Genomic DNA, 72,089 nt, shown 5'->3' with positions numbered 1-72,089 from the left:
CCTCGATTGAACCTTTAGTTCAAAACTTTTTTACTTGAAAACCTTTAGTTTAAAAGTAAGTTATAAACCTTTAGTTTATATAGAAACCCGAAGTTTCTTCTTCTCCAGGAAACGTAATCTTTTTCTTTTATTATTTAAGAATACTCTTTATTCAATAAATAATATTTCATAACAAAGAATATTTACATATATACTTACACACATATATATGTTATCACATTATTCAATATCTATTCTTTCATTCATTTCTTTGTTATGTTTTCTTTTCTTTTCTTTTATCGAGGTATCGAGTATATCCTTGACTTAAGGCTTAAGCCTTTAATACAATATTGAATTATATTGAATTCATCATAACGCCTAACCATAGTGGTGTATAGAAACTCTATGGACTTGAGCAGCACACCAACGCCGCTTCAATCTTCTCGAATCGAGGAACATTAAATCTTTAATACTCGTCGACACGCTTTACGAGATCTTTCGCCATTATAACAACACCTTTGCTCGAATGTGGGTGGCGGGTGGCACAAACTCCAAGAAAACGTTGGTACACAAATGAAGGTTCGGGGCACGCTTAACGATGGATTATGGCACGCTTATCAAGGTAAAGCTAGAGAGAGAGTAGTGAGATGTGAGAGCAATGTTGGTGTGCAGAAATGAGCTGCCCATGGCCGTTATTTATAGGCAATATTTTGGATCCCATTGCGTACCGCGATGGGTCCTTTGGGCACCCCGTCGCGTACCGCGACGTAGGGTTGATGACGCAGAGGGTAGGTCTGCCACGTGTCGACACATGGCAGTCACTGCTCCATGTGGCAACACGTGGCAGCAAGCGTTGCCACGTGGTGACACGTGGCAGCACATAATGCCGCCGTGGTCCACGTGGCACAAGTGTCACGCTGTGTCAGGCTCCCCATCGCGTACCGCGATGGGAGTCTCTTCTGACCTGTCGTGTACCGCGATGGGTCAGGAAAATCAGATTTTACAATTTAGACCCTCAACTTTGGAATTTGGCAATTTTAGTTCCTATACTTTGGAAAGTTGATACTTTGAACTCGAAATTTTCACGTTGTTTCATCAGTAATGGAAATTACCCTTATCCATGGTCCAGAGACCATGGGTCTGTATGCCGACTATTCATCTGGGTATTCACAATTCCATATGGGGTTGTGAATATTTAAATTAAGCCAAAAAGAGCAAACCCTTATAAGTCTATAAACATGATCACAAGAGTACAAAAGTACAAAATTCACTACAGACTTGATCATCCATGTTGTTAGCCATGTGGGGTCCCCTTGCTCGCGTCTCATTACCATTAAGAAACGGACCACAAGGGACACGCTACATGTAAGCCCTACAGATGAAATTTTGCATACTCACCTATGGTGAAGGGTTCGGGGTGTTGCTTGATAACGGAGGTATGTCATGTTGTGGGGAACACTAGCTATAAAATAATTGAACCTTAATCGTATCTAATAGCTGCTTGGTAGACTTTGATGCTTAAGCTTAGGTAGATAAACAATACCCTTGATCGTCTTAGCTATTCATGAAAAAAAAATAGAGCAACAAAAGTTTTAAATCTGCTAATTTTGAGGTTTAAGTCAAGTTTGTCTGGTCTGGTAAAAGCTGAAAATAAGCGGGTCTTAATTGTGTAAACCACTGAGTAAAAATTGTCGGATCATATTTGTCCCGGTAAAGATTAAGGCACGGGTTTAAGTGGACAACAATATCGGTGATCACGGTTTTTGCGTTTTTCTGAGCTTTAAAAATTTAACTATATGTTTGTTAGACTATATTATCCGATTCTGATCCAACTGCATTAGACTTTTTCAGGGACGAAAAAAGAGTAAGTGTGGGGATATTTGATATACGTCTATTTATACATCTTGAATCTCGTGTAAAGTTTTGTTTATTTAATGTTTTGAGTTCGTTTTAGTTCGAGTTTCGTTTATCTTTCTTATTTAAGGTTTTGACTCAAGTTTTATATATTTATCGTGTTTTAACTCTTTCTATCATTTCATGCGAAGTTTATGTTCGTTTTACTCGTCAATGACTACATGATTAGTTCACTTAGATTTTAGATTCGTTTGAGTCGTAGGAGTCTAAGTAGTTTTTCTTTTTATTTGTGTTTTTTTTATAGTCTGTTTTGAGTCGTAGGAGTTAGGTTAATATAGTTTAGTTTAATTGTTTTAAATTAGTTTAGTTTTTTTTAATACTTTTTTTTTACTACTATTTGGTGCTCGTGATCCTTTTCTGTTTAAGTTTATCTTTGTAGTGATCTTCATGGATTGTTACTACGGGGCCAGAGCTGAAGAAAATCCTCATAAAGATCAAAAATACAGGCAATTATGGACCACCTAGATAAAAATAGCTACCAGCCTAAATTCTGCGTGGTGTATGATAGGATGGGGAATATTATCGGTTGTAAAGACTCATCTGGCGCAATGATGGATCACATACCACATCCAGAAGAGATATTATACGATTTGTTACGTGTCATCCATAGTATTAATCCAAAAGCACCACTTTCAGATATCATGAATGATTTCCGGTCGGGCTTAAAATATCAAATACAATTTAATGATCCGATGATCGAGTCTGAGGATGTTGGATTGCAGGATAAGACAGATGAGTGTATTCCCTCTCGGGAAGACGAGTTTAGGGATGAATTTGGTGAAGATTTGGTGGGTTCAGGCGATGTGGATGAGAGTGATTGTAACCCCGAAAGAGATCTTAAGGAGCTTGAAGTTTTGTTATTCGGGGAGCCGGTTAAGAAACTAACGGTCAAAGAGGAATTACAAGAGATATCCGAAGAATTTAAGAATAAAGAACTGCATCTGATTGTGAAAGATCATCCACGTCTACACGGTAAAGCGATATGTTTTTAGAAATAGTTGTTCGTGGATCGCCACGTAAATCAAGAGCCCCAAGAAGGAAGATATTCGGGCTCGGGAATCAAAGTGTGCCGAACTGGTCATATTCTCAGAATTTTAATAATAGGTGGATCGAGCTAAATGCGTATTTATGGGCCTATATGAGTTTGAAAATTAGTTTCTTCCCAACTAATTGTAAGAGGAGAGTGTTGAGGAGAACTGATGGGAAGAGGATCAAGGAGAAGCCTCCTGATTGAGGTTTTGGGAGTAGGTCTGGCTGAAGACTTTTTGTAAACTTAGCGCTTCCCGGGTGGCAACCCGGTTGTTCTAGGGTTGCTTATGAGATGGTTGACGGGATATGATTTTAAACAAGTGTGGGGATGGAGTAGCAGTGGAGCCGTATACTTTATGTTTTATTTATTATTTGCTGCTAATTATTCATGATTTATTTGTCGGTTGATGTGAAGTACTTTAATTGCTTAATATCTATCATTATGATAAGATATATTTTTAGACATGTTTATTTGTTTTGATTGGTCGCTTACGTTCGTGAAAAAAGGAGTTACCATTTGCTGAGCACGTTCGTAGTTGGAGGGCATTCATGGAAGAAAACTTTGGCATCATGTTTCATGCGCATATTACCAGCTAAGTCTTTTCCTTTATCTAGCTTGTTAACCTTTTGCTTTTGCTTTTTTTTTTTTAGGTTTTTAGTTTTTTTTTTTTTTGTAGTCCGACTTTATTTTTAATTTTATTTTTATTTTGAGTCGTACTTATCCTTTCATTGAGGACAATGCATAATTTAAGTGTGGGGATAAGATATTTGAGTCGTAGTTTGTTTTTGCTTTAAAAAAAATTGAAAAATGTTTAAAAATGTCCCTTTAATATAGTTTTTTTTTTTGCGTTAAAGTGGGAGATAATGATGTTTATCGGAAATTGGTTTTTCAAGCTACTAATAATATGAGATAAATAAAAGAAAGCGCACTTAACTTGGGATGCGTCGGTAGGCTCAGCCTTGAAAATGAAAGGGCAATTTGATAAAATGGGTCGGAAATCTCTTGTGGGTAAAGCGTTTTGTCCGTAGAAAATAAGTAATGAAAGGTCAGCCATACTCAAGCCTCAATTCTTGGTATGAAAAGTGAAATATTATAAAGTTTGAAAAGTTTAAAAAACAATTGAATACGTTATCATATGATGCATGAGTAGGTTTAACATTAGAGTATGTCGTGTAGCCTGTGATATAAATCTTAAAACTGCTAGTTTAGTGTTTTACACCTCATCGGCGTATGGTTTTATAACCTTAAATCTTGTATTGATGGGATGCTTCGGGTCCGGAGACCATGGGTCTGTATGCCGACTATTCATCTGGGTATTCATAATTCCAAATGGGGTTGTGAATATTTAAATTAAGCCAAAAAGAGCAAACCCTTATAAGTCTATAAACATGATCACAAGAGTACAAAAGTACAAAATTCACTACAGACTTGATCATCCATGTTGTTAGCCATGTGGGGTCCCCTTGCTCGCGTCTCATTACCATTAAGAAACGGACCACAAGGGACACGCTACATGTAAGCCCTACAGATGAAATTTTGCATACTCACCTATGGTGAAGGGTTCGGGGTGTTGCTTGATAACGGAGGTATGTCATGTTGTGGGGAACACTAGCTATAAAATAATTGAACCTTAATCGTATCTAATGGCTGCTTGGTAGACTTTGATGCTTAAGCTTAGGTAGATAAACAATACCCTTGATCGTCTTAGCTATTCATGAAAAAAAAATAGAGCAACAAAAGTTTTAAATCTGCTAATTTTGAGATTTAAGTCAAGTTTGTCTGGTCTGGTAAAAGCTGAAAATAAGCGGGTCTTAATTGTGTAAACCACTGAGTAAAAATTGTCGGATCATATTTGTCCCGGTAAAGATTAAGGCACGGGTTTAAGTGGACAACAATATCGGTGATCGCGGTTTTTGCGTTTTTCTGAGCTTTAAAAATTTAACTATATGTTTGTTAGACTATATTATCCGATTCTGATCCAACTGCATTAGACTTTTTTAGGGACGATAAAAGAGTAAGTGTGGGGATATTTGATATATGTCTATTTATACATCTTGAATCTCGTGTAAAGTTTTGTTTATTTAATGTTTTGAGTTCGTTTTAGTTCGAGTTTCGTTTATCTTTTATTATTTAAGGTTTTGAGTCAAGTTTTATATATTTATCGTGTTTTAACTCTTTCTATCATTTCATGAGAAGTTTATGTTCGTTTTACTCGTCAATGACTACATGATTAGTTCACTTAGAGTTTAGATTTGTTTTCATGTAGATGGTGGCTTTGGAGTCAAGGAAAATAAGTTCTAGAAGTTTCTCATCGTTACTTGGAGTTCAAGAAAGGGGCCTAACATGAATAAACAAGAAATTATTGCAAAAAAAGAAAATTCACCCTAGGGGGCGCCGCGCCGCGCCTAGGCAAAAGGTAATTTGCCGTCTCAGGCGCCTAGGCCTTTCTGGTCACTCGTTTTTGCAAGTCCAAGCCCATTCTGCGTTCTATATATACATCTTTATAACCAATCCGAATCTACAACTTTTGGCCGCCGATTTTGAGTCAAAAACCAAGGGTTTGAAGGTGATTTGAAGCTAGGAACCAAGGAGGATTGAGAGAGCTTTCATCCGGGTGTTCGAGGATCAATCGCAAAGGGTTTTATCGCTCTAACTTTCGTTCCTTGTTCATTATTCTTGATGTCTTTCCTCTTTGTTTTTAAGACTTGTTTAGGATTGTTTTTAATAATGATTCTAGGCTAGACTTCATGTCTACCTAGGTTTGATGAACATGTTTGAGACTTGATTCTTGCTTTGGACTATTTTTTGATTATGGATTTCGTTATTTAATAGTAAAGACTTGATTTTGTTTTCAAGATGCGTAAAAGTATTTGTTATCTTGATTGATTGTTAACTATTGCTTCACATGGATATTTTATCCATTGATTGTGTTCTTAGATTCAGGGTTCATGTTTAATCTTTACTTGGTGTTTTGATTATTATGGTTGAATAGGCCTATTAGATCATAGAATCTTGTTGATAGTTGGTTAGGGTTTTAAATGTTTTGCTAAATTCTGATAGCTATAAGGTGAGGAGTTGTTCGTGTGTCTTGGTCAATTGCATGCTAGGATAGATTGTGACAATATTCTTGCTTATTGTGTTGATCCATGTTCATGATGTCATGTTAGTTTATCAAGTTATCTAACGTTTAATATTTCGTAAGATGCTTGCTATAGATACTATTAATTAACCCTAATTGATGACTTTGCGGAAATCAATAATACTGATTGCTTAATAATCTAATAGTTGTTCTTTGGGATTTCACTTGATTCACTCAAGGGTCCTTAGGGTTTTGTTAGATGAATATGTTTTAGAAATCAGTTTCCATAATCATGATATTTGTCCATTGCTTGATGATTGTTGATACATGGGATTCTTACCTAGGTAGAGTCCTTCTCTGATTGGTTTTGATCTCGTGATTAATTGCTTGTTTCTCGTTTACTTGTTTATTTGCTTTCTTAGTTTAATCTTAGTTTATTATTAGTTTAAAAACCCCCCTTAAAACATTAATAATAAATAGTCGTGTCGTAAGTCGAGTCTAATTAGTTAATTAACGTAATTTATAGAGTCCTGTGGGTTCGATATTCCGGACATACTTAGCTTAGTACAATTGACCGGTTCACTTGCCGGTGTTTTGTTTAGTTGAGTCTTAGGTCTTGTTTTTATTACTTGTTTAATTTAGTTAATATTTATTGACTGTTTTTAGCACATCAGAACCCGTTATCAACACAAGAGACGAGGAAAGGGAAACTAAGTGAGACGAACGGTATCAAGTTGATCACGCTATTCAAGCTGCCATTGCTCACACTGTAGCTACTACAATGAAGAGTCTTCATCCAGAAAAGTCTTCTGGAAGTCATGTTGGAACCACTATGAAGACGAGGGAGAGTAGTAAGTAGATGATGCGACTTAGAAAGGTGACTCAAGCGAAGTCAGGTCTGTGATAGTTGGTAAGAAAGAGAAGGATCATGGTGGGTGCATTTACAGGGTGTTCAAGGCTTGTGATCCACCAAAATTGACTGGTATGGGTGATACAATCGCTACTCTCCAATGGATAACTGTTGTGGGCAAAGTATTCCGAATTAGCGAATGCCGTCTTGATCAAGCATGGGATTTTCTACCCAGTCGTTCGGCGATGAAGCCCTGTACTGGTGGGAGACTGTTGAACAAAGAAAGACCCATATGAGATTAAAGCTATGTGGTGGAATGATCTAAAGGAGATGGTAATGAAGCGTGTCTGTGGAATGCTGAGGTAGAGAGGTGAATTGATGTGGCGTATATGAAAAAGTGTTATGTTTTTCAAAAGTTTAGTTTACACAATGTATAGTTTTAAATTTATAAAAATGATTATTATCTTAACTAAACCACACACAAATAGGCAAGTGTCCCTATCATATATGTAGTAAAGTATAGGTAAGAACCAATTATCAATCCACGAAGTGAATATCATAATAGTTTTGGTTTTGATAAGTTAATTTAGACATGAATTAAAAACATAAGTTGAAAGACAATAATTCTGGGTTTTTATAATTGTTTAGATAGAAGATCAAAGATTAAAGTGTGTCATCTTGGTTCAAAATCCTCTTAACTTTTGTTTAACAATGAATTGATAAACATGTGATATAAGATTGCTACGTTGATTAAATGTGGGAATAACACCTTATTCTATGTCATGTTATTCCATGATAATTAAGAAAGATATACGCATAACTTCATGATCTTCACGAAAAGATCATTTTATGTAAGCAAGTGGTTTATGATAGATGTTTATAAAATAACTCACTTTAAAGATGTGACAATCCCTTAAATTACTAAGTGATTTTTCCTTGACACTTTAGTAAAAATAACCCTTGTATTATACATAAAATATCAATTAAGATTAGTTAAGTTGTAAAGGATTAACCTTAAAGTACCTAGTATAAAGCCGCACAATCCTTGAGCAACTATAGAACTCAGATAATAACCACCCAAGAGTTGTTAAAATTGGTTATGTTGCACACTCACTTAATGAGTAATTAAACGATTTTAGGGGATCGACATCAACAATCCGTTTCCACAAACATTGTTGATAGTTCCCATTTTAAAATGATTAATCATAACTAATATCCCACTTGGTCCATCTCAATATTAGGATTCACGTTTTTTCCCCAACCAAGCCTTGATAAGAATGACAATTCCTCGATTTATCATCTGGCTCAAAACATGGCATCTCATTTAAAGATTCTTAATTTAATAACCATGTCCTCACAAGAGTGGCAGTTCCCCGGCTTATCTTCAAGCTCTGAACTTGATGTCTATTTCAAGATTCACCAAGGCCTTATAAGACTAGCAATTTCTCAGCTTATCCTCAAGCTTGGCACTAGGGTATCTTATAAGGGTATTTTAATATCCTCATTGAAAAGTCATCGAATCGTTCAGGATCGACATGAAATATAGCTGTCACATCTTCACCTCGACATCATCATTATTAAACGACGTATCCCGAGACGGGATACTCGTGTCAAATCTGACCTCATTGTCATCAATAACCTCAACATCCTCCTCATTCTCCAAAACATCCAACTCCTTGACATTGAACCCAAGTAGTAACGAGATTTGATCTCTGAATAACGAATAATCAACAAGTTCTCCTTGGTCGATCTCATCAGCATTAACATGCTCATGAAAACACCACGTACGTTGTCCATAAATAGAACTGTATTGGCCTTTACCGACTCAAAACTGCCTATCACCACCCTCAGTACCACCACTAGCAGACGCACCTGTCATTTTTTGCTGCTCACCACCACTTGTACCAGCAGCAGAGTCCTTGCCATCATCATTTCCTTTCAAATTCTTAAACATATCATCTTTGCACATAAGTTGAAGGATGACGTCTTCTTGTTCTTTAATTTTTCAACCTGGCTTTGATACCACTTGAAAAACCTATTACGGTCGTGAAAAATTTCAATTCATACTTAATGGATTTAGTTCTATGATATATTAACGGGTGATTGAATGGTGTGTTATACTTTAAGTGGAGTGTGTGTGTTGAGAAAGTAATTGGACAGCGTAATGGATTGTAATAATATAATTCACACTTGTCTTAAATTAAGATCAGGGACATGGCGATATATAGAAAAATATACCCATTCATTATACATTCCAATAATGAATGGGATCCATTCGTCTTCATTCCCTAATACTAACTTATAGTATAACGAATGACTCATTTGTTATACCTCATTTGTAAAAACATCCTTCATAAATGGTACGATAAAATAACATATAGGCTCATTCGTTAAGTTGAACGTTCGGATAAGATTCTTAGTAATCTCAATTTCATGACCAGCCACCGTGGCCTCAATCCTCCTTCCAATTACAACATCCTCCAACTGAGCTGTATTCCAGCCACCGTGGCCTCAATCCTCCTTCCAATTTCATGACCAGTAACATATTAAAGAATAATCAGAACATGAATGTCATGCATTAACACAATTAGAATAACATAATGTTTAACCAAGACTATTTATGCAGAATCTATCATGTCCTAAGCACATCATGATATAAAATTATCCACCATACTCAAAATATCAGATAACCATACAAATTCAACATTTGAAATCATATGTAGACACACTTATCAAGATATCATTAAGAGTTACTGAAATCAAACCTAATCATCATAGACACCAAATTCACACATATAATCATTCAAAGCACATATCAGTTAAGCGGAAACACAAAAATCTTTGCCTCGTTAGTAGTGCGGTTGATCTCATCTTTCATTTGGACCGAGAGTGTGGATGCATGATCCTCCGCCTGTTTCTTCTCCTTGGTCATTTTGGAGAGAGCCTTATCTTTAGCAGCATCCATAGACCTTATCCCAGCAAGGGTCTCCTCATATTCTCCAAATATCCTCTCGAGGTGGCCTCGAGTAGAGTTCACGGCTTGTATAAGAAAATAAGAGTAGATCAGAAGAATCCTTAATCTGTCGACGAAGGTTAAGAGAATAAATGATCCTTACGACGGTCAGCATCTCGAACAACTGTTTCTCGGTATCAAAGGGGTTCTCTGGATATGAGATCTTCTTCCTCTTAGCTCCTGACTCGGCTCGGGTGGTAACTGGACGAGGTTCAGATATCGGAGTGGACTTGGAGGTCTCCTTTTTTGCAAACATACAATCGATATCTTCGAGTGAGAACTTGGATGCGGATTTCCCTCACTTCTGAGCACCTGTAAACAAGGATCCACAGATAAGTTTGCAATTATATTTTTATAATTATTGAAATTAGCTTTAAAGATACTTACTTGACATGTTTGATTCTTAATATGACTCCTGAAAAGCTTCAATAAACCTAGCTTGAAATGTTCTGATTGTAGGATCCAGTGCCAAAAATTTCTTGATTCTCTCTTCGACTCCAGGCAGATCAGACAGCAAACCAAAGTTTTCAACTACACAAGCAATGAAAATTATTAATAAAAGAATCGAATATCCTACCTTGGTTACCTAAGGTTCCTAGATCCTACCCTTTCGGATCCACTTTTTGGGAAGGTCGGGTCCACCCGGAATGGAATCCCTTTTTACGAAGAAAAATTGATTCTTCCAGAATGTGTCATTCTGAGTAACCTTGGAGATGGGAATCACTTGACGAGTTTTCGATTTGAAAACAAAACATTTGGAACCGTGGGTAACCAGGTTGTACAGGTATGCTAACTCCGCTAAGCCGAACTCGACACCCTCCTCGTCGATTATCCTCTCTGTGGTGTGAAAGACTCTCCATAACATCGGCATGGTTTGGACGTAACTGATTCTTGTCAAGGTGAAGAATCTTTGGGTAAAATCAGGAAAGGGATACTTGAATCCCATAAGGAAGCGTTGGGCCGGAAAACAAACCCAGTTCGTTGATACGCAATCGCTGCGGGCTGTAGAATCGAAGGGTCGAAAAACGGTGTTGGCCGGGAAAAGAGAACGGATATTATCAATCTCCGGATCCGTAAACTTACAGATCTAGAAAGACGGGACTTGGAGGATGCCTTGTGAGTAGAGTTCATCGAGGTCGGTATGCTCAGAAGAGGAAGAGGATACAGAAATAGAAGACTTGATCGAAAGAAAATGTAAAGAAGAGAAAGAAGGATACCTGAGTGATGGTTGGATGTGTTGTTATAAGAGGGTTATGATCGACGCATATATAGGCGGCGTATAATAACTCCCTGATGCACGTCTAATCACCTTCTTTTTTACATGGATTTGAAATTCAAAATGACAGCTGTGATACACAATCACCCGCCATTTTTGGGGCAATTGTTAGGGCATGAATTTTATGCTGAGGATCCATTATTCTTGACTATCTTGTGGATAGATTATCCTTGAGATCTGTTTCAAGTTATGAAGGATCAATGATCCTGGGTATTATTTGTTTACTAATGATTGTATTTGAATGGTGATGTGTTAGCTAGGTATAACGACTTTATGACTCGGTCTACCTTAAACTTCGCTACTGGAATCTCCCAAGCACGTGGTCACTGAACGTTGGAGGAGTTGTGGACGAGTGGCGGGTTTTTAGGAGAGGTTGTTTGTTGATATTTTCTTTATAAACATTGAGATGATGATCGATTAGGACTCACTTGTATTCTCACACACACTTTGAGTAGAACTGATAATTCTCTCTACACACTAGTATTCATTGTAACATCGATCACAATCTCCAAACACTTGTAACCCTTTTTGTGATAAATAAATTAGTGATAGATGAGTTGATCACCCGGGGTTTTTTTCTTTTAATCTGAATAAGATCAAAGGGTTTTTCCTCGCAACAAATTACAGCGTTCATTTCATTTTTGTTAATACAAACGATATTATTAGCATAGCACTATACCTCACTTAACGAATTTGGATACGTTATCCTTAGCAGATTTTTATCCAAAACAATAATAATAATAATAATAATAATAATAATAATAATAATATATCATAGAACCTTAAAAAATTAACGGAAAAACCTAATTAATAAAGAACTATGAATCTTTAATAGTTAACAAAGGCCAATCTTAAATATAGAACAAAAGCCAATCAATTTTAGGTATACAAATAGATTAGGGGCAATGATACAACTTACTTATTGAATTCGATTTGAAATTAGCATAATAAGAAAAAGGATTCAAAATTAGTGCATAGTTAATGTGTTGCTGAAGCGACGAAATCGCACCATGAAATCGTTGATAGAAATGTAAGGTTTTGCAATTGTGAAGATAGAGAAAGACTTTCAATCCACCATGCCATTCGCTCAGTTTTCTCCTTGTTTCAATCCACACTAGCGATAAGGTGAGTGTGAGAGGGGTCAGGGAGTAAATGAAACAATCTGGTGGCTTGAGAGGGGGAGAGGAGTAACCAAAGTGCGACACGTAGGATATTAAGGGTTTCGTTCGTATTATGGGGTTATTTTATATTACTCGTTTCTAATCTATACTATATATAATGCATGAGACATTAGTATTCTCACACACACTTTGAGTAGAACTGATAATTCTCTCTACACACTAGTATTCATTGTAACATCAATCACAATCTCTAAAAACTTGTAACCCTTTTTGTGATTAATAAATTGGTGATCGATGAGTTGTCATCACCCGGGGTTTTTTTCTTTTGATCTGAATAAGATCAAAGGGTTTTTCCTCGCAACAAATTACAGTGTTCATTTCACTTTTGTTAATACAAACGATATTATTAGCATAGCACTATACCTCAGTTTAACGAACTTGGATACGTTATCCTTAGCAGATTTTTATCCAAAACAATAATAATAATAATAATAATAATAATAATAATAATAATAATAATAATAATAATAATAATAATAATATAATAGAACCTTAAATACTTAATGGAAAAACCTAATTAATAAAGAACTATGAATCTTTAATAGTTAACAAAGGCCAATCTTAAATATAGAACAAAAGCCAATCAATTTTAGGTATACAAATAGATTAAGGGCAATGATACAACTTACTTATTGAATTCGATTTGAAATTAGCATAATAAGAAAAAGAATTCAAAATTAGTGCATAGTTAATGTGTTGCTGAAGCGACGAAATCTCACCATGTAATCGTTGATAGAAATGTAAGGTTTTGCAATTGTGAAGATAGAGAAAAACTTTCAATCCACCATGCCATTCGCTCAGTTTTCTCCTTGTTTCAATCCACACTAGCGATAAGGTGAGTGTGAGAAGGGTCAGGGAGTAAATGAAACAATCTGGTGGCTTGAGAGGGGGAGGGGAGTAACCAAAGTGCGACACGTTGGATATTAAGGGTTTCGTTCGTATTATGGGGTTATTTTATATAACTCGTTTCTAATCTATACTATATATAATGCATGAGACATGGGAAAATTAAGAAACCTCGTTTTAAGTAATTTACAACTTTTAATGTCTAAGGTACACCTTATATAGCATGTAAGATAAGGACAAACTTGTCCACTAAAAAATCTGTCTTAAAATAGTTACAACATTGCCCCCACAACTTTACTCAACTTTTATAAATTTAAGAAATAGTTACTACTTTGGACCTTATCTTTACCCATATATACCTTTTAATTTTTATTGTAAATAACTTCCCACCAACGATTTTCCAACGGCCATAACTTTTTCACACGTTAATATTTTTTTATAAATTGCACCTTAAAAATAACCACTTTATTGTCTTTAATTTGGGTATGGTATTGCTATAATTTTTCAAATAAGAAAAATTAACATATTACGTATGGGTTTTCACAATTTGGTTTTAATGGTTGTAAGTTATACCATGAGCCAAACCATTGGTTCGATTTTTTGTTATTGATAACTGAAATTTAACCGTTGAAACTTTAAACTGAATAGTTACTAATGGTTTGGTTTCACACATTGAGCTTCAGTAATAAGTTTATCGTCCGGTTTTATATGGCGAATTTTCTTTATATACCATTAACAAAAATCGTTTTCTATGGTTTGAACATTCGGAAACCGGCTAACCAAAAGTGATGATTGGTTAAAACGTTTTCAAGGTTTCAAACGAACCTTTAACATCCACAATTGTTACATGATTACTATGATTGTTGTTTCCCGTCGTATCGCGCGGGTACCCGTCTAGTATGTATATATATAAATATATATAGGTATATATATATATATATAATTTTAATTTTATGTATTGTAAAGAAGTTAATAATTATATACTTAGGATTTATTGATGAAAATTGTTAAATAAATAAATAAGATGTTATAACCCGGTTTAAAAGTTATATATGAGTTTGGTAAAACCCATGACCCACTTCTTTTTTTAATATACAATTGTTTTTAATTATAAATCATATGTTTTAAAAAACAAAATAAGACAAAATGGCAAAACTAGTCCTTTATGTTTGCACGTTTTTTCATTAGACGTCATTTGGCAAAAGAAATGTCAAAAAAACATCCTTTATGCTTAAAAACAATATCACGTGACACTAAACTCGTTAATTTTCCTCGTTAAATCTAGTCAAATGAACCCCACTTGAGGGCAATAGTGTCTTTTCTCATCCTTCATTCATTTCCCCTTAATTAAAAAAAAAGATATATGTTAAATTAACCAATTTTTTTTCTTTCTATCCAATCAATCTCTCTCTCTCTCTCTCTCTCTCTCTGAGAAGAACTTAATGAGCCAAAACACTACCTTTTTAGCCACCACCACCACCTCCACCCGGGTTGCCACTGCTACCACCGTCCAAGACAACTGTCTTTTCTCATCCATCACCGTTTTTCTCTCCACCATATTCAACATGTTTCAGATCTGAGAACGAGAATGAGTGGCTGAAAAAGGGGTTTTGGATTTGAGATGAGAATATATATCTGAGAGTTCCAGGGGTTGAAAAGGTGAGAGGGGTGATGATAATGGTCGGAGATTTTCATGTAATGCTCTACCCTTCTCCTATCACCGACTACCCCACCACCGCCGTCTCCGACAACACTGCCGTATCCTATTTATTTGCGGAAAACACCACCAACCTCTTTGAAAACAATCCGACTAATATTGAAGCAAATGTTGAAGGAATGAATGAACTTACTGATAATAAATTTCAAATGAACATCAATTTTTGATTAAATTGTAAGATTCAATTTGGGAGAAATCATAAATTAGGGTTTTGTTATTATTGGATATGGGGAGGAGACACGATGGATGTTAGTGGTGTTAGGAGAAGGTTTAGAGAAGAAAGTGGTGTTTAGGTTAGGTGGTAGTTAAGGAAACCGGTGGTAGTCTAGTGATGGTGGTGATTGAGAGAGAGAGAGAGAGAGAGAGTTTTATATGTTTTTATATATTAGTTTCGATTATTAAATTAAATGTAAAATTACAAACCTACCCTCCTATGCAAGGCACATGAAAAGATTTAACGAGGAAAATTAATGAGGTTAGGGTCAAAGGACGTAACGTGATATTGTTTTTAAGCATAAAGGATGTTTTTTGACATTTCTTTTACCAAAGGACGTCCAATGAAAAAACATGCAAACATAAAGGACTAATTTTGCCATTTTGTCCAAAAATAATGTTTAGTATATCCCTATTTTATGGGATTTTCATATCAAATATTTAGTGAGATTAATTTTTAATTTAATGAGATGTTATAACCCATTTAAGGATTGTCTGGATTTGGTAAAACTCATACCCGTGAATTCGGGTCAAATGAATGAGAAGCCTTCATTTAAAAATCATGCAATCTGGTGACTTCTATAAAAAGGGGGAGCGACCACATCGCGACACATAGGATTTTTTAGCTTTCATTTATATATTTATATATATATATATATATATATATAGGGGATGGTTTATGAGAGAAATGAAAACACTGCGAGATATGAATATGTGTCACTAGTTTTGTTTTAGGTTTAAAAGCTTAAATATAAATAAAGTATAAATGGATTCTCTTTCTTCAATTAATATAACTAATAAACCATAATAGTTATTTATTTAATTAATATAACTAATCAAATTAGTATAACTGAAAATTATTAAGAACTCATTTATTTTTATAACTTATTTTGCCTCTTGTATTTTTATCCTACACAAGTGCGATTTATTCATACATTGAAATTTCTTTCTATCCAAAACCAATTTCTTCCAACTCAGTATATTAATATCAATCAACACGTACTTACATTGTGATGAATAATACAAAAAACTATTTTACACGTGTTTGCATTAAATATCAACAAAAAAGATACAACCTACACAAAACATATTGTAAGTCTCGTTCTCAATGCCCTACTTTGGCGTTGGAATTACTCATAAACACAGTTCTAAATATCAATGTTTAATAAAACTAGCGCGGAATAATAAATAAGGTCAACCATTCATTAAAAAACTTTCAAAACTTGTCTTTAAAACATAACATAAAATAGCTTATTAAAACATCATGACAAATCGTCTTCAAATGCCAGCTTCTTTAGATCCTGTCATGTGTCCCCCTCAAGCTAGAGACTTCAATCTATTTACCCATGTGCATACTAAAAGTCAGCTACGCTGAGTGAGTTCTAGTTAAAACAGGTAACATACAATACATTCACATACTTGCATTCGAAGATTCATATTATATACTTAACCTACTTATCTTTCTTTTATATATACATAAGTATATACCTTCTTTCTTTCTTCCTTCTTTCTTTCTTTCAAAGTTTTATACATTTAATATTACTTTTCATACTTATACCTTTTAAAGAGCCTTTCGCCCTATAAACTCTCAGATATTATAAGGGCCTGTTCCCTATTTTCTCAGATATTATAAGGGTCTGGTCCCTATCCACTTAGATATTATGAGGGTCTGGTCCTATCCTCTCAGATATTATGAGAGTCTAATCCATATCATCTCAGATTTTATGCGGGTCTTGTCCCTATCCTCTCGGATATTATATGGGTCTGGTCCCTTATCACACCTTCATATCTTCATATATTTCTTCATGCTATCATTTATACAATGTCATACATAACCTGCTATATCATGCATACATACTTTATAAAACAATCACATCTTTTGACAATTACCTTTCTTGGCAATACGTGCAATATCCGAAGATCGTTCACGTACCATCAAGCATTCACTCAGAACCTCAAATAACATCACATAAATCATATATGGCATACACTTACCACTTAAGGTAAGTGTATTAACTATCACATCGAGTATGCACACAACCCCGAAAACATAACACGGAAATGGGGCTAGAAACTCACCTGTAAACGATTCTTCTCTGAATTTACGGGAATGCCCTTCTTGATCTATGCACAGCTAACTGTGTATCAATTAACAAGCATTACTTAACTACTCCTATCTATATTATATTTCCCGTTTAAAACGTTACCTTCCTTATTAATTAATTGCTTCTTTCCCTCATTCATCATATAAGTTCATATCTATCGTTTACGTACGTATACGATGTTTATCTTTCATTTATTTTAAGACCATATGGCGTCTAAGTTATCGTCAACGTGTAAGTTGTTTCCAGCATATAAGTCCTTATAGTGTATAAGTATTTCCAGCGTATAAGTGGTTCCAGCATGTAAGTCCTACATATACGTCTATACGTATACGCCATACCTATACATACACGGCACACATGCATATATACACGTTATATACCTATACGTGGTATACACATATACGGTGTACACATACATATGCGCTACATACATATACGTTACATACATATACAGGCACCCATACATACATACATGCTTCATACATATACGGGTTACACATACATACACGCTGCTTAGACTTATGCGCTGCTTATACATATACGGCTACTCAGACTTATATGTTGCTTAAGCTTATACGGCTTATCCATCTTATACGACCTATTCATCTTATACAACCTATTATACTTATGCGCTGCTTGAACTTATACGGCGTATATACTTATACGCCGTAATATTCTGTTCAGCTTCCCGTTTCGCGATTTTAAGGTTTTTCTTCTATTCCGGTGCTGTCAGCCGCCGTTAACCACCATGTTTGGTCGTGGTTTGATTGTTAATGACCTAGGTAGCTTTGGGATGACCAGATCTGAGGTAAGGCTGACCTTAAGCTCGTTTTGGTTGATCAAACACCCGAATAAAGTTAGATCTAGATTCAAACGGATCATTCGGCATCCTGGGGCTGCATGTCGGGTTATAATATGTTGTGTCAGCTTAGATAAATGATTTCTACCAAGTTCATGCAAAGCTGGCTTTGCTTACCCGTCTTTTTCACGAATCGAACACTACTCATTTTACCAAGAACGAACCAAATAACCCGTTTACTATCAAGTTCATTACTTTATCAATAATCATGGCCCGTTCTATCATTCTACCAATTTTCATGCAAATTCGTACACGAAAAGTAAACATTTTTAACAAAAACGTACCTTTAAGGTTTATGTTCGAAATTACTCGAATAGACCAAAACCATATCAAGCGAACTCAGAAGTGAGTGATTCAAGCAGCCACGGAACCGTCTCACCGAGATCTACCAGTGTTGCTCACTTCCACAGCCGGATGCTCCCGCTACAGTTGTCGGAAAACTGAAACAGATTCCAAAAAAAACTCCATTTATGCTGTTACAGTATTGCTGATAAAACAAGAACTTCCAAACCTCTGATCAAAGATCCTAATGGCAGAAATCTTCGATTATATTCCATTAACACTCAGTTAAAATTTGCGACTGATCCGATGGTTAGATCTCCGGGAATCGTCGTGTCTTTGTGGGCTATTTTCTCAAAAACAGGAATTGGAGAAGTGTGTGTTTTTGAAGGTGTAGGCTATGGTGTAGAGTTGGATGGAAATGGAAATGATTAGGGTTTAAGGGGTATTTATACTCTCTTAAGCCCATGGACCTTAGGCCCATCTTTGTTTTTTAGTCCATATTTAATTCCATCTTTAAAGACTATTTAACAATACATCTTTATTATTTTATTATTTCGTCTACTAACTCAAGTAAACTTTTCCATCATAATAATATAACAAATATCATTCTAGGAAATTTCGGGATGTTAAAAATCTTCCCTCCTTAAAGAGGTTTTGTCCCCGAAACCTAACTCTTACTTAAACAAGTTTGGATAAAACTTGCGCATTCCTTCTTCTACTTCCCACGTAGCATCTGATCCTTTGCGATGCTTCCATATCACTTTCACTAGAGGAATAACTTTATGATGAGGCTTCTTTTCCTTACGGTCCACTATCACAATAGTCTGTTCGATGTAGTTTCGCTGCACATCAACCTCAATGTCTATTAACAGCACATGGGACGTGTCATCAGCTAGGCATTTACTCAACAGAGAAACATGAAAGGTAGCGTGAATTCCTTCTAACTCTTCAGGCAAATCCAGCCTGTAAGCTACTTCACCCACGCGATCAATGATCTTAAACAGTCCAATGTACCTTGGACTTAACTTTCCTCTCTTTTTGAAATGAATGATTCCCTTCCAAGGCGAGACATTGAGCATCACATTATCACCAACGTTACACTCGATTGGTCGTCGTCATTTATCAGCATATGACTTTTGACGATCTTGAGCAGCTTTCATCCTTGCCTTGATCTGGTCAAACTTTGAGGAGATTTCTTGAACCACTTCTAGACTTCCAATCTCTTTCTGACCAATCTCTCCCGAACATACAGGAGTTCTACAACGTCTACCATACGACATATCAAACAGTGGCATACCAATACTAGAATGGTAGTTGTTGGTATAGGAGAACTCTGCCAGATGCAGAAGATCATCTCAACTTCCTCCAAAATCTATAACACAAAAACGTAGAATATCCTCAAGGGTTTGGATAGTCCTTTCAGACTGCCCATCTGGTTGAGGATGATACGTCGTACTGATGTTCAGTCTTGTTCCCGTAGCTTCATGGAACTTCTTCCAGAACCTTGAAATAAAACATGTATCTCTATCAGATACGATCGATAACGGCACTCCATGTCTAGCCACAACCTCCTTTATAAACACATTTGCCAACGTTTCTGACGAGATGGGTTCTCGTATAAGCAGAAAGTGAGCACTTTTCGTTAAATGGTCCATAATCACCCACATGGGATCATGATGTTTAGCTGTACGGGGTAGATTAATTATCAGAATCCATGGTGATGTGTTCCCATTTCCATTCAGGTATCTCTAGTGGCTGCATCTTCCCTTAAGGCCTCTGGTGCTATGCTTTGACTTTCAAGCAAGTTAAGCACTTACTAACATAATCTACTACATCATTCTTCATACCCGGCCACCAGTAGTCGCTCTTAATATCTTGATACATCTTGGTGGATCCCGGATGAATTGAGTATTTTGACTTGTGAGCTTCATCTAAGATTTGACCACTAAGATTTCTATGGCGTGGAATCCACATACGATCAAACCTAGTCTTCATACCATGAGTGTCATCTATCAGCTAATCTTGTTATCCGAAAATTCTCCCTTTCTTCATTAACCCTTCATTTGCAAGCACCTCAGACTGCACCTTGATGATATCTTCAAAGAGATCTGAGTTAATATTAACTTATACGACTTCACTGTTGCAATGACTTCCTCATTCTTTTGGCTTAGCGCGTCGCCAACCACATTAACCTTACCCAGATAGTACATGATATCACAGCCGTAGTTGTTAATCAACTCTAACCATCTTATCTGCCTCATGTTCAACTCTTTCTTCTCGAAGAAGTAAATAGTACACTTAGTACCATACAGATAATGTCTCCGTATCTTGAGAGCATGCACTACCACTACTAGCTCTAAATCATGCGTTGGTTAGGTACTCTCGTGAACCTTCAACTGTCTGGACGCATAAGCTATAACTTTTCCTCGTTGCATTAACACGCAATCTAACCCAAGATGCGAGGCATCAGTACAAACAACCAAATCCTCGTCACAAGGGGGTAGAGCAAGGATTGGGTCTTGCGTGAGTCTGATATTTAATTCCTCAAGAGCCTCTTCTTGAAATTTTCCCCAAGTGAACACTACAGATTTCCGGATCATTCCGGTCAATGTTGCGGCTATCTTGGAGAAGCCTTCGATGAATTTCCTATAATAGCCAACCAACCCTAAGAATCTGCGTATATCAGTCGGGTTCTAAGGAGTCTTCCAATTCGTTATCACCTCGATCTTTTCTGGGTCTAAAGTATTCCTTTAAGGGTTGATTACGTGACCTAGAAACTGCACTTCACGCAAGCAGAATGCTCACTTCGAGAACATAGCATACAACTTTTCCTTTATCAGGATCTCTAACACTTCTCGCAGATGCTCCATGTGGTCAGATTAGCTCTTTGAATAAATCAATATATCGTCAATGAACACGATAACTAATTTGCTTAGCAACTGCCGACATACCCTATTCATCATGTCCATAAATGCTGCTGGAGCATTCGTTAGACCAAACGACATTACGAGGATAGCTTGATCTAAGATCTATTCGTGATGATAGCTTGATCTAAGATCTATTCGTGAGAACCAAATCAAACCTTTCAGTTGGTCAAACAAATCATCAATCCTTGGCAATGGATCTGTTCTTCACCGTAAGCTTACTCAAATCACGATAGTCTATACATATTCTCATAATTCCAAGCTTCTTCTTAACAAACAACAGTGGTGCGCCCCACGGGGAAACACTCGGCCTAATGAAACCTTTGTCGAGAAGTTCTTGTATGTGGGACATCAACTCTTTCATCTCGGACAGCGCCAGACGGTAAGGTGCTCTCACGACGGCTTGTGCTCCTGGTATTACTTCTATCTAGAATTCTACTCCACGTTCCTATGGTGACCCTGGAACGTCCTCTTGGGAACACTTCTGGATAGTCACACACTACAGGAACATTACCAAACGACATCGAACTCTCTTAAGTTTAGAAAATAGGAGTAACATGGAACTCACGTCCCTCTATTTCTTCCTTACAATGCTTAATCATTCTCATACTTTAACGAAGTATCGCTAGTGGTTTCTTTCATAAAGTCTTTGGTACACAACTACCTTATTATTAGTGTCTTCCATTCATGTTCGCTACACTATGTAGCCTCATCCTTTCATGCATGTTCAATTAGGATATCTTGACAATCACCCGTCTCTCTCGATCATCTCTGCTTTCTCATCGTTCTCTTCGTTACGATTCCAGCAAGTTCCCTTATGGAGTTAACTACTGCAGGCATACTACATGTCTTGACTCTTTCTAGTTGGCTTATATTTGTTTCTTTCATGTTGCTTCCACTTGGATTTCCCAGTATGGGCTACCTTTGATGCTTCAGCGAACATTGTTGGCACTGTAGTGCAAAACAATTTAACAACTCCATTAGTATTTGACTACAAGTTCCAAGTGTGATCCTTTTACATTACTTTCGTAGTCGAAGTCCTGCTACTTTCGTATATCGTTCTATCACACATTTCTTTAAAAGGTGTCGGTTGGCACGTGTCTTACCACATCGTCCAGTACAACCTCCTCATGCTCATCCCTTTGTAGCAGTTGTCTATCTTATCTATAGATACACACAAACGTTATCACTCTAGGAATTATTTAGCACATGATTCGTAAGGTAAGTAGTTAATGACAGTGGTCAAGTGCAATTAACTCTTTACATTACTCCTCAGGTTCTACATACTTCCCTTTAGAATTTCACTTGTGCTAGTTCCTACTTCTAACACAACCATGTAAACATACATATAACCTACATTCTTATCCCTAGCAATTAAGATATCATAAACACATCTTTCTTTAGCAATTAAGCTAACATTCATACATTCTTTCACTTTCATATAAGATGGATATACATATATTTATAATTTATAAATCTTTACATGCTCTTAATCACGTACCTTATCTTTCTCGAGCTTGCTTGAAAGACACATGGCTTTCTTGAACTAGCATCTTCTTTCTTTTCTTCATTAAGTCCCAATTTCTGTTCGAGTCTAAGCATGTAGGAAGCTTAACTCTCTCGAACTAATGCTCGGATACCAATTTGTAAGGCCCTGTTCCTGGTGCCCTACTTTGGCGTTGGATATACTCATAAACACAGTTCTAAATATCAATGTTTAATAAAACTAGCGCAGAATAATAAATAAGGTCAACCATTCATTACAAAACTTTCAAAACTTGTCTTTGAAACATAACATAAAATAGCTTATTAAAACATCATGATAAATCTTCTTCAGATTCCAGCTTCTTTAGATCCTGCCATGTGTCCCCCTCAAGCTAGCGGCTTCAATCTACTTACCTACGTACATACTAAAAGTAAGTTACGCTGAGTTAGTTCTAGTTAAAGCAGGTAACATACAATACATTCACATACTTATACATACGCATCCGAAGATTCATATTATATACTTAAACCTGACTATCTTTCTATCATACAGACATAAGTATATACCTTCTTTCTTCATTCTTTCTTTATTTCTTTCTTTCATAGTTTTATATATTTAGTGTTAGTTTTCATACTTATACGTTTTAAAGAGTATTTCGCCTTATAATCTCTCTGATATTATAAGGGTCTGGTCCCTATCCTCTCAGATATTATCAGGGTCTGGTCTCTATCCTCTCATATCTTATGAGGGTCTGGTCCCTATCTTCTCAAATATTATGAGGGTCTGGTCCCTAACCTCTCAGATACTACAAGGGTCTGGTCCCTCCTAATACCTTCATATCTTCATATATTTCTTCATCCTATCACTTATACAACTTCATACATACCATGCTATATCATGCATACATACTTTATAAAACAATCACATATTCTGACGATTACCTTTCCTAGCAATACGTGCAATATCCGAAGATCGTTCACCTACCGACAAGCATTCATTCTTAAAGTCAAATAACATCACATAAATCATATTTAGCATAAACATACCACTAAAGGTAAGTGTATTAACTATCACATCGAGTATGCACACAGCCCCGAAAATATAACAAGGAAACTAGGCTAGAAACTCACCTGTAAATGATTCCTCTCTGAATTTATGGTAATGCCCTTCTTGAGCTGTGCACGGCTAACTGTGTATCAATTAACAAGCATTACTTAACTACTCCTAATTATATTTTATTTACCGTTTAAAACGTTACCTTTCCTTATTAGTTAATTGCTTATCTTTAGTTCATACATCATATAAGTTCATATCTATTGTTTACGTACGTATACGCTGTTTATCTTTCGATTATTTTGAAGACCAGTATGGCGTATAAGTTATCGTCAACGTGTAAGTTGTTTCCAGAGTATAAGTCCCAATAGCGTGTAAGTATTTCCAGCATATAAGTGGTTTCAGCTTGTAAATCCTACATATATGTCTATACGTATACGCCATACCTATACATATACGAAACACATGCATACATACACGTTATATACATATACGTGGTATACACATATATGGTGTACACATACATATGCACTACATACATATACGTTACATACATATACGAGCACACACACATACATACATACATTCTTCATACATATACGGGTTGCACAAACATACACAATGCTTAGACTTATGCGTTGCTTATACCTATACGGCTACTCAGACTTATACGTTGCTTAAAATTATATGGCTTATCCATCTTATATGGCATATTCATCTTATATAACCCATTATACTTATGCGTTGCTTGAACTTATACGGCGTATACACGTATACGCCGTAACGTTCTGTTCAGCTTCCCGTTTCGTGTTTTTAAGGTTTTTCTTCTATTATGGCGCTGTAATCCGCTGTTAACTACCATGGTTGGTCGAGGTTTGATTGTTTATGACCTAGGTAGCTTCGAGATGTCCAGATCTGAGCTAAGGCTGCCTTTAAGCTCGTTTTTGGTTGATTAAACACCCGAACAAAGTTAGATCTAGATTCAAACGGATCATTCGACATCCAGGGGCTGTGGTGTCGGGTTCTAATATGTTGTGTCAGCTGAGATAAATGATTTTTACCAAGTTCATGCAAATCCGACTTCGTTTACTCGTCCTTTTCACGAACCGAACACTACTCGTTTTACCCGGAACGAACCAAATAACCCGTTTACTATCATGTTCATTAGCTTATCAATAATCATGGCCCGTTCTATCATCCTACCCATTTTCATGAAAATACATACACAAAAAGTAAACCTTTTTAACAAAAGCGTACCTTTTAGGTTTATGTTCAAAATCACACGAATAGACCAAAACCATCTCAGACGAACTTGGAATTCAGTGATTCAAGCGGCCATGGAACCGTATCGCCGAGACCTACCAGCGTTGGCCACTTCCACTGCCGGAGGCTCCCACTACACTTGCCGTAAAACTAAAACAGTTGCCGGAAAAACTCCATTTTTGTTGTTATGGTTTTTCTGATAAAAAACGGACTTTCATACCTTTGATCAAAGATCTGATCGGTAGAAATCTTCATTTATATTCCATGAACACTCAGTTAAAATTTGAGACCGATCCGACGGTTAGATCTCTAATCAAATATCTCTATAAAATACGATCGACAACGGCACTTCATGTTTAGCCACAACCTCTTTTATGAACACATTTGCTAACATTTCTGACGAGACAGCTTCTCGTATAGGCAGAAAGTAAGCACTCTTGGTCAAACAGTCCACTACCACACAAATGGTATCATGATGTTTAGCTGTACGCGGTAGCTTAGTTATGAATTCCATGGTGATGTGTTCCCATTTCCATTCTGATTAGCTACAATGGCTGCATCTTTCCATAAGGTTTCTGGTGTTCTTCTTTGACATGCAAGAAAGTTAAGCACTTACTGACATAATCAACTACATCATTCTTCATACCCGGCCACCACTAATCTCTCTTCAGATCCTGATATATCTTGGTGGATCCCGGATGAATCAAATATCTCGACTTGTGAGCGTCATCTAACACTCGACCTCTGAGATTTCCATGTCGTGGAATCCACATACGGTCAAATCTAGTCTTCATACCATGAGTTTTATCCATTAGCTCATCTTGTTTTTTTAAGATTCTTTCTTTCTTCATTAATCCTTCATCTATAAGCACCTCTAATTGTGCCTTGATTATCTCTTCGAATAGGTCTGAGTTAATGATTAACATATAAGACTTCACTGTTGCAATGATTTCTTCATTCGTATGGCTTAGCATGTCAGCGACCACAATAAGCTTACTAGGATGGTACTTGATATCACAATCATAGTCCTATATCAACTCTTACCATCATCTCTACCTCATGTTCAAGTTTAACTGCTCGAAAAAGTACTTTAAACTTTCATGATCCGTATAAATAGCACACTTAGTATCAAACGGATAATGTCTCCAGATCTTGAGGGCATGCACTGTTGCTGCTAGCTCTAACTCATGCGTTGGGTATATGTACTTTCATGAACCTTCAGTTATCTGGACATATAACCTATCACTTTTTCTCGTTGCATTAACACGCAACCTAACCCACGATTCGAAGCATCAGTACAAACAACCAATTCCTCTTCACCATCAGGTGGGGCAAGGATGGGAGCTTGTGTGAGTCTTTTCTTCAATTCCTCAAAAGCATCCTCCTGGTATTTACCCCAATTGAATACAATAGTCTTTCGGGTCATACCGGTCAACAGTGCGGCTATCTTGGAAAAGCCTTTAATGAATCTCCTATAATAGTCGGCCAACCCTAAGAAGATGCGTATATCAGTAGGGATTTGCGGAGTCTTCCAATTCATTATCGCCTCAAACTTAGTTAGATCCACAGTAATCTCTTTAGGATTGATCACGTTACCTAGAAACTATACCTCACGCAATCATAATGCACATTTTGAAAACTTAGCGCACAACTTCTCTTCCTTCAAAACCTACAATACTTCTCTTAGATGTCCAGCATGGTTAGATTCTCTCTTTAAAGAAATCAATATATCATCAATGAAAACGATAACTGACTTGTCTAACATTGGCCTACATACCCTATTCATCAAGTTCATAAATGATGGGGGGCATTCGTTAGACCGAACGACATCAGGAGGAACTCGTAGTGTCCATACCACATCCGAAACGTTGTTCTAGGGATGTCAGCCTCTTTCACTTTTAACTGGTGATAGCCTACTCTAAGGTCTATTCGAGAAAACCAACTCGCACCTTGTAGTTGATCAAGCAAATCATTAATCCATGGCAACGGATATATATTCTTTACCATAAGCTTATTCAACTCACGATAGTCTATACACATCCTCATGCTTCCATCTTTCTTCTTAAAAAATAACACAGGTGCACCCCACGTGGAAACACTCTGTCTCATGAAGCCCTTATCAAGGAGATCTTGCAGTTGGGACATCAGAGTATTCATCTCGGATGGTGCTAGACGGTATGGTGCTTTCATGAAGGGTTGTACTCCTGGAACTTAGTCTATCTGACATTCTACCTCTCATTCCGGCAGGAACCTGGGAGGTCCTTGGGTAACACTTCTAGATAGTCGCGCACCACATGAAAATTTTTCATTTCTTTCATCTCGGTCGTGTCTATGACAACATACGCCAGGTAGGCATTGCACCCTCGCCTTATCATTCTAATCATACACATTATCAGAGCCTCAAACTCAGAAAGCCAGTCCATGCCCAACACTACATCGAATCCTCCTAAGGTCATCACATACAGGGTAACATGGAACTCCCTTCCCTCTAACTCTATCTTACAATTCATAACCATTCTCATTATCCTAACCGAGGTTTCGCTTGCGGTTTCGGCTTTAAAAGTTTCAGGCACACAACAACATTCTACTTTTTCTAATTTACTAGATGTCATAGCTACAAAATTTCTATTTGCACCTGAGACAAACAATACAGAAGTAGAAACACCGTTTACTAAAAACGTACTTGCCACAAGATCAGGGATCTGCTTGGCACGTTCCTGAGTCAGCATGAAGGCCCTACTCTTTGGCCTAGTTTTCTCAGCATCTCTCCTTCCACTTCCTCCAGCTTCACCATCAATGCACTCCCAAGCCATATGACCCGTCTTACCTCACTTGTACCATGCGGGCTTTGTAGTGCAATCTGGAGCATAATGCCCCACTTTCCCGCACTTGTAACAAGCATTTGACCCAAGCCTACACTCACCACCATGAGCTTTACCACACTTGTAACAGACGTCTGTAACATTACTCCATCTACACTCACCACTGTGCATCTTACCACAAGTCTTACATGACTTCTTCTCCCACACCTTTTGTTGCTTGCCCTTGGGGTTCCAGATCTGAGTAGTGGGTCTTTTAGCAGGAGCAAACAATTTCTTCTCCTTCTTCTCTTCTACTTCCACATCATCCATAGTTAAGTCATCATAAACCATTTATGCGAGTTCAATAGCAAAATCAAAAGTTGCAGGTATACTTGCCATAACCAGTGTACGGACGTTATGTGGAAGTCTCCTCAAGTTGCACTTCATCCTCTTGGTCTCAAAACTCACCATATCAGGCACCAATCTGGACATACAATTGAACTCAGTAGTGTATTCACAGTGTGTCATCTTTCCCGCCTTCATATTCAAAAACCTTATCTCAGTCCGTTTACCCTCAGCATCACCACAAAATCGCTTTATAACCATTTCACTCAAATCATCCCATCTCGTCACCTTAATCTCCTCAGGGGTCTTCCTTTGCTCCACAATTTCCCACCAGAACATGGCCTCATCACCAAACGACTGGGTAACATAACCCACCGCTTGATCGGGATGACACTCGCTAATTCTGATAAACTTTTTCATAGAGGTTATCCACTGGAGAGTAGCGATTGCATCTCCTAAACCCGTCAGCTATGGCGGGTCACGGCCTTTGAATGACTTGTAGTTGCACCCACCTCGGCCCATCTTCCCTTCACCAACTTTCACATACCGAACTTCACTTGATTCTTCCTTCTTAGTCTCACCGTCATTCTTATTACTCTCCCCTGTCTTCTAAGCGGTCCTTGCATGGCTTTCAGAAACTTATCTTGTTGCAAGTTCTTCATTGTTACAGCTACAGCTTGAGTAATGGCAGCTTGAACAGTGGAATCAAGTTTATACCCTTCGTCTCGCTTAGTTGCACTTCATTCTTCTCTCATGTTAGTAACTAGTTCTTCAAAAGGTTTTTGGATCATACGTGTCCTACCACGAAGTCCCTAATGACCTCCTTGACCTTGCTCCAGCCATTCGTATTCTATAAGAAAGCACAGAAGTCATCACTCAAGCAACTATTTATACTTTATAGTTCTCGAGCTTTCTTGAGCGACACATGGATTTCTTGAACTGACATCTTCTTTCTTTTCTTCTTTAAGTCTCATTCTCTGTTCGAGTCTAAGTAGGTAGGTTGGTTATTGTTAGTGCACGGTTTTGTCATCTCAAGTCTTTGTAAATTATCGTTTGTATTTTATTACTATTTTAATGTTAAGGGTATTTATGGTAATTTAGTTAGTTCGTTAATGTATAGGCTAATCCGTTAAGGGTGTTTAACGAATTAGCCAGTTCGTTATATGTAAGGTCCATTCGTTAAGGATGTTTCACGAATGAACTGTAATTCATTATGTATGTTCCCATTCATCATGGAATGTTGACGAATGGGGGCATAATGAATCACTGATTCTTTATGCTTTCCTTTTGAGTCTTTTAAGTTAACGAACTAGAGCCAATTCGTTACGGGATGTGTAACAAATTAGTCTTCATCGTCTATATAAGGGTTTTTCATACCCACATAATTTAAGTTTTGAGATTAATTATATCGAACCTCTGCCTGAATACACTCTCGATCAATTCTTCCTTAACATATTACTAATATACATATTACAATTAATAATACATATATATACCTAATTATAAGTATATCATAAACTTTCGATAATCAATATTGATTAGATATATACGACTATTACATATTTACAAGTGGTATCAGAGCTCTCAGGTGTTAGATTGCTCTTAATTAGGTGTTATTAGATCAGTAATTGATGTTTATTTGATTACTTGTTGGTTTCATTAAGTATTAGTTGAATTTGGTTGAATTAACAGTTTATAGTGTTAATTATGGATTGATTTTGGTTCGAATTGTGTTTGGTAAGGTTTGAGGGAAGTGTGTGTGAAATTGGATTGGAAATTGAGGTTGTTTGGATTGAGTTTGGACCGGATCTGTAAGTGTACAGAACAAGGGAATGAATTTTGGTAATTAGTGTTTGGTTGATCGATTACCGGATACGGGATTAGTGTAATTGAGTTCGGGAGTTGCTTACGAGCAGTTTGAGCTACGATTTGGACAATTTGGTATTGAATTGAGGTAGTATTACGGTTTATTCAGCTAATCATTTAGGATCTTATTCCTGATTTGGAGATTGATCTGACGCTACGACCTGATGTGTTGAAGCTCGAGCATATGGCTGTTGATACTGTCAAAAGGATGAAGTCTTATATGCAGGAGACGCCGAGGACCAAATGTATGATTGGTCATATCTCGAATCCAACGTATGTATGTCCTTCTAATAATCATTGGATCCACAATGATTCGGATTCCGAACGTGAAGAGGGTCCAGGTGAGAACGAAGGTGGTGATGATGGAGATGATAGTGGTGATGGTGGTCAGGGAGGTGACCAATGACGTGTTGGCGTTGTGGCGGCAAGTTCGTCTGCTGCACAATGAAAACGTAAGGGCAAGGAACTAGCGTCTGATCAACCGCCCAAGCGTCGTGTGGTTCATGGATCTGGGGTGGAAATAGGTCCACGTGGGTCTTGGTCGTCCGATCTTCAAAGCCCGTCGATGCCGCTTACTACTAGCACCCCGAAACTTACATTGACGACTACGCTTACGTCAGATCCTAGGCTTCATATGATTCCTCAGTCTGTTTTATCTTCAATACCAAGGCCTACTGCTGCTACTTCGGTGGTTCCTCCAACACCGACCATGATGCCGACTCTTCCTACGGACGTCTCGTTTATAAGAATAAGTCGTCCTCAAGGTCCTCTGCAGCCAGTACCTCAATATTTTCATGCTTCGCCCCGGGAAAATTAAATGAACATGCTCTTTAGTTTGATTCATCTATATGAGAATCAAATGGCGGCCAATCGTCAAGCTCAAAAGCAAATGTTAATTAATCAAAGGCGTATGATGGGACTTGTCTCTTATTGCCAAAAAGAGACAAATGAGCTTCGTGATATTGTCACGGCTTAGGGGGCGAAGATCAAAGAACAGGAAGATCTCATTCTTTAGCTCATGTGCAAAGATGATCAATTAAAGAAGCTGAACAACGACGATGATGATCCTGACGTCTCAGGCGCTGGAGGTAGTGAGTCGAAACAAGCTCACGGCTCATCCTCCGGTGCTAGTACGAGCGCAGGTGGAGGCAATGATAGACAAATTGAGTCGGTCAAAGCCAACACCATCCTGTTTATGGATTACAAGAAGGGCATCGTGATGAGTTCTGCCAACCTTGATGAAATAGAAGGTCATTTCATCGATCAATCTCTAACACATGAATAGATTGCTTTATTTTTGGGACTGAACGATGAAGAACTCGGTGCTTTGGAAGTCGAGGATGATGTGGAGGTAGTAAACGACGAGGAGGTCTTACAGGATTCGACGTTTTCTCATATGAATACGTCGTTTATTTATGAAGATGAGGAGATCGAGATTGAAGATGTGACAACAGAGGAATATCCCGATCTTTATCAACGATCCGAATTTGATCAGGGTATTCCTACCTTTACTGAAGAAAATGTCAAAGCTGCTGAAGATCATTTGGAGAAGATTTCGAATAATAAAGCCAAGATGTCGGAATGTGATGCTGATCCGACTGAGGCTAATATTCTGGGTTGGTTCAATTACTGATGCAAACGGGCACGTAAAATTATCGAGGCGTACGGGAATGTGAACGAATAATAGAAGCTGGAATCTATCGCACGTGCTAAAGCTAATGAGAAGACAACCTTCAAATCCGTGTCGACTGTGAAAGGTGATATCGTCTCCTAGCTTTATGATTATGAGTTAATGGTCTATATCGTCAAATGGGAGAACGGTGTTCAGTATTATCAAAACATCACTGACGTTCTCTCATTACCGTGTTGGGATGTTCGTACCCTCGCGAGTCGACCTTTCATTAATCACAGTGGAAATCGTAAAGCAGAATGGTTTCACCAACATTTCCTTTTCGAGGTAAACCGTGGTTTTAAATTATTTAAGCCACAGATTACTTTCCGTAAACGTATTGACGAGATTGATCCACGAACGGGTTGGAGGAAGCTCGTGCTTAAAGTAAAACCACCGAAGACGATAAAGTACATACCGGTGAAGACATTCCCATAGGGTCTTCACCTAACGTTTAATCGTTGATACTATGACAATCGTACCGGTGAGGCCGTCATTGTTCTGGGTAAAGGCTTGAAAACCACTTTTATTAGAGTTATCGACCCAATGTGGCTCGTTAATTTATCTGAAACAGACAATGGTGTGTTGTTCGTGAACAAGATTTTGATAGAGCGCCAGGAAGACTACAACCGAGCTATGTAGTTCCAACGTGTCGTACGTGTATGTCACGAGTTCGGGATTCATAGTTGTCGTGATTGGCAGACAAAGAGCTTCAAGTAATTTAAAGACAAAGAGCTCAAGACGAGGGGGTGTTTGTTAGTGCACAGTTTTGTCGTCTCGAGTCTTTGTAAATTATAGTTTGTAATTTATTACTATTTTAATGTTAAGGGTATTTATGGAAATTAAGTTATTAATGTATAGGCTAATTCGTTAAGGGTGTTTAAAGAATGGACTGTAATTTGTTATGTATGTTCCCATTCGTCATGGAAGGTTGATGAATGGGCGCATAACGAATCACTGATTCGTTATGCTTTCCTTTTGAGTCTTGTAAGTTAATGAACTGGAGCCAATTCGTTACGGGATGTGTAACGAATTGGTCTCCATCGTCTATATAAGGGTTGTTCATACCCACATAATTTAAGTTTTGAGATTAATTATATCGAACCTCTACTTGAATAGTCTCTCGCTCAATTCTTCCTTAACATATTACTAATATACATATTACAATTACTAATACATATATATACCTAAGTATAATCATATCATAAACTAGATCCTAATGTATTAGATCTATTCCGATAATCAATATTGATTATATCTATACGACTATTACGTATTTACACTTATTTCTCTAGAACTTAAGTTCTGATATCAACCTGTAAGGCCCCATTCCCGGTGCCCTACATGGGACGTTAGATATACTCATAAACATAGTTCTAAATATCAGAATGAATTAAAACTTTTCAAGGAATATAAAACTTCAACCATATATTACAAAATCATAACATTCTTGTTTAAAACATCCAAATTGTCTTACTTAAAACATCACAAATAAAACATCATATCTTAATTCTTTAGATACCATTCAATCAGTCAATACCATATGTCATCCTCAATATTATTAGGGTATGGTCTCTTCTATCTCAGATATTATTAGTATCTGGTCCCTTCTATCTCAGATATTATTAAGATCTGGTCTCTTATTTCCATATAACCATACATACATTTCTCTACATATACATTATATTATATACTTTTATAAATATTGTTAACCTCATACATATATCTTTCATACACGTTCACATAGCATACACTTACCTAAGTGGTAAGTGTATTAACAAATCACTTTGAGTATCCACACAGCCTCGAAAACGTAACACTGGAATGGGGCTAGAAACTCACATGTGTCCTGCTTCTTTATGAGTTTATGGGCACACCTCTTCTTGGTTGGGCACTACTAACGGTGTAGGAATTAAGAAGCGTCACCTAACTACTCATAATTATATCTTATTTTAATTTTAATGAAACCCCTAGCTAACGGGGGTCAGGGGAAGCGCCACTGGCAGCGAGGTTCTAGGGGTGGCAGCCCCTAGCAGGGTTCAAGGGGCAGAGCCCCTGGCCGGGGGTAAGCTGACAGGTCCTCTTGGTAAAGTTATATTTGCATTAATAAGCCTTTACTAAAAACCTCATCAGAAAACTAAAGTTTAAACCCCCGTATATGTTTCCCACATATAAGTGCCAACATATCCGCCGTATAAGTTAGGATCACTTATCCTCCGTATATGCGTATACATAAACGTTGTATAAGTGTTCACATATACGTCGTATAAGTGTTATACTTATACGTAGTATACATGTTACCCGCTCTTCGCTTATCCCATAGGCGCATATTCGCCGGTTATGTGCAGGTCTACCCCCTCTTTAATGCGTTTTTAGGGTTTTTCACCAATTTCGACATCGTCAGTCACCGTTAACCCCCATGGTTAACTGGATTTTGATCGTTTATGGTCCAGGTAGCTTTGGGTGGTCCAGATCCAAGTTAAGGTGACCCTTAAGCTCGTTTTGATGGATTAAACATCCGATAAAAACTAGATCAAGATCCAAACAACTCATTCGTCCCCCAGGGACTGCGTTGTCGGGTTCCATAATGTTGGGTCAGTTGTGATAACAAGATTCTTACCTTCGGTTGGTCTTGGATCGTAGAATTGAATAGTGTAGAGAGTGTTTGGCTTAAGTGTGTGTTTTTTATAGTGTAGGCTATTGTGTAGAATGGGTGGAGATGGAAAGGATTAGGGTTTAAGGAGTATTTAAGCTCATGGACCTTAGGCCCATCTTCATCTTAAGTCCATGAATTAATCTAATTCCATCTATTTTAGCCTACCATACTTTTATCCTTATTATTATATTATTATTATTATTATTATATTTCTATTAACTAAAATTAATTCTTCCAACATAAATAATATTTTAATATTATTCATAGAAATTTGGGATGTTACAAGTTTCATTTTCTTTAACAATATTTCTTCTTATTCTCTTCCAACTCATTTGTTTCCTTAAAAACTCTGTCACATTTGATGCTCAATTCAGATAACAGTACAACAACTGCATATTTCTTCCTAAGTGCATGCACTGCGTCCCGTAACTACTTCGTATGTAGGTTTCCTGCAAATTTCATTTAAAAACCAAATATTATACATACATTCTAATTCAACAAATTAAGTGATCTTACTTAAATAAGTAACGCGAAACAAGTTATCAATGCATGTGTGTACAAAGATGAACATAGACTAACTATGCATATATGTTTTGTTGTCTAGAATTTATAGATTTCTACGAGGAAATTTATTCATTAATGTGTATTGACTAATATTTCACTACTAATTATATGTTTCATTGTCTAGAATTTATAGATTTGTATGTTTAGAAAATTTATCCCTTAATGTGTATTAACTAATATTTCACTACTAATTATGCATATATGTATATTTAGCTAACTATACATTTGGTAACAATTTATTATTAACATTTTGCCTATATGTACACAATAAGATTACAACAAAACATTTATCAGTAAACAGTTCCAACATGATAATAAGTCAAAACACAAGTAAAACAGTTCATTAGTAATATAAATCTATAACCTAAGTTTCATTTTCTTTAACAATTATATCTTCTTATTCTCTTGCAACTCTTTTACTTCCTTAAAGTGCATGTGAAGTGAAAGTTTGATATAGAAAACAGTAGGATAGCTGCATACTTCTTCCAAAGTACATGCATTGAGCCCTATAAGTGCTTTCGTGTGAAGGTTTCCTGCAAAATTCATTTAAAACCCAAATATTATACACCTATTTAAATTAAACACATTAGGTGATCATATTTAATTAAGTGATATAAAACAAGTCAATACACGTATGAATAGAGATGAACTTACACTAACTATACATATGTGTATAATCACAATTAGAAGGCAAAGTTGACCCAACATAGTTTAACACGTTTTATTATTAAACATATTTGAATAATAATTGCATAATCCATGTTAAAATTTTTACATTATCTCAAAATTTTTACCATCATTACCAAGTAGATGTTTCTTTACATTGTAGTACTATCTAGATACAAAAGTTGCAAGTGGTAGAAAGTTGCAAATTATACATATATGTACAAACAATTTCAAGATTATAAAACCTACCATTATAAACATATGAATACTTACACAAGCTACATCTACCGAAACACTATCTAATTTTACACATATGTAGAAACACATTTAGTTACATAAACCTACCCATTCTGCAGATATGTACTTCATACACAAACTGCAAGTAACAAAACACTAAATCATTATACACATATATACATATTCTTTCAAGTATTATACACATGTGTACAAAGAGATCTATTACTCCTTATACACATACATTTGACACAGACAATCTAAAAAATAAAGCATCCCTATACACATATATACAATCAGTTTTTTAATTTACATTTTATAACTGCTACTTATTATACATACATGTACCATAAACAAAATCCACACATAATGTAACATTAACCTATTATGCACATGTGTACTAAATAGAAGTATTACTAGCCATACGCATATGTAATAACATCAACATATACCCCAGACAAGATATATACATACCTAATACCAATATCTATCAATTCTAATAAATGACTACCTATATTTGTCACTGTCAATCTCATAGCTCTCCTCACATTTTTTATAACTTATTTTAATATACGGTCCTTATATTTTAAGCCCTAAGCCATTTCAATATATAAATTCATGTTTGTTTTTATTAAATGTAAATATTAATTTATTCATTCATTAACACTAATGGTAAAATAAGAAAATAGGGAATATTAAAATTGAAGTTGTAGGTTTGTTAGAATAAAATTTTAAAGTCACATGCAATTGCAAATTAAAAAAAATAAATGTGCATCATTGTTGAAAATTTTGGATTTTTTGGTAAACTATAAATTATTTTTAAACTAGGATTTGAGCAAAAGTGCATAATTTTTTTATATAAGATTGGTTTCAAATATGGATTTAAAATTTTCTTATATGCATTTGAACTCAGAAAAATGTGTATTTTCTTAATTTTCTACAAACATCTAGTATAAATATTTCAAACATAGAGAATACATATTATATATATATCTTGGTGTTTAGTATTAAATTATTGAAGTTGAATATCATAATAATAATCCCATATGTATACCGATTTACTATATGAGTATATGTCATTTATTTATATGACCTTTTTATGTAGTATAAAGGGTTTTAGCAATAAGAATATCAATATATAGATTTCAATATTTTCTTTTATAATTCAGACAAAAATGCTTCAAAAACATATATTCACATTAATTAAAAAAAATAGTTAAATAGGTTAAAAGTCATTAGACATGCTTCCATAAAAATCCGAAATCTTTGCTTTTTTTCCTATAAGTTGTTCAAATATATATATATATATATATATATATATATATATATATATATCGATTAATAAAATATTCCAACAATTCACATAATATTAACTAATAACACAGGATTTTTATTCAAAAGTTAACTATTCCTTATCTAATATTTTCAACTATTATAAATAAGAATCAATACATTCACTTTATGCAACTTTAAATCTTCTAATATTCTGTTAACTCAGAATACTCACTGTTATTTGAACATGACTTTAAGGCCAGTATGTCTTAGTCGTTTTCCACTAATATGAAAAGAAAAAATTATTATGTTATGTTTTAATTTCCAGTTTTATATGTTGCTTGATTATACAATTGTTTGTTCTAAAATATAAAATCAAGTAAAAAATTTGTCATACATAGAATATTAATGACACCAAATTTATCATGATCAATCAATTTCAAATTCTAAGATTATAAGGATGACTATACCATCAAAGTTAAGGTAATCTGGTTTTTTGGATAATCATATTTTTGGGATAAACATGAGCATATGATCTTAAATGACATTATATTAACTGATTAAAAGTTATGATATTTACGTGTATGAATATTTTTTTTGTTAGTTTCATGGATATGTTATCATTTATCTAGGGTTGGTATATACTTGAAGAATCTTATTTGTCACACCGAAAACTATATGTGGTTATATCAAGAGTAATAAGCATACCTATATGTTACATTATCAAGATTTACAAGCATGCATGGACTAAAGATTTTGATCTGTGATAAACAATGTATATCAACCAATACAATCACAAATCACAAATGTAGTGTACAAGAAATGTTTTATTTATTTGGAACATATGTAATCTTAGTTGTGTAATTTCTATAATTTTAATGTAAATTGTAACTATATAAAATATATGATAATTTTGTTAACTGTTTTTTACTTAATGGTTAAAGTTTAAAATTTTCATCAATTATCCGTGTAATACACGGGCCTCAAATTAGTATTATACATATATATATATATATATGTATATATATATATATATATACTAAGCAAGATATTACCCACTATACACAACATATATAATAACATTAACACGCTACAATTACCAAACAAAACTTCAATAACTTTTAACCATATATATATATATATATATATATATATATATATATATATATATATATATATATATATATATATATATATATAGCCATACCTGCAAAGTCTTGAACTTGAATGGGGTTGTTGATTATGTTAGAGTATCTATATGCTCATTTAACTGTTATCTTTTCACTTTTCATACCTATATAATTAGTAGTGAATGTATATTTCTATACACATACATATAATATTATTTTACATATACGTATAGACATCCATGTGTGTATCAAATCATATATGTACTTATGCATATAAACAACAATATACTTTATATTAGACATATATGTATATAAAGTTACATCATATATCTTCATATGTGTACAACTTGTTGGATAACTAACTATACTAAATGTTACACATGCTTAAAAACATATATACACATATGTATTTTTTAATATCATGTTTATAAGTAATCATTTATTCAACAAATCGGTATATTACTTTCTATTAGGTTATGAACAATGATATATGTAAAGTTCACCTAACAATTAATTAGTACACAAGTTTGAACAACTAGCTACTTATTAGAACATTTATAAACATGCATATATGTATACATAGTTCACTTAAACTAACTATTATTCAAGTTTCAAAACCTAGATACACATATGTATATATTCCACCTTGTTATGAACCATCTTTGTTCAATATTTTCAAATCAATATATTGTCTAAAATCTCACTCAAACTTAAATTATGCAATCTGTTACAGTATGAGAGTCATAATTAACCCTAAGTTAGCTCATCATTGGCAATTTGTCACAAATGAAGAATTCTTAAAATCAAATCAATCAAGTTATGTAATAATCAACAGCCATAACATCTTAAATTTTATAAATCAATGACTGAAGACGAGACTAACCAGCAACGAAACCCTAAATCAGTGGTGCTGCGGAGAAGAGAACAACGTGAAGGTGCAAGCAAAGTGCAGAACAGTGGTGCATTCAACGGTGCATGGAGATCGGTGGTGTGACAGAGATCGGTGATGTGACGGAGATCGGTGGTGCGACGACGATGAATCGTTCATATGGTTGAGAGAAGGATTACATTTTGATTTTCAAAACCCTATGTTTACGGGTTGTAAGACATAAATCTCAAAAAAACGTAATTGCCCCTCCATGTTTTTATAATTACAAAAATACCATTGTTTTTTGAAACCCTTAATATTTAATATTTGAACCAAAATGGTTCTCAAAGTTCTCAATTTCAAAAAAGTTCTTTTACGATCTTACCCTATATATATATATATATATATATCCCAACCAACGTTATAAACTCATTAAACTCCTTTGCACTAGAGAAACAAAACTCTGAGTTCTTCCTTTCTTTAGATTCCAAACACGGTTAAAATCGCCGAGCATAATCCAAAGGCTTCATTCTCTTCCTTCAGTAAAAACAATTCCTCCAACGAGGATTTTTTAAGACATGCATCATGTGGTGCATTTACCTTAATTACACCCTTAATCCGTATGTAATTTCTGGAACATTTAGAATCTTATACTATAAAAAATTTAGGATATCTGAATTTTCAGAGAGGACAACATTAAGTTGAGTGTGACGGCTCAGTTTAACCAATTGACTAATTTAATGTAGCACATTATGACACATCCAACCAAACCCATAAACAATTTATTTTTGTCAAATATATCCATTTTTTTCAAGAAAAAAACAAAAAAACCCTAACTTAGTCATGAATCCATAAATAATATTTGTCCTTTATTATCTTGAAAAGACAACCACTCCAATGAATCAAATTATTTTAAGGCATTCCAAAAACTTTATAAAAAATTGTGTGCAGCAACAACCCTCATGAAAGAAAAATCTACTTGTAATTAAGATACACATTTTGTGTTTATTGATTAACTAATCTTTTTGTAAGTTTTTAGACGAATCTTTCAATTATGATATCAATGTATCTAACTGTTGGTGCGGAAATCCAACAGCAGACAATACAAGAACAAGGATATGAACACGAAGAACACGATGAATTGTTTCAAAACACACGTATTATTATACGTCGGGTGCTTAAGCACTATGATTACAACCACGTCTAGAACAACCTTAGCCGGCCAACTTACTAGTGAATGAACAACCTAGAATACTATACAATGCATTCTATATATAGGGTACTGAACACGCAAGCCCAACAATGACTAAAAGCCCACCGAAATCCATAAGAATCTCGGTTTACATACGTAACCCAAACAAACTAAGTACAAACCAATTAAGTAGGCCCAACACTTTCACTATTCAATATTCAAGAACATTAAAAAATTCCGTTTACTCATCTCCTACACCTATCTAGTAATCTCCACCACCATCAACATTGTTAATGCTACCACCACCAAGAGCATTTTCATCATGGCCGGCCAAAGCAACATGTCTGGCCGAGGTGGGGTTGTAAATCTCACCTAGGACGGCTACGCCCCCCCTAGAATCTTCCTCAAACCCTTTCATCCTCCGCCTCACTGCTAACCTCAGCTGGGTGGAGGCGGAGGAGCCCATCCACCGGGACATTGATGTCGCAAAAGTGTGTGGCGCCGGTCCCGGGTTAGCCTTTGCAAACTCATTGTTGAGAAAAGATTCGAGGTTTGGGGTGGTGGGGTTGATTCCATGTGCTATTGGTGGGACTAATGTTAGTGAGTGGGCTCGTGGTGGGGAGCTTTACAGCCAGATGATGCGGCGGGCAACTGCGGTGTTGTGCGGTGGAGGTGTTATTAGAGGTTTTTTGTGGTATCAAGGGGAGAGTGATACATTGACTCTTGAAGATGCAAAGGCATATAAGGAGAGATTGCAACGGTTATTTGTTGATGTGAGGACTGATTTTCATTTCCCACTTCTTCTTATAGTTCAGGTAAACTGTTCTTTTACAGTTCACATTCAGAAGGCATGTTAAAAATATTTTAAGGTTTAAATATAAAAGTATGTACTTAATTTGAAATAAAATATAAGACTACGTTATCTGTAAAAGAACAGAATATGGAGTTTAAACTCTAAAGTAATAATTAAACCGGTAAAGACATATTTGTTGAAAGAATAAAACAATTTGAAGTCTGATCTAGTTCCCAGCTCAACCTTCGGAAAGATTGCCGAAGACATTACAGAACATACCATGATCATTGATCAGACCAATTATTGTTGGTCAACTTTTGTAATACCTTTATTAACTAATTCAAAAAATGATTGATTTTTTTTTTAAAATTGTAGGTGGCATTGGCGTCTAGATCAGGACCGTACACAGATATGGTGAGAGAAGCTCAATTAAAAACAAAATCTTGTGAATTTAAGGACCGTCGATGCTATGGGCCTGAGCGTGCAGGAACCAGAATTGTTGCACCTCACCACACCGGCTCAAGTGTCTCTAGGCAAAATGTTGACCAATGCCTTTATCCATATCCCCAATCATGAGCATGTTTAACAGAAAGAATTGAGAGTTAAGTAAAACAATGAATTACAAAGATGTAATATATGAGAATGAACAACGTTTTATTGTTTTTAATTAATTTTATAAAAAAATAAAAAAAAAATTGTTGCTGGCCAGCACCATAATTTTTTTTTATTTTTAATATGTTAATTTTTTTAATAATATGTTATACAAGTGTCGTCAGGGGCGGATCCGGTGTTCAGTCAGGGGGAGCGTTTGCATCCACTCAAGTTCATAGTTTCCTTTATAAATTTGTAATATATTAGGTCCAAAGACCCAAGTGACCCATCCCAAAATAATTTAGCGACCCATTCAAAAAAGTTTTAGTGACCCATTCATACTTTTTTTAGTGTTCCAAACTTAACTTTTTAAATTTTAAGCCAAAATTTTTAAATCTAAATTTAATTTTGTTAAGAACAATAACAATTAGGCCCATCTTAGTTAAATGAAAATTTTGAATTAGTGGGAGACGAATAGATTAGGGTGATGGTGGTTTCACACTCAGTTTGACCCGACCTATTTTGGTTTGACTTGTTTTAGTTTGAATTGACGAGTTCTATGATTAACTTTTTTTGCACCCACTGACTAAATTTTCTAGATCCGCCACTGAGTGTCGTCTCTATTTTTTGCGTTGACAAGTTATTTTTCTAGCGAACTTTATCCATAGAAACTGAAGGCATGTTTACAAAACTAGTTAATATTAAAAAAAAATACGTGTGTAATGGAGAATGCGGACTTTACCATCGAACGATTTTTCTCTGCCTTTGTAGCTTATCTAGTTATCTCTGGGTCGGCTTGACCGGTCCAACCAAACAAGACCCGGCCCATCTGTTTTTATAAAAAAATGCCTTGTGTAACACAAGAAGCAATCACTAAATTGAATATGAAGTTTTCCCACAATTTAAAAACAGAATAATAAACTTTGCTTTAAAGTAGGGTTTATTAAATTCCTCTCTTTTTTTTCGTCTTCTAATATTCTATAGCTTTAGAATGGCACACCTACAACCAACAAAGACATGCTCCAGCTCTTTCTACTAATCTCAACCATCGTCCACGTGGCCAATGCCGCCACCAGCCGAAGCATTTTTCTACTGGCAGGCCAGAGCAACATGTCTGGCCGAGGCGGCATTGTTAACGGGACATGGGACAATTACATCCCACCCGAATCCTTCCCCAACCTCGCCATCCTCCGCCTCAGTGCGGACCTCAACTGGCAACTAGCCACCGAGCCTTTGCACCGAGACATCGACACCACAAAAGCGTGTGGTATCGGCCCCGGTATGGCATTTGCGAGTTGGTTGCTGCGAAAGGATTCGAGCATTGGGGTGGTGGGTTTGGTGCCATGTGCGGTTGGAGGGACTAACGTTAGTGAGTGGGCTCGCGGTGGCGAGCTTTACAAGGGGCTCATACGGCGGGCTCAGGCGGCTTTGACGGGTGGCGGCACCATCCGTGGGTTGGTGTGGTATCAAGGGGAGAGTGATACGGTGAGCCGAGAAGATGCTGAGTTGTATAAGACTCGGTTGCAAACGTTTTTACTTCATGTGCGGGCTGATCTTCTTTTGCCGGTGCTTCCCATAATTCAGGTGAGGTAAATAATAGGCTTAATTGGTTAATTTAGATGAAATAAAAACCTTTTTGTTTAGTTGAGTTTTTTACTAGCTTGGTATAGTTACAAAAAATATTTACTGTTTTGATGTACTTTTAAAAATATTTATCAAATTGGGTACTTTTTTAAAATCCTTTTTGTTTTTAACTTATCAACATATATCTTTTACTTCTTTCGATATATAATAAAATTAAAAAGTAAAATATTCAGCAAAAATAAGATTTAACATATTTGGTTGTTTACTGTATCAAAATTTTAAGAAAATTTCATAAGAATTATAAAAAAATTCAAAAAGCTGCATAAATTTAAAAAAAATCTGCAAAAATAAGAAAAATTCTACAATAATTCATGAACAATGTTAATACCATCCAATTGTCATCAACTGTCAAATTAGTTTCCTCCAAAGTGGTATATGTCACTGGCACTTAAACATTATTGTTTGATGTTCCATCTCCATCTACCTGAGTTTCTTCTCCAGTTCCATCTTCTTTAAACTCATCATCCGTATTACTATCAATCTCATCTCCAATTTCACCATCTACCACATCTTCCACATCATCATTATTTACAATAGCAATTTGAGACATTGCATTAAAATCCTCAATTTAAATCATGTTTGATATTGCATTAATCCTATTCATCCTGAATGATAATGCAACAACCTGAGATAAAATAAACAACACGATAAATATGATAGATAAATTAATTATATTGAAGAATCTGACATGCAATTTTGAATATATGGCACACAATCTGAATTATTATATCATGCTTATGTTAGTAAAATTATATATTATTATAAACATATTGCATACTACATTAATCATATTCTTCCAATGATGTGGGATTGTCAACATAAAGAAGAGGGAGGGGGCAATATCAAGCAGTGCCTCCGGAAGGTAGCGGACGGCCATTACACAGCGATGATCAAAGTCCTGTGTTCATTCGGGTTCGCGTCTGTCGGGGGGATACTTTGAGAGCATTGATTGATAAATATCCTGTGGTGGACCCCCCGACCATGCCCTCTGTCGTGCCATCGGAACCAGCCTTGCAGGTGGACGGTGATTGTGTGTTGGAATGTAATAAAACCTTCCCGAAAGTTACATCTTGTGGGAGGGATGGTTTGCGGGCCCAACATATTTTAGACGCTTTCTGTGGCCAGGGGTCTCCGACCGCCTCCGGCCTCTTAAAGGCCATCACTGATGTTGTCAACTTGTGGCTTGGGGGGGCTTTGTCCAAAAGTTCTAGCGGAGTTCATTGCTTCGGCACCATTGATCCCCTGTTGAAGCCTAACAATGGAATTAGACCCATCGCAGTGGGGGCCATTTGGAGAATATTTGTGTCGAAAGTCGCTATGAGTAAAATAGGGAAAAAGTTTGCTGCTTATCTAGGGGATTTCCAATTCGGGGTTGGGATCCCTAATGGGGCAGAAGCGGTATTGCATAGTGCTAACAGATTTTTGAGCGCGTTTCATTCTGACAGGTCCCTGGCTATGCTCACTATTGATTTTTCTAACGCCTTCAACGAGGTGGATCGGACGACCCTTCTCAGGGAAGTTAGCTGCATATGTCCATCCATCTTCCCATGGGTCCAATTTTTATATGCCCGCCCTGCCCGTTTATATGTGGGGATACTCATATCGGGGTTTTTACTGGGGTGCAGCAAGGGGACCCCCTTGGCCCTCTTCTTTTTGCGTTGGTCCTTCATCCGCTCATCCTTAGGGTGCAGGGGACCTGTCCCTTGCCCTTCCATGCTTGGTATTTAGACGATGGCACTAATATTGGTAAGGCTGAGGAGGTCGCTAGAGCGTTGGGCATTATTCGCTCAGAGGGGGCGTCTCTAGGGCTTAGGCTTAATATTTGAAAAACAGAGGTTTTTTAGCCGTCATGTGATGATTCGAAGAAAGTGTCGGGTTTATTCCCTGGAGAGATTAGCAGGCCTGCGATGGGAGTTAAACTCTTGGGGGGAACTGTTAGTCGGGATGCAGGGTTTATTCGGTCTTTGGCAACTAAAAGAGCTTTGAGGGCGGTTGAACTTATGAAACGCCTGACGGACCTGAGGGACCCCCAAAGTTAGCTCCTTTTGTTACGCTCGTGCATGGGGGTTGCTAAGTTAGTGTTTGGGCTCCGGACCTGTCAACCTGAACTTGTCAAAGAGGTTGTGTCCATCTTTGATGCGGGTCTGCGGAGGGCAATTGAAGATATTGTTGTGTGTGGAGGACCGCATTTTGGGGACCTCCAGTGGAGGTTGGCTTCCTTCCCTATGCGTTGCGGAGGCTTAGGAATTTTCTCGGCTGAGGATGTCTCCGCATATGCATTTGTGGCTTCCAGGTCTCAGTCGTGGAAATTGCAAGACCACGTCCTGCGAAACGCTGGTGTTACGGGGGTAGATCCTGACTACTCTTTTACACTTGGTAATATTTGAACAACTCTCCTGAACCTTGATATAGACGGTTTTACTGATAAGGATACCGCCCCCAAGAAACCTCAACAAACCTTGGCGAGTTCTCTTTATGGTAAACACGTACATGATTTGGAGGAGCGATTCGATATGACCCCGAGACAAAAGGCAGTTTTAGCTTGTCTCAAGGGGGCTCATGCCTAGGATTTTTTGACTGTTGTGCCCATTGAAGGTCTTGGGCAACGGATGTCGGCAGTTGAATACAGATCCATCCTTAAATACTGGCTTATGATTCCCTTTTTCCCTCCAGATGAATTATGCCCCATTTGTAAAAAAGCTTGTTTGGATAGATTAGGTGAGCATGCCCTCCACTGTAAGGAATTTCCGGGATTCAAGTATCGTCATGACTAGGTTAGAGATGTGTTATGGGATGTGTTAGACGTGCCGGGATCACAGCCAAGAAAGAGGCACCTGTTAACTTTTTGACTGATCCGTGTGAGAGAAGATCTACCCTGCGTCCTGCGGATGTTCTTGTGTTTGGCTGGGCAGGGGGTAAGCATGCGTGTGTTGACCTCACTGGGGTGTCCCCGTTGGTGGGGCTGAGAGACAGTGGCTTCGTACCGGGACATGCGGTTTTGAGAGCGGAGTCTAGGAAGGTTGCTAAGCATGAGACATTGTATTTGGAGAATCAGCACGTGTTCATTCCATTTTTCTTCAACACTTTTGGATCCTTAGCTCCCGAGGCGGTTCGCTTCTTGGAGCGGGTGCAAAAGGTGGTCCACAGTGACTCGTAGAGCCCGAGGAACCAAGGATTTATATTTAGTAGAATAGGCTTTGCGATTCAAAAGGGGATAGCGGCGGAGCTTGTTGCTCGCTTACCCATTATCCAGATGTAGTTCGTTTGTGTTATATATAAAAGGATCAATATTTTCTATGTTTTATAAACAAACTGCAAACTACAAAATCTGAAACATATATTTTTATAAGCATATATGGGTAATATCAACATGTAAATCAACAGCAAACTTCAAAAATCGTTTTTTTTTACGAAATCGGAGTCCCAACAACACAACTAAAATCAAAAAGTAACAGTAGAAACATGTAATCAAAATAAAAAAAAAACTAGTATAAACGAACCTGAATATAATCGAAGTAACCCTCGAGTGAACCGAACGCCGTCTACACCGAAACCGAGGTCTGAACGGATCTGATAGTGCGATTCGAACCAAAACTCGAATCAAAATCGTGGAGAGATCTGTTGCATGTTGCGTACTTGTGTTTGATTATGGGAGAGCAAACGCCCGAGGACGTCGGAGATACGGTTGAGGGAATGTGTGAAGCGTCTATTGTTTTTTTTTTAATAATGAAATTAATAAAAACTACCCATATTAGTAAATATTTTTAAAAGTACACTAATATGGTAAATATGTTTTGTATTTACACCCAACTGGTAAAAAATTCTTGTTTAGTTTACAATTTAAAGAAAATGCTTTTTTCTTTCGATAAAAATCAAATTGTTTTCTTATTACTATCCATTAATATTGGTTTGTAGAAATTTCTATATAAATAGTAAATTAAGTTTTCTTTTGCTGAAATTATAAATAAAAGTTGTGTGTTTTAAAGTTTGGCTTTTAGGGTTAATTAATTTTTATTTGAATTAGTTTAGTTTTATAGTTTATAAATTGACCATGAAATTTTGCACTTTAAAGTTTAGCCACAAAATTTTTATTTTTAATTTTGATATTTGATAATACTAAATACAAAGGTCTGTTTCTTGTTTTTCAATGTTTGTATGTTTTTTAACTCGATGTTCTAGTATAAAATTTATGACGAATGTAAGCGATACGGATATCATTATTAATATTTGTATTTATGGTTTCGATCAATATAAAACACGTGTCGGAATCATTTTGAGCATATCACAATTTCCCGTTTCTAAGGTTTTTGATTGATACGTATAATATGTGTTGACTTTCTTTTGAACATATCACAACTATATTTCTTTGATTCATTTCTTTCCATTACTATATTGTGTGTCAGTTTATATCAGTAACGTAATTAATCAAACCGATACCGACTGAAGCTAAAATTTCCACCGCATCGCTTGGATAAATTCCACTAATGTAAATTAGAATAACACATGTACATAAAAGTTCTAAAAACTTGAAGTGTATTTGCCTTTATATATTATTCCATGTGCACTAGAATGGTTTGTCAATTTCGTTATAGTAGTTTCAAATTAAACCAGACCCCTAACTGTGCAAACCCTAGGCCATTTACTTTGCAGCTATACTTTTATATTGGTGATAAACAAACTTGCATGGGGCTACAGGTAGCACTAGCTTCTGGAGAAGGGCAATATGTAGAGACGGTGAGAGAAGCCCAACTGGGAATAGATCTTGTGAACTTGCGAACGGTTGATGCGAAGGGTTTGAATCTTGAACCAGACGGGTTGCACTTGACCACACCGTCTCAGGTAACTCTTGGGAAGATGTTAGCCGATACTTTCCTTCAAAGCCAACCTTCATCCATCATGAGTAATGCTTCAAGAACACCTCCAAATTTTGTAAAATGTTTATTCCATAGTTTCTTTGGGATGGTGCATTTTTTTAATTTTATGTTTTTGTTATTTATTTGTCATTGATAGTTGAGATTCAAAAAAAAAAAAAAAAAAAAAAACTAACCTATTCAATTAATGCAAGGTGTGTACATAAAAAATTCATTGTATCCATTCACTGACATGAACACATTTTTTACTGAGATGTAAATGTTTTCCTTAACTTCATTCACAATAATAGATTACAATATATACAACTAGGAATCCCATATTTTAGGGATATATATCAACCTTTCAAATACAAAGATAAACATATCTCTTCTAAACTAATCGGGATTCTATTACACCCCCGCAGTCGAAGCGGGAGGAGGCCGAATGCTTAGACTGGACCTGAAGTCGTCGAATAATAACTTTAGTACACCCTTTGTGAAGAGGTCTGCTATCTGAAATCTAGCTGGGACATGAACAATCCGGGCGTGACCCTTTCTTACTTGTTCAAGAACAAAATGAATGTCGAGTTCGATGTGCTTGGTGCGTTGGTGTTGAACCGGATTCCCTGAAAGGTATATTGCACTAATGTTATCGCAGTAAACCAGTGTAGCCTTCGAAAGCGGTCTATGTAACTCCAGTAATAAATTACGTAGCCAACAAATTTCGGCTACCACATTTGCAACCCCCCCCCCCCTGTATTCCGCTTCAACACTCAACCTGGAAACTGTGGTTTGTCATTTTGAAGACCAAGACAGCAAATTTTCTCCAGAGTACATGCAATAACCGGAGGTGGACCGACGAGTGTCCGAGCAACCAGCCCAATCGGCATCGGTGTAAGCCCTCAGTATGAATTCCTTGGACGATGAAAGCGTGAGACCATAGCTGGTTGTGCCTCTAAGATACCGCAGAACTCGAAGGAGAGCATTCCAATGAGAGATTTTAGGAGCATGCATGTGAATGCATAATTGTTGTACCGCGTACGAAATATCCGGCCAAGTAAACGTAAGATATTGAAGGGCGCCGGGCAAGCTGCGGAAAAGGGTTGGATCAAGAAAATCTTCACCGCCATTGTTTATGAGTTTTGGTTTTGTACGACTGGAGTCGGGACGGATTTACATGTGCTCATTCCCGCGCGTTCCAGAATATAACTGACATAATTTTGTTGAGATAAAAAAAGAGTATTGTCGGTTCATTTAATAGAGAAGCCCAAGAAGAAACTAAGGGGCCCAAGGTCTTTCATTGCAAACTCCGCTGCTAAGGTGGCGATAAGGCTGACCCGTAGATTATCAGAGGACGTGGTAAGAATATGTCGTCGACATAGATTAGGAGATATGCCGTGTCACTCCCGCGATGAAATACGAAAAGCGAGTTATCACACTTACTTTGTACAAAGCCCATGGTGGTTACAAAATCTGTGAACCGTTGGTACCATGCCCGCGATGCATGTTTTAACCCGTATAAAGATTTCGTTACTCGGTAGACATGATCAGGATATTGTGGGTTACAAAAACCCATGGGCTGATACATATACACTGTTTCATTCAAATTGCCATGTAAAAACGCATTTGTCACATCGAGCTGGTGTGTGGACCATGACTGGGTCAAGGCTAGTGATAAGACGATGCGTATGGTTGCCGGTTTAACCACCGGGCTGAAGGTTTCACCACAGTCTACCCCCATTTGCTGGTTATTTCCGTCACATACGAGCCTCGCTTTATACCTTTCTAGAGAACCGTCTGATTTAAACTTGTGACGGAATAGCCACATGCTCCGTATTATTTTCATATCGTGTGTACGCGGAACCAATTCCCACGTCTTATTCTTAATAAGTGCATCAAATTTAATAGTCATTGCATGGTGCCATTCCGGTATGGACAAGGCAACGGTAGGATTATGGGGAATGGGTACGGGTGAGATAGTATTGAGATTAAAGGGTTGCCTCGGTTTGGATATTCCGTCCATCGACTGTGTTCTGATGGTTCTTCTCGAGGTGGGTGGTGCCGAGGGGGTGGGGGCTGTTTTGTTTTGCATTTGTGAAGTGGGTTCGGACTGAGGGGTGGTGATTTGAGACGGAACAGTGGTTTGGGCAGGCTGTTGAGATTGGGCTGTAGGCGGTTTGGGCCGTCTCGAGTAGGTAATAGTGGAGGGCTAGTGTGTTGTGTTGGGAGGGGAACCGGGGACGGGTGTTGGTGGTGTAGGGGGCTGGTTAGGAGTAGGATGGGAATTTCGGTTTGGCTCAATATGGGGCCAATGAGAGATATGAATTGGATCGGTAAGGAAAGTATAAGTTTGTAGTTTCGGTTGGTTAATGTTGCGGAATGGGAAAACGTGTTCGTCAAATCTTACATGACGACATATGATTATTTTATTATTAGAGAGATCTAGGCATTTGTACCCATGATGTTGAGTAGGGTACCTGAGAAAAACACACGGTTTGGATCGGTGTTGTAGTTTGTGGATGGTAGTATTTGGAAGTAAGGGATAACACAAACATCCGAACACTCGAAGGTGTTCGTATGTCCCGGTGATATAAAAGTTGGGTGGGGGTTTGATTGTTGATTGTTTTGGAAGGTAGGATATTCATTAAATATGTTGCAGCCTCTAGCGTGTTATGCCAAAGGTTGCTGGGTAGACTGGCTTGGGCTAGAAGGGTGCGGATGATGTTGTTTAAAGACCGAATTTTACGTTCAGCCTTCCCATTTTATGAGGATGTGTAGGTGCAAGAAAATTGGAAGAGCATTCCGTGTTTTTGGCAGAATGCTTGAAAGGAACTATTGGAGTATTCCTTTCCGTTATCGCATTGTATTTGTTTTACTAATCGTTAAAATTGGGTTTGGATTAATTGGTAGAGTTGTTTAAAATCATCAAGGACGTTTGATTTATGAGAAAGTGGAAAAGTCCATAAAAAATGAAGAAATCATTGATAAATACTATGTAATAACGATGTCCACCGGTACTTATAATTGGGGATGTCCACAAGTCACTATGTAATAAATCAAAAGGCATAAAACTAGTAGTAGAATTAGTAAAGGGAAGTCTAATACTTTTACCAAAAACACATGACTGACAGAGTTTAACGTTTGACTTATTACAAGAAATATAATTGGAATTTCTGAGTGACTGTAAAGACTCAGGACCCGGATGACCCAAACGTTGATGCCACACGTCTTACGAGATTGCAGCAAACGAAGATGGTGAGCGGATCTTGGATAGTATCTACGGCGTCAGAGGATAGAGGTCCCCAGTGCTATTGCTGCGGAGGATACGCGCCTTGGTCTTGAGATCCTTCACAAGAAAACCATAAGGGTCAAATTTAATTGAAACTTGATTGTCGGTTGTAAGGCGACGAACTGACAATAAGTTTTTAATTATGTGTGGGGCTAGCAGAACGTTATTAAGTTTAAGTGGCGGAAAGGGTGGTATTACCGTCCAGTCCGGTATGGTATTACCGTCGCCTACAATTATGTTTCGTGAGATACCCATATTTGAAAAAGACGAAAAATTACTTGGGTTATTTGTCATATGGTTTGAGGCGTTGGTGTCCAAAAACCAGGGCTGCTCCGGGGGGTGGAGTGACATAGTGTAAATAGCATGGTCAATATCTGTAGGTAGACGTGCACAAATCGGGTTTTTCTAATACCTGGGTTCGGGTATGAACCGGTTTCGGGTATGATCGGGTATTGGAAAATCGGGTATTGAGATAAATCGGGTAGGGTATTGAGGAGAAAAACTCAACCCTATGTACCCGGGTAGGGTATGATCGGGTTCGGGTATTGGAACCGGGTACGACCGGGTATTAATACCCGGTTTTGAATTTGTAATTTTTTTATACATTTTTTAATTTGTTTAAAATTTAAATTTGCTTTGTAATGAATTAAACTATATTATAAAAACCATAAATCCATTTAATTACAAATTATTTACTTAGTAATATGCATTTTACAAAAACTTAAACATAGAAGTTGTGAAGTAAACATAAAAGTATACTATAAAAACTCATGTATTATTTCGGGTATTAGAACATTGGTATCGGGTATCGGGTAACTGGGTATCGGGTATAAGGTATGACCGGGTTCGGGTATTTACGGGTATAAATCGGGTACGGTTTCGGGTACGGTTATTGACCTCAAAATGCATACACTATCCATACCCTACGGGTAGGTTCGGTTCCGGTTTCGGGTATAGAATACCCGGGTATAAAAAACCGGTTCCGGGTATTTTTTTCGGGTCCGGTTCCGGGTACGGGTATTTTGTGCACCTCTATCTGTAGGTGTGTACCCCATGGGGTATGCTTGAGTCGGCCTGGGGCCTAGAATGCCTTGTCTCGTGTTCTGTTGGGGCTGCTTGTTTGAGGTCGGATAATGGAACGAGGGTGAAGCGGCCCAGGCCTGCCAGTTTGTATGGGCTTGAGTTGTGTTGGGCCAGTGACCCAAGAAGGGAGCCTAAGGAGCATAGTATTCAAGTTGTTGCTGGCCTGGTTGTCCACGGCCTCTGCCAGTGTAACCTCTGCCGCGGCCGCGGCCACGTCCGCGTGTTCTAACACTTCCACGATCACTAGCTGCATCAGCGAGGCTGGTAGAGGAGGAGTCGGAGAGATATGTATCCGGTTTTGAGGAAGCCGCAAGGGCCTGACCGTCGTGTGTTGCGGACTGGAGTGACATGGCCTCTTCCGACTCTTCTTAACATAGCTTTGAACAGACGGTATTGAAATCTGGGAGCGGCTCTGTGTTCCAAATAATGGCGGCGATGGTGTGGTATTGTTCCGTTAGCCCCCCAAGCAGCTTTAGTACTAGTTGAGTGTGAGAAAGCGGGACGTCAACGTTTGCGAGGCGGTCGGTGAGCACTTTAATCTCTTGGCAATAAGAAGCCATATCCTTGAACGATTCCAAACGTGTATTAGTAAGTTTGGATTGTAGATGAAGAGCACGAGAGCTCTTGTTATCTTGGAACAGGTTCTCGAGGGTGACCCATGCATCATGTGTCGTTGTGTTCTTTATCATGATTGTCTGGATTAGGTCGTGTGAGATCGTCCAGTAAATCCATTGTAAAACAATCGCGTCAATCCGCCTCCATTGTCCTGATTTGTGGCAGCACCTTCAGCAGCCTTGTCTTTTTCGGTAGAAGTAGAAGATTTCGTGGCCGGACGTGGAGCAAGGTGATTGTCTACAAGATAGGCCGTGCAATGGATCCGGAAGAGTTCGGACCATGTGTTGTATTGAGCATCTTCGTTGTTGAGGGTAATGGGGACAAAGTGTTTAATGTTGGACACCGTTATGGCTGGATGGAGTTTAGCCTCCATGTTCGAAGGATTAAGGGAGATTGAAGGGATACGAGAATAACACAGAAGGAGAAGCCGATTGCAAAAGAATCGGCTACGGTTAGGAGAGGGGATAGGATCTTAGGCTATTGATACCATGACGGATGTAAACGTTTTCCTTGACTTCATTCACAATAATAGATTACAATATATACAGCAAGGAATCCCATATTTTAGTGATAAATATCAACCTTTCAAATAAAAAGATAAACGTATCTCTTCTAAACTAATCGGGATTCTATTATTTACCAAGTGCAATTTTAACTTTTAAGACATGTGGTTTTGCAATACGAATTGGTGAATAAACGGGACAAGGTTAATAAATAAGCTTGGTCAAGTAGCTCGTGTCTCGAAATTTGCTCAAAATCGGATTTAACAATTTCTTTTTCCGAGCCAATGCTATGTGAGTACTTTAACTCGCACAATTTAATTAGGCATTTAACAAGCCCAATTTTTATAGACGAAAAAAACATATTTACCCGTTTTTGTTATGTCTCATACGGGTTATAAGTAGTATTATTTTTTGTTATATTTTTACAGAGGTGCTAGAAATATGAAAGTATTACAAGTTGTAATATATGTGAGCTAGCTCGAGCTTTTATCTTAGCGGAGTTCAAGCTCAAATTCCAGCTTGTTAGTTTTCAAGTTGAGCCATACTCACTTGTCTAGCTTCAAGTTCAAGCTCAAATTCCAGCTTGTTAGTTTTCAAGTTGAGCCATACTCACTTGTCTAGCTTCAAGTTCGAGTCTAAACTGAAGCTGCTTCGTTTCGACTCACTCGTCAAACAAACCCTGTCGTGAACTGAGCATCTGCTGGAATATAAAATGCTTCCTATCTTGTCTAGGTCAATTCATGTTGGGAGTCTTCTAATAGCAATATGTCATTGTCTAGAAATGTCAAGTGAGAATATTAACTTGTAAACAGTGCCGGCCCAGTAAATTTAATTTAAAGAATATGGATGACAATAAAACCCGATCCTGATGGGAAAACCTGAACTCGACATAAATGGGACGGGTAATCCCGACCCATTAGGTTTGGGACGGGTTTGGGATTAGTTTTGAAATTTTTCGCGGGTTTGGGACGGGTTTGGGATTTCTTATATACCCGATTACCCGACCCGATTACCCGATAACATAAACCCATTTACCTTATTATATACCCGATGTACCCGATATAGCTTATATATATTAAATTTAATATATATATATATATATATATATATATATATATATACTATATTCCAAATATGTTATTTGTCGAAACTTGTTTATGTCAATTATTTGTGACATTTTATCTTTATGGTAACCACCTTTGTAATCAATTAGTTATATTTTGCCAAAACCCGGTAGAAACCTAGCGTGTTTTAAGCCGTGTAAACCCGACGGGTATTTTATCAAAACCCAATAAGAAACCCGAAACCCGATGGGTAATTACCCGATTAAAACCGACGGGTTTGGGACGGGTTTGGGATAGACTTTCATAGCCGGGTATGAGTTTGGGAATACCTAAATCTGAATTAAACCCGACCCATTACCATCCCTATTAAAGAATTAGGGCTTTAGTTCAAAACAAATTAGGTCCATTTGCTGTAGTATTGTTGTTCTAATATTATTTTCTAATTTAAGTTTTATTTTCGTAATTTTCTTTTTAATGTGCTACAAGTTTATTTATTTATTTATTTGTATCTTTGTTTGATTATTTATTTAGTTATTAAATTATTTATTTGATAAAAAGAACGTTTTCGTAAAATAAAATTTAAAAAGTAATGCTGATGGCCAATAAATTCGTACGTGGAAAGGAAAAATATGATAGCGTTGAATCTCTACAGAAAAATTACTCAAATTAAATTACGAAATACTAGGTGAGACATATCACTCATAATATTGGCTGATCACGATTCGTACGAAGCTATGAAGTATATCCGGTTTCAACATATATATTATATACTAGGTTAGGTACCTGTGTGCAACACGGTTTTAAACAAATAAATTTATTACTTGAACAAAACAACGTTAAATAAAATAAATATGTTCAAAAATTACATGTTGGAGGTTAAATAAATCTCTAAATATTGATTTGTTGGTTTACCCTCTCTCTTGAAAATTAGTTTTCACTATGCCCCTATTTTATTTGTAATCATTGTGTTAACCATAAAATTACTGAATGAGAACTAGTTGAAGATTTTCAGTAAATGACACAATGAGATACAAGAAAGTTGCTCCATACAATGTTTGATGATTATCAGTAACTTTAACAATTATATCGAAAATTAGTTTTACTCGGTCTCTGCTTTAACTATTGATAATGTAACATAAAACTACGTGTGAAACTCGTCATCTCCTATAAAAAATATGCTCTCCTATATATTAATTCGTAACAAATTATGATGACTTTCGTACTCGTGACCACGTACAAAGGGGCTGAGCATAGGTGAATCTTGAATTTAGCTGAACTGCCTGTTGAAAGTTCTTTTAGATTAGTTTCTGCAATAGCAATTTTCCATTAGACACCTGTACACATTTGATTAAAATAATTTAATGTAGTAAAATAAAAGTTATATATGTTAAAAAAGCTTAATGTTTTGCAATGCAACAAAATACATGAGAGAGCACCCAGGTTGTGCTATAATGTTTTGTAAAAGGTGATAATTACTTGCAATATAAATTATCTAATTACTAAAAGATAATTTGCACGCCACTACATTTTGGTTTCGGACAACTTTGGCCTTCAATCACAAACTGCTATTTTCGGTGGTGTCAAAATCTTATGTTTCATTGTTTGTTATTAGTTATGTGGTGTTGTTTAACTATGATTTTGCTAGATCAAGCAATTACTTTAGATATTTTCTCTTGAGGTACAGTCTTATAGATACTTATGCTGATGAACATCTAAGTATTGGCCTATAAGTTTTTAACTGTTGGCTATGATTTTGCTTTGATGCATTTTTTTCTCGAATAAAATCTGAAAAGATAAATTATCTCTGACACATATTTTATAATTGTAGAATTGCAGAAAAAATATCCTCAATTTGGGCAGCTGCAATTGGATCATTATGCAGTAGGTTTCTTTGATTTTACCTTATATAATTTCATTTTTTTGCTTAAATAAAGTTTACAATAACAAAAAAGGTTCTTTAAATCACCATGCTTAATGTGACCATATAGGATAACATCTCACACTACATCATTTTATTGAAACAATATTGCAAATGGGTGGTGTGCAACATAAAATTAGTCATGACATTCACGATATTGTTATAAAATTAAACCTGATGGTAATTCCATGTGTAAGGCTGTATATAGTCTGAAACAAAGTAGGGTATATCCTTCAACCGGTGTCATCAGTCAATGTTTATACCATCTTAACTAATCAAATGCATATACCATCAAATAAAGTCCATTCATTCATGCGATATATGGAATACTTGTCGTACAACCTTAGAAACAAACATAAATATCAAAATCTTACCATGTAAAATCAATAAGAATACTCATGACTCGCTTATTTTTTTTAATATAAAAATGTTTTTTAACTATAAATAATATCTTTTTTTTTAAATCGTAATACTAATTTTTAGTATATCCCTAATTTATAAGATTTTCATATCAAATATTTGTTGGGATTAATTTATAATATAATGAGATGTTATAAATCGTTTAAGGAATATCTGCTCCATGTTCCAAGTCATGGGTCGTATAGTTCTTCTCGTATATTCACAGTTTTCGAGAGGCATAGGCTATAACTTTCTCGAGTTGCATTAAGACGCAACCGAGACCCTGTATCGATGCATCACAGTGCACTTCAAAGTTTTCTGTTCCCTCGTGGAGGGCTAGGATAGGCGTGTTACAGAGTTTTTATTTTCAAAAGTTGGAAAGAGGACTCCTGCACGTCACCTCAATTGTACTTAGTACCCTTGTGTGTCAATGCGGGGATGGGTTGAGCAATCTTTGAAAATCCCTCGATGAAACGTCGGTAGTAGCCAGCCAGTCCTAGGAATTGTCGCACCTCAATCGGAGTCTTAGGTGCTTCCCAGTTTTTGATGGCCTCTACCTTGCCTGGATCGACATGGATACCATTCTCATTGATCACATGCCCTAAGAAGTGAACCTCACGAAGCCAAAATTCGCATTTCGAGAGTTTAGCGTACAGTTGTTCCTTCTTTAGCAATTCCAGGATTAACCTCAGGTGTTCTTCATGGTCGGTCTTGTTCTTGGAGTAAACGAGGATATCATCTATGAAAACAATAACAAACTTGTCGAGGTACGCCTTGCATACTCTGTTCATGAGATCCATAAATACAGCTGGTGCGTTGGTAAAGCCAAAAGGCATAACCGAAAACTCGTAGTGACCGTACCGAGTTCTGAATGCCGTCTTTGAAATATCTTCTTCGCGCACTCTCAGTTGATGGTAACCAGATTTTAGATCGATCTTCGAGTAGTAACTCGATCCTTGAAGCTGGTCGAACAGATCATCAATTCGGGGTAAGGGGTAACGGTTCTTGATTGTCACCTTGTTCAGCTCTCGGTAGTCGACGCACATGCGGAAAGTTCTGTCCTTCTTTCGGACAAATAAGATAGGGGCTCCCCATGGTGATGAGCTAGGTCAGATAAAACCTTTATCCAACAAGTCTTGCAATTGAGTGGACTACTCCTGAAGCTCCGCCGGTGCGAGTCGATACGGGGCTCGTGCTATGGGTGCTGCACCGGGGGCCAATTCGATTTGGAACTCGACTTGTCGAATAGGTGGGAGTCCAGGAAAATTCTCCGGGAAGACTTCCGGAAAATCTCGCACAATCGGTATGTCTTCGATTCGCTTCTCCTCCGCGGGTTTCTCGACAATATGAGCTAAAATTGCTGGATGACCCTTTCGTAAATATTTATGAGCCTTCATGAGGGTGATGACGCTTGTAGTCATGCCGCTCTTCTCGCCCTGTATCGAGATGATTTCGCCAGAAGAGGTAGTGATGTGGACTATCTTGTCGTGACATATAATCTCAGCTCTATTCTCGGATAGTCAATCCATGCCGACAACGACATCGAAACTACCAAGCGTAAAGGTTATGAGGTCGATATCGAAGGTATGGCCCGACAGTTTCGACTTACATCCCGCTAGTACATGAGTTGTTTCTATAGACTTACCGTCAGCTAATTCAACAGGAAACTTAGAATCTAACGGGGTTGGAGTTAAGTCTAAGAGTTTACTAAAGGCTTTCGATACAAAACTCCTATCAGCTCCAGTGTCAAACAAAATAGAAGCAAAACAGTCGTTCACAGGAAACTTACCGGTAACCACATTCGGATCGTTGCGGGCCTGGCCCGACCCAATGTCGAAAGCTCTACATTTACCACTTCTTCCGCCACTGTTGTTGCCTCCATTGTTCTCATTCTGCTTCAGTTTGGGACAATCCTTCCTGAAGTGACCCTCTTGACCACACTCAAAGCACCCTTTAGTCGCCGCAGGCTGTTTAGGAGCACCCTTAGCAGCTAGGTCTCCCCTACAGTCCTTGGCCTGATGACCCATATTACCACATCGCAGACACTTGATACGGTCGCATGGGCCAACATGGTGATAGTTGCACTTGTTGCATTTCAGGTACTTTCCAGCATAGCCACTCGAACCCTGTCCGCCACCGTTGTTGTTATTGTTGGAACCTTGATTATTGAAGTTCCGAGCGAGTTGGGTTTACGGTGGTGTTGTTGCTGTGGGGGGTTCGATGATGAGGACCTGGTGTTGTCAAATTTCCTCTTTCCATTACCAAAGTTGTTGATGTTGTTTTCAGTGCTTGAGTTATCACTGGTTTTAGAGGTGGAATCTCTAGGTGGTAACGCACCTTGTGCCACTGCTTGGTCCATCAGTTTGTGGGCTATTCGGATCGCTTGCTGAATCGTAGCCGGTTTGGAAGACGTCACCATACCCTGACCCTGGGGTACCAAACCATCGATATACATCTCGATTCTCTTACTCGGTGGGTCAACCGTCCGCGGGCACATCACTACTAGCTTATGGGAACGGGTGGTGTAGGCTTCAATCTCGGAACCCACCATTTTCAGCGCCCAAAATTCTGACTCCAACTTCGCGATTTCCTCTCTAGGACAATACTCTTCTCGCATCATGTTCTTGAATTCCTTCCAGTTCAGAGCATTTGCCAATTCCAACACAAGAATTTGCACATTAGAGTTCCACTAGGTGGGAGAAAAATCTTGCAATGTTCCAGCAGCAAACTTGACCCTACTGGCTGGTGGACAGTTGCACATCTCAAAGGCTGACTCTGCCTTCTCGGCCCAACGCAGGAAACCTATGGCTCCCTTAGTACCCTTAAACGAATTGGCTTTACAGTCCAGGTAATTCTTGAAGACACATACAACTTATGCATGAGATGCGTTTCGTGTTTCGTTTGTGAAATAAGTGCGACTCGACAAACACGTTGGTGATACGTTACATGTGTGAAAAACTACTTACGTTTCAAGTATTAATATTGTACATTACTAGCAATTATCCCCCAAAAGGGCAATTTGGTCAAAACATAGCAAACATCGATCGGTTATGCACTTTTCATTACAATTTAAATAATACAGCAGCTAAATTATCCATGCAGATTTTCACTCGACAAGATTACTCTTATTAATAAATTATAACAAGTCAAATAAATCATCACAGAAGCACACGTGGGTTAGGTTTCTAAAACTATTTTTATTATATTTTTATCATATATGGTTTTACCACAAAGATCAAAACATCACAGCAAACACACAGCAATCATTATCATGCGCAACAGAATGTTATTTGTTATTCCCGTTAAATGAAAAATCCAATTAATGCAAGACCAATTGAGTTAGGTTCCTAACTCAATATATCTTCTTCCAGAAGTAGAACCAACCCATTTGGTCTTGTAGTTTATGAGATATCTTAGTCGCAAAACAGCCTAACAGCAGGTCTCCCAAATCAGCCTTGCACAACAATTTTGTAAAATAATAAAAACAGACTTTTATACGTTCAAAAATTACAAAATCGGACTTTTCAGAAACTAGAATCGACCTAGTATACTGTAGAATCAACAATCTCATCAAAAAATAATATTAACATCTAGTTAAGGTCGTCCAAACACGAATTCAATAATCTGTCCAGCATCAGTTTTCATCAAAACTCAATAAACAATTAACCTATGAACAATTAACCATGCAAGCAACCCTCTAGACTCATAATCTATCAACAATCAATAGTTTTAACATCTAGGGTTTATATTATTATGCTTAATCATGCAATTAACTCAATGGAATAACCTAGAGAGGATGTAATTTACCTAGCTACCACTTTAATTCTTCAAACAAGTTTGCAAGGAGATTGTGTGTGTGTGTGTGTGTGTTCACGGCTGCCAAGAGGAGAGGGGAGAAAGGGGACGATCGTATGCAGGGATTAGGGGGTTAGGGTTTGTGTAATAATATGTTTATATTATTAATTATGTTACACTTAGCCCCCCTGAACTTCTAGTTAATCAATTTCTAGCATAAACTAGGTTTTTGCTTCTTGAATTTAGTGTTATATATGTATATATATAAATATCAAGTAACACATAGATTAACACATAACTATCAATTACTTATCGTTTTTTCACCAACGGTTTGAGTCGACTTGTGTGTGTTTCGGTGAAATTCCGAAAGACTACGTGTGTAGTGATTGCCATGCGTCATTTAAAACCTAATTTAAATGTAATGAGATATGCGTTACAGTTCGTGTGATCTTCAGTTTGAATTAACGGAGTTAACCTGAAACTGACGAGTGTCACATCTTAGTTGAGTGTAATGGTGCAATATTAATAATAATAAGTAATGAAGATGATAAAATAATAATATAGGTGACGGATACAACAACATCTCATAATAAGAAATGATAGTTGTTAGGTCATGGATAATTTGTACTGAGTATATGTTATTCTTGAAGACGTGTCTAGATCAATTATCCTTCATGGGAGTTACAGAATTATATCAGGATTAAGGATCCTCAGTATTTGTTATCACTAACGATTGTTTCTTATGTGTAGGTTTATATTTAATAGGTATAACGGCTGGAAGACCAAGTCTACCTATTATCTCGCTACTAGACTCATTCATCACGTGGTCATGCAGCTAGTGGGAGAGTGGCACAAAGATAGGACTTATAGCTATTTGTTATTTTTTGAATTTAACGAGCTTATGATCAGTTAGGTGAACACACGACACTTCACATACGTTAGCAGTACTCAGAATTCTCTCTAGCAACACACACACACATAGCAACTATTGTATTACTGATCATAATCTCCAACCTTGTAACACCCTTTTGTGATTAATAAAGAGGTGATAGACGATTTGTCATCATCCGGGGTTTTTTTTCCGGCGATCCGACCAAGATTAAGGGCTTTCCTCGCAACAACTCACTGTGTTCTTACTTTCATCCTTTTTGTAATCGTTATAATCATTCAAGCACTAAACCCCACTTTACAAATTTGGCTACATTATCCTTGATTGTTTTTTTACCAAAACAATTTGGCACACACCGTGGGGAAATTGGTACTTAATTCCAGAATATTTCCTATAAATTTTCAATCCTTTTTTACCCATATCACTATGAATGGCCTCTCAACAAACCTCTGCTTTAACCACCATGCCTTCTTCGGTTTCTCTCTCATCAAGAGCTTCATTGCCAATGCTTCCTTCACTTGCAGGAGCACCGAGGACCACCACTACTGGAAATAAGACGCAGACTCCAGTCTTCCAGAGCTCGAAGACCACTGCTGCCACTTTTGTGGTAAACTCAACGATGATGTTTCTGCTATGTTTTCGCAGGTTAAGGCGTATATGGAGCAGCAGAGCAGGATTAACCAGAAGATCCTACGTGAGATAGAGGATCTCAATAAGACTAAGAGGCCAGTGGAGGATCAGACTCCCTTGATGCCCAGGATGTTGGATTTCACCACTCCAGGATCCATGGCTCAACTTGCTCAGGGATCATCTATCCTTCAACCAGGGTCCATGGGTCATCAAACTCAAGGATTCTCTTTCCTACACCAAGGATCATCTATCCTTAAACCAGGGTCCATGGGTCAGAAAACTTAAGGATCCTCGTTCCTCCAGCAAGGATCATATATCCTTCAACCAGGATCCATGAGTCAGCAAACTCAAGGATCCTCTTTCCTTCAACAAGGATCATCATTCCCCCAGCCAGGATCCTCCGGATTGTATCATCAAGGATCCTTCAACTTCCAGCATCAAGGATCCTTCTGGCAGGTGCAAGGATCATCCGGACTTCAACATCAAAGATCATCAGAGGTCCATGAAGGAGACATCATCCCCATGCAGATCATTGCCTCTGGTGGACCAACTACCATAACAGATGCTTCTTATCTTAGCTACTCTTCTGGGATGCCAACGTTCAGTCAACAAAGAGGTAACCTTTACAATCATATATCCTTAGATACTAACCTTGGTTCCATGCAGGATACAAGTATTAATCAGGCTATGGCTAAGAAACTTCAGAAGCTTAAGGATATGATATCCAGCGTACCGGGAGTGGTCCGACAAATTCCTGAAATACCAGAAGGAAGCCACAAGTTGTCCAGATTTGCTCCGCCAATATGTGATGCTGAAATCCCAAAACGTTTTCAAACCCCCAACATGAAGGTGTACGATGGAACAACCGATCCAGAAGAGCATGTGGCTCAGTATAGAGAGAGGATGGAGATCAATCCCATTACTGAAAGGCTTAAGGAGGCATGCCTATGAAAATATGCTCATGCGTTTGTTAAAAGCTGTGACCGATGTCAGCGTGTCGGTAACATCTCATCCCGAAATGAGATGCTCCAAAATGCTATTCAGGTTTGCGAGGTTTTTGACATTTGGGGTATTGATTTTATGGGCCCGTTCCCGTCATCTAGAGTGAACAAGTACATACTTGTGGCAGTTGACTATGTATCCAAGTGGGTCGAGGCCAAATCCTTGCCCACTAATGACGCCCGATTTGTAGTGAGATTTCTGAAAAATCTTTTCTCTTGTTTTGGTGTACCAAAAGCCTTGATCAACGATCGAGGTACTCACTTCTGCAATGCACAGATGGAGAAGGTGTTGCAATGCTATGGGGTCACCCATCGGCTTGCGACTGCTTATCACCCACAGACCAGTGGACAGGTAGAGGTGAGTAACCGGGGAATTAAACGCATTCTTGAGAAGACGGTTGGGATAAACCAAAAGGATTGGTCCGACAAATTAGATGATGCTTTGTGGGCTTTCTATACAGCGTACAAAACTCCGACCGGTTCCACACCGTTTCGGATGATTTATGGGAAAGCTTGTTATCTGCCTGTTGAGTTGGAGCACCGTGCTTCTTGGGCGCTTCAAACAGTTAACCTTGATCTTTCGACTGATGGAGTTCACTGTTTCCATCAGATACATGAGCTAGAGGAACTTCGCGATCATGCCTATACACACTCGTACTATTATAAGCTGAAGACCAAAGAGCCTCATGATAGGAAGTTGAGAGGTGATAAACAGTTCAAGTGTGGGGATCGGGTTTTGCTATATAATTACCGATTACGGTTATTTCCGGGAAAGCTCAATTCCCGATGGTCAGGCCCGTTCACCATTGCTGAGCTATTCCCGTATGGCACAATTGAGATTGAAGACGAAAGCAGGAAGTTTAAGGTGAACGGTCAGAGGTTGAAGTACTACATAGGCGAGCCAGTAGCTGATCAGACAGTCGAGGTGTTCTACCTTGACTCACTCACCGATGTGTAGACGTGTTGGATGCATCACTCGGGAGATGGCCCGAGTTGTAGAGTGTGTATTATGAATTTCATTATTATCTGTTTTATTTATTTTATTATTGTAAAAAAATAAAAAAAATTAAATGTAAAAGAAAATAAAAAATAATTAATAAATTAAAAAAATAAAAAAATTACAAAAACACAAAAATATGTTTATTTCTTATGTTTTGTTTTATGTGTTGTACACCGCTACATGCGAGCAAGTTTGAGTTATTGCAGGTATTATTATGCGCTTGGTAGCTTTGTTGGCGTTTTGAAATTGGTTATCCCGAGGTTGCGGCCGCGAATGAAATGTTATACGATCGTTCGATTGATACACAGCTAGTGAAGATTCTGCATATAAACCAGGGGAGTAACCCGTTCTCAGTTTATTCTTGAAAATTTTAAGTTTTATTTTTATTTTATTTTATTTCTTTTCTTTGTGCTCATCTAGGATGATTTCGTTCTAAGTGTGGGATGAGAGTTTATTTTACTTAGTTGTTGAAAAAAATAATAATAAAAATTAATAATAACATTTTTGTTCTTTCGCTGAAAATTATGTTGTCTACTCAAGTTTGAGGGACATATAATTGTATATGTTTTTTCCTATTATCTACTTGTAGACATACGGGATAGCCATTTACCCGAAAACTGAAAGTGACTGGGGCGACTGAATTTGAAAAATATAAAAAAAAGTAAAAAAAGTTTTTAAGAAAAATGTTCATTGAAAATTGTTTTTCTTCTACGTTAAGCAGGAAATGATATTATTACAGTTGTGTTAGCAAACTCTCTGTTAGTACACGATTGTGCGTCTCGAGTCTTTGTATTTTTATCATTAATGTACTTGTCGTTTAATTAATGTATTAATTATTAAAGATATTTATGCAGTAAGTTAAGGTATAGTCTAGTTCGCTAAGGATGTTTAGCGAACTAGGTTTAAAGTATGTTCCCTCCTGATTCGTTAAGGATGTTTAACGAATTAGGGGGTGATTCGAGAAGTTATTTATATTTTAATGTTTTGTAATGAAGTGGAGCCTACTTCGTTACGGAATGTGTAACGAACTAGGTCCATCTTCTATATATAGTGGGTTTTCACTGTTAATTTATGTATTGAGTTATATTATTGAATCTCTGCCCAAATACTTTCTCAGGCTTCAATATAAGTATTAATATTATACACATACATACATACCTACATACATACAACTAATATATCATATATACAACATACAATCAAGAGTAATTATGAACTAGATCCTTAGTAAGAACTTAATTATATATATACAACAGATCTGAGATCTGTGTATCGGATTAACGAGTTCAAACAAGTGGTATCAGAGCTTTCGGTGCTCATTTACGCTTGATTTGGATGTTAATTGATTTTATTAGATTGATAATTGATAGTGTTTGTGTTAAGTTTAGTTTCAGTTTGATTTTGGATCAAATTGAGTGTTAATTGGATTGTTTGGATTGGATTTGAGTGTGTTAAGGTATTGGAAAATTGTAGTGAACTAGAATCGTGATGGTGTGGATTGGTGTGGTTATTGGATTGGATCTGGTTTAAACCGAAAACAGGGGATTGGTTTTGGTTAGATCGGATGCGAGTTAATTGGTTATTGATTACGGAACGAGTTGTATTGGATTTGTGATGTGGTTACGAGTGTTTTGGTAGTTTGATTGAGTGATTTGGTTAAGTATTGTGTGAGTAATACAGATTTGGTTTCTGGGTTTGTGTTCATACGTTTTTCAAAAATCTAGAAAACAATTCGTGTGACACGTGTCTTACCTTGGTAATTGTTTATAACAACTTTTGCCACGTGGCATTTGTTGTCAGAGGTTTGTTACAACCGTTGTAACTACATAATTCGCTATAGGTTGATTCGTCATCAACTGTAGCTGATTCGCTACTTAATTCGCTAAGCATACACTTAGTAATTCGTTAAAGAAATTCACCTAATTTGTTTGACCACTCAATTCATTATTTTACTCAGTTAGTTACTACTGATCACAGTTCGTTACTACTGTTCACAGTTCGTTACTACTATTCACAGTTCGTTAATATATTTTTAAATTTTAACCCTAGAAGTTTGAGAACTTTGTCATTTAGCAAATATGGCTGGTATGTATGCTTTGGCTTCACAGAATCTGTTAATGCAACAAATGTTGCAATTAGACACTAAGATTCGATCACATTCGAAATGTCCACGTTTAATGAAATTCAGAGATTTTGCTAAATGGGAACCCCGTTTTCGTGCTCATTTGGGTTCTGTTCATCCTGATTGCTCGTATTGTTTGGATGAGGTGTACACCATCCCAATGATTGGAGATGAGACAATTGGTTACACACCTAAAGCAATCTCTCAATACTCACAAGAGGAGAAGAAAGCGTTAGAGATTGAGACAAAGGCTTATTCTACTCTTACCATGGCTTTACCCGAAAACATCTTTCACCAAGTGGGTAACATAAAGATCTGTGCTTCTTTACTCCAACATATTCGAATGAGAAGTATGGGGAATACAACTAAGAGTAATAAAGTAATGCTTAAGTTTCAATTTAGAAACTTTAATTTACTAAAGGGTGAAACTGTTGAGGAGATGACGACAAGGTTTAATCACTTGATTGCTGAGATGGACAAAATGAAATTGGAAACTTCTGAGGTTGATAAGATTGATACTATTAAGAGTGCACTACCAAGTTCTTATTCTACGTTTTTAATGGTTCTGAAAGAGAGTAACTATTTCAAGAATGAAGATTTGACTACAACTGGATTCTTGCAAAATATTGAAGCAAAAGAATACGATCTTAAATGTCAAAAATCTTCCAAGGAAAGTCAAGATCCTGCTTTCTATGGTGGTAGCATTGCCTCTAAGTTCAACTATTTCTCCGATCGCTGCATTTCTTAAATAGAATGCAAGTGAAAATGAAACAACCATCTATAGTGATCCAAGAGCATGTTTTTATACTGCTGGTAATTCTGTATCACCCAATGTTTCTGCTGGTTCGGGAAGTTCATCCACTACAAATCAATTTTCATCACCTCCGAGTGTAAATATGAAAGAAGCTGAACAAAACTTTTCCTCCTTATCAGCTTTCATGACTTCTTATGAGAATTTGGTGAGTAGTAAGATCGCCACAAGTGATCTGACTGATGAAGATTATGATCAGATTGATCCAGATGACTTAGATATCATGGACTTGAAGTGGAACATGGCTATGATTGTACGCAAGGTTAAGAGATTCATGCAAAGGACTGGCAAAGATCTTCCAGCTTTAAACAAGAAATTAGGATTTGACAAGTTAAAGGTGAAATGTTACAATTGTCAAGAGTTTGGTCACTTTGCAAAAGAATGTGACAAACCTAAGAAGGAATATACTGGTCCTCGTGGTTAAAACCAAAGTACTTCTACACCACGAGGGAATGATGCTGAAAAGAAACCGTCTACTTCTGGGTCACAAGCAATGTTAGCTGATGGAACTGATTGGTCACAAAGATTGTTGTGTAACGACAATCAAGCAAATTTTGTTATGTTTAAGACTAATGATGTGTTCCAAGATGCAAGAGAAAGTGAGCTATCATCTGATAATGATACTGAATCCGATTATGATGATTCATGTGTTAATATTCCAACCACGTTTGCTTGCATGGCTACGATCAATGAGGTTAGTCATTTTATCTCTGCTACTTCATCTATTAAAGTAACTTGTGTTGAATGTGAAACTAACAAACCTAAGTTAGAGTAAAGAATCATAATGATAATATAGTGAGAGAAATTGCTTCATTAAAGGATACTTATCGACAATCTCTTGAATCTCAAATGAGATCTCGAGAGAAGATTGAAGCTTTGTCGACAAGTAACCATGATCTCAACGCTGAGTTATCTGTTAAAATGACAATTAATGATCAAAAGTTTCAAGAAATCTTGAAACATCGTTCAAAGATAATCGAGCTTGAGAATGAGGTTATTGAGTTGAAGAACAAATTGGGTAAATTTTGAAACTCTTCCTTTTTGCTAAACGAAATAATTGAAGTGTCTGGAAAGCAAAAAAGATTCAAAGAAAGGTATTGGTTTTGTTGAAATTCCACCACCTTTTCACAATGATTATAAAGTAAATCATTTTGCTAAAAGAGAAGAAGATGTGATTGTGAACGAACCTGTGATTTCAGAAAATGCTAAACCTGTTAAAAATGAAACTGTTGAAACTCAACTTGCACGTCAAAAACCTCACGTGGAAAGCAACAAAGTCTTTGTTGAAAATGTTGACAAAGTAATTATTGAGAATGTGTTCGAACCAGAGGTGATACACAAGAAAAAGAATATTCCAAGTTCTAATCATATTCTCTGTGAGCCTCATGAATTTGAGGAAGCCGTGTATGGTTCACACAAGCCTCATGTGAAAAAGGGAGAACAAGTGAATGTCAAACCCGTGAAGGCAAAGAAGTCAGAAAAACCAAAAAAATTTTATGAGGACTTGATGCGTTTCATCAATCCTCCTAGTTCTAAGCCATCATCTTCTAGGGTTTTTAAGTTAAAGGGAATGAATACGATGTTTACTGAAAAAGATATCCCGATTAGTATCATTAAACCGGAACTAATCGAGAGCGTCTTTTACAATGAAACCGACAAGTTGAAAGGTTTGGAACGTCAATATGTTTGTGCCAAGACATCGAACTCATCAGACCCGTTAATTAAAGCAAAACAATTGTTAAAACACGCTAAAAAGGTTCGGTTTGTGAAATCAACTGGAACATATACATTGAAAAGTTTTTCTAATTGTTCTAATCTTGAGTTTTATATGAAAAAGAAGTCTGTAACTTCTGATGATTTGGCCAAACGTTTCACTGAATGTGTAAGTTATCAACCTCAACATGGTCACGTTGACATGCGAAGTTGCTTTTTGTGTGGTCAGCAAGGTCATGTGGTGAGAAATTGTGGTCAACAGAAATCTCAGAATCTCCATCCTTTTGTCAAGGACCATTCGAAACCGGTTCCTGTGATAAAGGATATTTTGAAGCGATCTGTGTCGTGTGAGGATGATACACACATCATGTTTTCAAAAATAATCCTCGTAAGGTAATTCATGTAAATGAAACACATGGTCATGTGAAACCAAAATTCATTCCAAATGAACCCATATGTAAGAACACAAATTCAAACATTGTTCAAGCTGCTTATCTAAGACGAAAGTCTAAGAAGCCGGCGACTTATTCTCAAGTTGCTGAACAAAAATTGAAATCTGTTCAAGTTAATGACCAAGAGAAACTCAAAAGGTGCCCAAGACTGAGGCATGGGCTGCCTTTTTAAACTAATCACTTTTACTTTGTGTGTAAGGTACATCCAAGACTGTGTCTGGTGAAAACTGGATAATGGATAGTGGATGTTCTCGTCATATCACTGGAAATCTCGACTTATTAACCAATGTGAGAAATATTCAAGGGGGTTATGTAGCGTTTGCTGGGAATTCTGGAGGAATGATAACACAAGAGGGTGAAGTTTCAAATGGTCACATTAATTTTGAAAAGGTCAATTACTGTGACAAGGTGGATCATAATTTATTGAGTGTGTCGCAAATCTGCGATAAAAAATTTGAAAAACCAAAAACAATTTAAAATCAGAAAATTCAAAAAGATTGTGTTTTCAGTTTGTACAGAAAAATCCAAAAATCCAAAAAAATTGTGAAGTTTATTTTGTTTTCAAGAAAATTGAAAAAGACAAAAAGATTGTGTTTTTAAATATGTATAGAGAAAAACCAAAACGACTTTTGCATACGTTCGCTGAAAAGTATGTCAATTACTCATATTTGAAGGACATATACTTGTATATGTTTTGTCCTGATATTTACACGTAAATGATTGGGATAGCCATTTACCTGATAATGGAAAGTAGTTGGGGCGTTCGCTATGCGTTTTTACTTTATTTTCTCGCTGAAAATTATGTCGGTTATTTAAGTTTGTGAAGCATGCTTGCATGTTTTGGTTCTATTATTCACTTGTGAATTGATAGGATAGCCATTTATTTATAGACTTAATGTAACTGGGGCGATTAAATTCATTTTGTTTTATGCTCCTCAAAATTTTGAGTTTTTGAAGCAAAAAGAGAAAATGATAGTACATGAATTGTTTTGACCCCATATCTAGCAAGAAGTAAGCTTAAAAGACTGAGTGCTTAACTGCATTGGTGCATTGGTAGGTCTTAAACAAACAAGTAGAGTAAAATATGTGATATAAACATAAAGAAACGCCAAATTGAAAGAGGTGTTGGTCTCTAGCAAAAATCTCGGTGCGGATGGCAGAAATGTAATAACCTGTCATACTCAAGCCTTATATTTGTTTGATCACCCAAAATAAAAATAAAGCAAATAACAAGCGTTGAGGTTCTGGACACTGTGAGTCTTTATGTGGCTTAATCATCTGGGTATTCATATGCATGAATATTTCACTCGCTTTTAGAGAAAACCCAAAGTCATTAAACTTGATCACTGCTGTACTTCGTACAAATCCAAATTACTGACTTGATCAAAATCCGCTGTCAGTCATACATTGTTCATCCTTTGCGCGCGTCTCAATACCATTAAGAAACGGACCCCAGGGGATACAATGTATGTAAGCCGACAGATGGACTCGTGCATATTCACTCATAGTAAAAGAAAATCAATGCATTGCTCTTAAATCTTTGAAAAACTCAATAAATAAATATATTATTTAGGCAGGACTTATATAAGTTAGTTTAAATAATTAAGATAAATAAATATATTATTTAGACAGGACTTATATTAGGTTAATTATCTTAGCCGTTCTCACATGTCTTTGTGTTCGACATCCGGACTTCCATTAGACTGTGCTGATACGCGACCGGTACACTTGCCGTTTGTGTAAAGTTTAGTTATGATTGTTTGGTTTTATAAATTTAAGACTTAGTTTGAATTGCGAGAATTAGTTATTAATATTTATATATAGCTTATCGCACATCATTTCGTTATACATATTTAACGAACTAGACTCGAATTAAGACTAATTCGTTAAATTTATGTTTCAAAATTAACGAATTGAGTCTAGTTCGCTATGCCACGTGTTCATTTAATTAATTGAATTAGATGATTCGTTAGTTCAAATTTCAAACGAATCTGTTGATTCGTACATTGGGAATCGTGCAATGTCAGATATATAGGACGGCGTGCATACTAACCGCCTTACTATTCATCTTCTTTTTCCTCTTTGTGTACTGTTACTCTGCAGAAATTTACACTGAATTTTCAACCTTCGTTTTTCTTTGATTTGAGTATACCATTGTGCTTCTAAGGTATAGATGATCACATCTTTGTAGTTTTCGTCAAAAATCATACAGATTGGATAGGTTAATTATAGTAATTTATTACTGTATGTTCGAGGTTTATATAAACCTTCATCGTTGTGCTTAATCCTATGTTAAATAATCCCATTTTGATGTCTTTGTAATCGGAGTGGATTTCCGAGATCCATGGTGATCTTTGATCATATTTTGATTGATGATTGTTGGGTTAATTATTAACTTTTACTATCGGGTTTTATACTTCGTTCAAAACCCTAATTTAATGAACTTATATCATGTTTTGGACTATCAAATCGATACCATTTTAATCGCAATGAGTTTCCGAGATCCTTGTGGTCATTTGTTCAGATATGCATCGATGATTATGGGGTAACTGATATAAGATTTGCGTTTTTGACTTTTTATGTGTTCTTGGTAA

General features: G+C 36.9%; 1 protein-coding gene and 2 pseudogenes across 3 annotated transcripts; 2 read left to right on the top strand and 1 right to left on the bottom strand.

The window, feature by feature from the left end:
* Positions 1 to 39,135: 39,135 nt before the first annotated feature.
* Positions 39,136 to 41,770, top strand: LOC143624837 (putative carbohydrate esterase At4g34215 pseudogene; annotated as a pseudogene). Its single transcript, XR_013152183.1, has 3 exons — positions 39,136 to 39,261; positions 40,557 to 41,148; positions 41,502 to 41,770. The product of XR_013152183.1 is annotated as a putative carbohydrate esterase At4g34215 pseudogene (transcript).
* A 785-nt stretch (positions 41,771 to 42,555) lies between these two features.
* LOC143624836 (putative carbohydrate esterase At4g34215 pseudogene) lies at positions 42,556 to 48,368 on the top strand (annotated as a pseudogene). Its single transcript, XR_013152182.1, has 2 exons — positions 42,556 to 43,301; positions 48,057 to 48,368. The product of XR_013152182.1 is annotated as a putative carbohydrate esterase At4g34215 pseudogene (transcript).
* A 4,583-nt stretch (positions 48,369 to 52,951) lies between these two features.
* On the bottom strand, positions 52,952 to 53,272 carry LOC143624835 (uncharacterized). The gene has a single exon (XM_077095341.1). The coding sequence runs from the start codon at positions 53,270 to 53,272 to the stop codon at positions 52,952 to 52,954; it is 321 nt and encodes a 106-aa protein (XP_076951456.1).
* Between the last annotated feature and the right edge of the window lie 18,817 nt (positions 53,273 to 72,089).

The sequence above is a fragment of the Bidens hawaiensis genome, unplaced genomic scaffold, assembly GCF_021521415.1.
Source record: "Bidens hawaiensis isolate Kalapana, Puna unplaced genomic scaffold, B.hawaiensis_p1.1 tig00003983_1, whole genome shotgun sequence".
Taxonomy (NCBI): Eukaryota; Viridiplantae; Streptophyta; class Magnoliopsida; order Asterales; family Asteraceae; genus Bidens; species Bidens hawaiensis.
Note: the sequence above shows the minus strand (reverse complement) of the source record. Positions and strands in the feature narration are given on the sequence as shown.

Coding starts and splice junctions, on each gene's coding strand:
- LOC143624835 (XM_077095341.1), bottom strand. CDS start 53,272: ATGATAAAGAACACAACGACACATGATGCATGGGTCACCCTCGAGAAC.